The sequence below is a fragment of the Pristiophorus japonicus genome, chromosome 11 (assembly GCF_044704955.1).
Source record: "Pristiophorus japonicus isolate sPriJap1 chromosome 11, sPriJap1.hap1, whole genome shotgun sequence".
In the NCBI taxonomy this organism is placed as follows: domain Eukaryota; kingdom Metazoa; phylum Chordata; class Chondrichthyes; family Pristiophoridae; genus Pristiophorus; species Pristiophorus japonicus.
In genome coordinates this window covers 151,467,350-151,532,734 of record NC_091987.1, presented here as the reverse complement: position 1 = coordinate 151,532,734, position 65,385 = coordinate 151,467,350, and the positions used below count along the sequence as shown (strand labels likewise).

The window sequence follows — 65,385 nt, the reverse complement described above, 5'->3', positions numbered from 1 at the left end:
AGGCCTTCCATAACAGCTCTACCACCTGTGAGCATAATCACAGGTGCATACATTACAACTACTCAGTTCAGTAACGTGCAACTTGCAAATTAAAGCAACTTCTTGGACCCCGTCTCGCCAGAGTGCTCGTCACTGCAGTTCTGCTCTTAGAAGACCAGACACACGTAGGTGGGTGCACAAGCAAGATCGCAGCATCCACTTCATGTACACGGGGCTTTAATCTTTATATCCCGAGGTTATGCTGTGATTAGATATCAGGCAGTAACCAACAAATTGTATTTAGACAGCGCATTTAATGGAATAAAAATGTCCCAAGGTGCTTCATAGGAACGTAATCAAACAAAACGTGACACTGAGCCATAGACGGAGTTATTAGGACAGGTCCAAAGGCTTGGTCAAAGAAGTAGGTTTTATGAGGTCTTAAAGGAGAGAGAGAGAAGCAGAAGTTTAGAAAGGAAATTCCAGAGCTTCATCATCATCATAGGCGGTCCCTCGAAGCGAGGATGACTTGCTTCCACACCGAAAAAGGGATGAGTTCACAGGTGTTTCAATGAAGGACCTAATATTCCGGATCCCGAACTACATCCTGAAGGGTGGAAGATGCCTGTGTGTGGATTTTTTTAACGTGTGGTGGCCGTTGCACACCAGCCACCACACGGGCTTGACAGAGCTAGGTCTTGGTCCAGTGGCAAGGGTTAACCAAGACAACTGGAGACCAGCTCTACTGCACGGACCTAGTGCGCACACATATTGCAGTGTGGGCTGGCCCGTGCTGCCCCTGGGCCCTCGCCTCTTCTGGGCCTCGAACTCACGCCGCTCCTGGGCCCCGATCACATTTCTCTACAATCTCTTGCCCCGACCTCGCCACTCCTGCTGTACCTAGGTAAGGATAAGGGGTAGACCATTTAGGACCGAGGTGAGGAGAAACTTCTTCATTCAGAGAATTGTGAACCTGTGGAATTCTCTACCGCAGAAAGTTGTTGAGGCCAGTTCGTTAGATATATTCAAAAGGGAGTTAGATGTGGCCCTGACAGCTAAAGGGATCAAGGGGTATGGAGAGAACGCAGGAAAGGGGTACTAAGGTGCATGATCAGCCATGATCTTATTGAATGGTGGTGCAGACTCGAAGGGCTGAATGACCTACTCCTGCACCTATTTTCTACGTTTCTATGTTTACCTGCCCACGCTCCAATCACCGACCTGGACCTTGATGATGCCGTCGCCCTCCTGCACCAGCTCGCGGTGTACCTTGCCGTGGTACGCCGCCACGTTGCCCACGGTCGCCGCTCGCTGCTCCTTTTATGACCCTGACCTGCTGCTGATGGTCTTAGGGCCAGAGCTTAGGGCCTAGGCAGTTACCAATGGTGGAGCAATAAAAGGCCAGAATTGGAGGAGAGCAGAGATCTCGGGGGATTGTTGGGAGGTGATTAGAGAGAGTGGACATATGATCCGCTTATGAGATAAACTAGTGTTGGCAAACCTGAGAGAATTCAGAGAGCAGACCTGGAACGTGTAACAGTGAGCAACGAACCCATCAATTCAACAGTTTCTCCCACTGCCCTTTAAAATATTTAATTTAAATAACCAGAAAGCAGTTTATTGGTTCACTTGTACAAACATGTGAAATTTACAGCAAATACCTTCTTACTGTACATGGAAACGGTGTTATTTCAGATTCACATAAACACAATAAATAATCCCTGAAATCGATTTCTTTATGACAACTATCATTCATGTAGACACATTTGATTCTTCAAATACTATGTCAACACCAGAAGTGACTCGTGAAACTAGACTGAGAGACAGAATACGGTTCCTGGGGTCAATCCTGATCAGGATCATGTGTTTTCACCCAGTGTTGAATGAAGAGTATCAAAAGAAAGATTTGCATTTCTATGGCGCCTTTCACGACCACCAGATGTCTCAAACCACTTTACAACCAATGAAAGTACTTTTGGAGTGTAGTCACTGTTGTAATGTGGGAAACGCGGCAGTCAAGTTGCGCACAGCAAGCTCCCACACACAGTAATGTGATAATGACCAGATAATCTGTTTTTTTGTTATGTTGATTGAGGGATAAATATTGGCCCCAAGACACCGGGGAGAACTCCCCTGCTCTTCTTCCAAAAATAGTGCCAAGGGATCTTTTACATCCACTTGAGAGAGCAGACGGGGCCTCGGTTTAACGTCTCATCCAAAAGACGACACCTCCGACAGTGCAGCGCTCCCTCGGCACTGCACTGGAGTGTTAGCCCAGATTTCTGTGCTCAAGTCTCTGGAGTGGGACTTGAACCCACAACCTTCTGTATCAGAGACGAGAGTGCTGCCCACCGAACCACGGCAGACAGTAAGTGGATTGGTCCGTTGACTTTGCACTCCAATTTGCTATGATTTATTTTCCAGTTGCTCTATGGGCGCTGATGTTTTGAATGTGCCATTAGGGTAGCCAGCCCTCCAGGGTTGCTCTGGATACGCCAGGAATTCCAAGACCAATCATGAGGACACAGCTAGCTGCAAAAACCCCAGGAGAACAATCACAGGGGCATTAAAAAAATTGTGGGAATATTTTCTGTTTGCTTTGAATACCATTATTTATTATCTCTAAAAATATTGGAGATGGGGGAAAAAAAAGGCCATTTGACTGACAGCCAAGAATCATCCAATCAGGTCACAGAGAAGGCCACACGCTTTCTCATTGGCTGCGAGGATGGGCATGTTGGACAACCAATGGCGGGGGAGTGTAGGGGTGGGGTGGCTGGAGGTCGTGTGACCAAACCCCCACCCCCCCCGCGCAATCCGCCCCAACAGAGTTGGTGACCCTCAATCCCAGTGTGAGAGCGTTCCCCTCCAGATGTGCCTCCCAGGGATCGCGGGCAGGTGGCCATGGTTTTGTGTCCACCGGCGTTAATAGATGGACCATCACGGGCAGGGCGTCTGTAATTAGCATCATAGAAATTTACTGCACAGAAGGAGGCCATTTCGGCTCATCAGGTCTGCGCCAGCCGACAAGAGCTATCCAGCTTAATCCCACTTTTCAGCTCTTGGTCCGTAGTCCTGTAGGTTACGGCACTTCAGGTGCACGTCCAAGTACTTTTTAAATGTGGTGAGGGTTTCTGCCTCTACCACCCTTTCAGGCAGTGAGTTCCAGACCCCCACCACCCTCTGGGTGAAGAAATTTCCCCTCAAATCCCCTCGAAACCTCCCCCCAATTACTTTAAATCTATGCCCCCTGGTTGTTGACCCCTCTGCCAAGGTAAACAGGTCCATTCTATCCACTCTATCCAGGCCCCTCATAATTTTATACACCTCAATCAGGTCTCCCCTCAGCCTCCTCTGTTCCAAAGAAAACAAACCCAGCCTCTCCAATCTTTCTTTATAGCTAAAATTCTCTCGTCATGAGTGCGGTGGGTGAGACCACAGCAGCAGCCGGGCACATTCAGAAAATCAGCCCCAGTGTTCCTTCTTGTGAGTAAAAGCCGCAGCAGTTAAATAAATATCGCAAACTGCAACATATCTCCTGCATTTGAAACACCTTCGCCAGTGTTAACTCACTGACCAGCATCTGTTTGTTTGGTAACGGTGAACCGCTCACAAATCAGCAATTTATTTTTTAAATGGTGGATAAATACTTGACGTAATGCCATGAATGAAACTGAGTGCGCCATCAATGCAAATCCATGTCACAGAAGTCACAGCACTGAAGGCCGATTGGCCCGGTGTGCCAGTACTAGCTCTTTATCTGGAGGTCTCGAGTCCAACTTTGTCAACGTCATGAAAGTTGCCGCAAAAAATATGCTTGGTCACATGCTGTAAGACAGTGCTCCTTACTAACTCTCAGAGGTAACTCAGCCAACCTATACCCCAGCCGTGGAGCAGGAACTCTCATTCCCAGGGTCAAAACTAAACGAAAGCTTCGCTTCAGACAGTTTTATAATCAATGGACCTCCATGTTGCTAAAAGCAAAGGGCGGGATTTTGGGCTGTGATGATTTCGAGTGGTAATGGCGGCGGGGCGGTAAAGTTAGCGCCCGGGAACAGTTAGCGCCTCAGTCAGTAGCATTGGGCAGCTGGGCCCTGAGTGTGGGGCACAGCACTAAGGGAGGCGCTGTACACATCTCTCGGAGCGTTAGGATGGGAAACTCCCGAGCTAAAGAGCCAGGCCGCGAACGCTCCCAGAGACGTCTAGGCAGGGGGGGAACCCCGATAAAGCCCCACAACAACATTCCCACAATATTGTCCACGCCACCACAACACAAGTCACAAAAAAAATTAAAAGACAAAACAATGACACTGACACTTAGGAGTCCATTACTCACCTCTCTGCTGTCGGGATCGTTGGACCGCCCGATTTCTCAGGCGGTCACTGCGGGGCGCGCTGCGGGACGGACGGGTGTACAGGAGCTCAAACTCGCGCCAGTGTCACAACCAGGGGCGTTACACACCAGCTCACCTCTTCCGGGCCCCACCCCCGCCATTGCCTCCGCTCCGGGGTGAAAAACGGAGCGGAGAGGACCGGAAAATGCAGCCCAAAGAGTGAATTTTCCAAACACAACCATGTTAACAACAGGCAGTGCAAGTATTTCCTTCATTGACACTGAAGAGATGGGTCAGAGCACGTACCTGGAAAGGAACCCGGCCAATTTGCCTCCGTTCTCTCCTCCTGTGCCATCCAGTGTTCCCGGGCACCAGCCGAGGGAGTTCTCCCCTACTCTGCAAGGTGATACAGTAATTGGCCGGCATTGCACTGACAACACACGCAAGATAGGCATCAAATGGTGCATGGTTACATCGTGGTTCTGTTACTGGGCTAGTAATCCCCAGGTCTGCACTAATGATCCGTGAGACCCAAGTTCATAATCCCAACACGACAGCTGGGGAATTTAAATTCAGTCAATTAAATAAATCCGGAATAAAAGGCTAGTAGTATCAGTAATGGTGACCATGAAACTATCGGATTGTCAGGAACATCTGGTTCACTAATGCCCTTTAGGGAAGGAAATCTGCCGCCCTTACCCGGTCTGACCGATATGTGACTCCAGATGTGGTTGACCATTAACTTACCCCTGAAATGGCGGCTCACCACCACCTTCTCAAGGGCAATTAGCGACGGGCAATAAATACTGGCACATCCCAGGAACAAATAATAATTATTTTAAAAATTCCACTTGACGTGGTGCGCAATCCCATTCCGGTTCATCCTGAGGCTAATTCACTGCACCACAGCATATCAATTTTACATTCATTTTGATTGTAGCCCTTTGAATAAAATGTAATCACTGAAAGTATCTGAGATGAGGCATTCGGACTTATTGCTCCCTGCTCACAGAATCATAGAATAATACCGCTCAGAAGGAGGCTATTCGGCCCATCGATTCTGTGACGGCTCTTCCGAAGAGCCGTCTAGTTACTCCCATAAATGCTCAAATTACAACTAGTGATAGAAGATTCAAGTAAAGTTGCAGTGTATTTTTCACAATTTTCACAGAAACCAACTTAATTATTTTTTACATATTATTAGTTTTCCAAAGCACCTTTACAAAAACACCCTGTGGTTTTAATATTAACAATCACTGTCATTTCTAAATATAAATATATAATATATTAAAACTCTTATGTCCATCACCTTTTTCTATTATAAATTTCTATGTCCACATTTAGAACAGAACCTGCCTATTTAAACCTGTCACACTGTAATTACGCCCACCCACCAGTGGTGGCGCTACAGTGTGCCACCACTGGAATGTACGGTGTGACGAGTTTACATAGGTGAATCCCATTATAAATGGGGACCGAGTATTTTTTTAATAGAAATATAAAAATAAGGATGGAATGTATGACTTTAAAATGGGGGCTGAATTCCTTGTGCACGTACTGGTCCAATCAGCCCCCGCCGCACCTGAATACTGCACTTGGTCCCGACTCCCCTTGACCAATTACACAGGAGATTGACGTGTAGTCTTCAACACCGGCTAAAATAAGGGAGTGTGCTAAACGTGTTGGCGTCTGATCCCATCGCGCAGGAGCAAGCTGTTCAGATTGATCACGGTCGTGGCAAAGTCAACCAGTTCCACAAAGTCTGAGGTGATGATATTAACACCATTTACACCAGGCTTCTGGGACTTCACCCAGTTCATTATTATAGGAAGATTTCTATAAGGAAAACAAAGTGAGAGCATATAAATGTTTATCGTTATTTACAAAGTGTTTTTTTAAATACAAAGTAATGCACGTCAACTGCATATCAGAATCATATCGTCTTTCTCTCCTTCTTGGGCAGACGCCCGGAGTTGAGGATGACTAACATGAGTTCTCAGTTGACTGAGGAGTCTGATATGGGAGCTACAGTCTCTGTCACAGGCGGTGTCTGGGGCAGACAGTGGTTGGAGGGATGGGTGGGTGGGGTGCTTGGGTTGTTGTACACTCCTTCCGCTGTTTGTACTTGGCCTCCGCGTGCTCCCGGTGAAGAGACTCGAGGTGTTCGGCGCCTTCCCGGATGCTTCTCCTCCACTTTGGGCAGTCTTGGGCCAGGGACTCCCAAGAGTCGGTGGGGTTGTTATATTTTTTCAAGGAGACTTTTTGGGTGTCCATGAAGTGTTTCCCCTGCCCACTTGTGGCTCGCCTGCCATGACGTAGCTCGGAGTAGAGCGCTTGTTTCGGGAGTCTCGTATCAGGCATGCGGACAATGTGGCCCACCCAGCGGAGCTGATTGAGCGTGGTCAGTGCTTCGATGCTGGGGATGTTGGCCTGATGAAGAACACTAACGTTGATGCGCCTATCCTGCCAATGGATTTGCAGGATGTTGCGAAGGCAGCACTGGTGGTACATTAAAGCACATGGGATTGGGGATAATGTACTGACGTGGATAGAGAACTGGTTGGCAGACAGGAAGCAAAGAGTCGGGATAAACGAGTCCTTTTCAGAATGGCAGGCAATGACTAGTGGAGTGCCGCAGGGCTCAGTGCTGGGACCCCAGCTCTTTACAATATACATTAACGATTTAGATGAAGGAATTGAGTGTAATATCTCCAAGTTTGCAGATGACACTAAACTGGGTGGCGGTGTGAGCCGTGAGGAGGATGCTAAAAGGCTGCAGGGTGACTTGGACAGGTTAGCTGAGTGAGCAAATGCAGTATAATGTGGATAAATGTGAGGTTATCCATTTTGGGGGCAAAAACGCAAAGACAGAATATTATCTGAATGGCAGCAGATTAGGAAAAGGGGAGGTGCAACGAGACCTGGGTGTCATGGTTTATCAGTCATGAAAGTTGGCATACAGGTACAGCAGGCGGTGAAGAAGGCAAATGGCATGTTGGCCTTCATAGCTAGGGGATTTGAGTATGGGAGCAGGGAGGTCTTACTGCAGTTGTACAGGGCCTTGGTGAGGCCTCACCTGGAATATTGTGTTCAGTTTTGGTCTCCTAATCTGAGGAAGGACGTTCTTGCTAATGAGGAAGTGCAGCGAAGGTTCACCAGGCTGATTCCCGGGATGGCTGTATTGACATATGAGGGTAGACTGGATCAATTGGGCCTTTATTCACTGGAGTTTGGAAGGATGATAGGGGATCTCATAGAAACATATAAGGTTCTGACAGGACGGGACAGGTTAGATGCGGTAGAATGTTCCCGATGTTGGGGAAGTCCAGAACCAGGGGACACAGTCTTAAGATAAGGGGTAGGCCAGTTAGGACTGAGATGAGGAAAAACTTCTTCACTCAGAGAGTTGTTAACCTGTGGAATTCCCTGTCGCAGAGAGTTGTTGATGCCAGTTCATTGGATATATTCAAGAGGGAGTTATATATGGCCCTTACGGCGAAGGGGATCAAGGGGTATGGAGAGAAAGCAGGAAAGGGGTACTGAGGGAATGATCAGCCAAGATCTTATTGAATGGCGGTACAGGCTCGAGGGGCCGAATGGCCTACTCCTGCACCTATTTTCTATGTTTCTCTGTTTCTATGTACTTCTCCAGCGCTTTGAGGTGCATGCTGTACATAGTTCACGTCTCTGAGCCATAGCAGGGTATCACTCCTGCTCTGTAGACCATGAGCTTGATGCCAGGTTTGAGATCCTGGTCTTCAAACACTCTTTTCCTCATCCTCTTTACACGAGATTTGGTTGGGGTGATTCACATCTGATATTCCCTCTTTCCTCGTCGGGATTGCCTCCTGGGCCCCTCTTGGTGCAGAGGACTAAAACTTGGAAATAGCCACGTGAGAATCACAGGCAAAAGAGAATTTGTGGTTTTGAGATGGCAATTTTTTTTCCGATATTGCTTTATTAAGGTGTAGTGCTCCACCTAGTGGATGGGCCCAGAACTGACAGACAACAAAAGAGTATCTGGGCTTGGAAGACTGGGTCCGATGAGCAAATCTCTCAAAGCCATACTTAACAGAGGATTCCTGCTAATGACATTTATTTTACTTGTGCACCATTTACACAACAGTTGTGGGGAGCATTATTATTTGGGATTTGATAATACAAGGTGGTGACTCCATTGCAATATGCAACCTTATTCTGACTTTGTGCTCGACCCACCCAATGTTCATTGGAAGGTTTTTTTTGAAACGTGCGGCCCGTGTAACGGCTGTGCGAGCAATTTAAAATTCGGCGCTCCAGGGGTTACCTATGTAAAGGCCTGCTCGCCAGCTGTGCAGGACCTGCAGAACATTGCCCGGACGCACAGCTTAAAGAGATGTTGATCCAAACCGCATCTTTGTTTCTGGCAGACTCGACTATTCCAGCGCTCTCCTGGCTGGCACCCTCCAGAAACTTCAGCTCATCCAAAACTCAGCAGCCTGTGTGCTAACTCACACCAAGTCCCGCTCACCCATCACCCCCTGTGCTCATTGACCTACATTGGCTTCCGGTCCAACAATGCCTCGATTTCAAAATTCTCATCCTTATTTTCAAATCGCTCAATTTCCTCACCCCTCCTTATCTCTCATAGAATCATAGAAAATAGATGCAGGAGTAGGCCATTTGGCCCTTCGAGCCTGCACCACCATTCAATAAGATCATGGCTGATCATTCACCTCAGTACACCTTCCCTGCTTTCTCTCCATACCCCTTGATCCCTTTAGCCGTAAGGGCCATATCTAACTCCCTCTTGAATATATCCAATGAACTGGCATCAACAACTCTCTGCGGTAGGGAATTCCACAGGTTAACAACTCTCTGAGTGAAGAAGTTTCTCCTCATCTCAGTCCTAAATGGCCTACCCCTTATCTTTAGACTGTGTCCCCTGCTTCTGGACTTCCCCAACATCGGGAACATTCTTCCTGCATCTAACCTGTCCAGTCCCGTCAGAATTTTATATGTTTCTATGAGATACCCTCTCATCCTTCTAAACTCCAGTGAATACAGGCCCAGTCGATCCAGTCTCTCCTCATATGTCAGTCCTGCCATCCCAGGAATCAGTCTGGTGAACCTTCACTGCACTCCCTCAATAGCAAGAACGTCCTTCCTCAGATTAGGAGACCAAAACTGAACACAATATTCCAGGTGAGGCCTCACCAAGGCCCTGCACAACTGCAGCAAGACCTCCCTGCTCCTATACTCAAATCATCTCGCTATGAAGGCCAACATACCATTTGCCTTCTTCACCGCCTACTGTACCTGCATGCCAAGTTTCAATGACTGATGTACTGTGACACCAGGTCTCGCTGCACCTCCCCTTTTCCTAATCTGCCGCCATTCAGATAATATTCTGCCTTCATGTTTTTGCCACCAAAGTGGATAACCTCACATTTATCCACATTATACAGCATCTGCCATGCATTTGCCCACTCACCTAACCTGTCCAAGTCATCCTGCAGCCTCTTAGTATCATCCTCACAGCTCACACCGCCACCCAGCTTAGTGTCATCTGCAAACTTGGAGATATTACACTCAATTCCTTCATCTAAATCATTGATGTATATTGTAAAGAGCTGGGGTCCCAGCACTGAGCCCTGCGGCACTCCACGAATCACTGCCTGCCATTTTGAAAAGGAACCATTTATCCCGACTCTCTGCTTCCTGTCTGCCAACCAGTTCTCTATCCATGTCAGTATATTACCTCCAATACCATGTGCTTTAATTTTGCACACCAATCTCTTATGTGGGACCTTGTCAAAAGCCTTTTGAAAGTCCAAATACACCACATCCACTGGCTCGACCTTGTCCACTCTACTATTTACATCTCAAAAAATTCTAGAAGATTTGTCAAGCATGATTTCCCTTTCATAAATCCATGCTGACTTGACTCTCTCATCTCCTCCAGCCCCACAATCCTCGAAGATCTCAGCGCTTCTCCAATTCTGGCCTCTTGGGCATTCCTGATTGTAATGGCAACAGCATTGGCGACGTGCTTCTAGAGCCTCGGCCCTAAGGTTTGGAATTCCTCCCTAACCATTTTCACCTCTCTACCTCTCTTTCTTCCTTTAAGACGCTCTTTGAAACCTAACTCTTTGAACTAGCTTTTGGTCACCCATCCTAATATAGCCTTATGTGGCAACAGTGGCACAGTGGGCAACACTCTCACCTCTGAGTCAGAAGGTTGTGGGTTCAAGTCCCACTCCAGGGACTTGAGCACATAAATCTAGGCTGAGACTCCCAGTGCAGTGCTGCGGGAGTGCTGCACTGTCGGAGGTGCCATCTTTCAGATGAGATGTTAAACCGAGAACCCGTTTGCTCTCTCAGGTGGACCTAAAAGATCGCATGGCACTATTATGAAGAAGAGCAGGGGAGTTATCGCCGGTGTCCTGGGGCCAATATTTATCCCTCAATCAACATAATAAAAACAGATTATCTGGTCATTATCACACTGCTGTTTTTGGGAGCTTGCTGTGCGCAAATTGGCTGCCGCATTTCCCACATTACAACAGTGACTACACTTCAAAAAGTATTTCATTGGTTGTAAAGCACTTTGAGATGTCCGGTGGTTGTGAAAGGTGCTATATAAATGCAATTCTTTCTTGGTGTCAAATTCTGTCTGATTCCGCTCCTGTGAAGCGCCTTGGGATGTTTTACTACGTTAAAAACGCTATATAAATGCAAGTTGTTGTGGTCGTCAAATAACTAACCAGGTACTTGACCAGCAGTCACTCATTCCCATTGTACCATTCCGCACCTATCAGCAGCAAGTGTCCTTATGGGAAAGGTCAGGATTCTCAACTCTCTATTGTCTTTCTCTGGGGAAAAGGAAATGAAAGATGACTTTCTTTAGTAAGACAGCTTTAAAACTAATGATGGCCAGCACTCGTTAGTGAAGCGGATTACAGACCGACCTTGCAACGAGAGAATCCCGCAGTCCGACAATCAGACCCCGGAACACTGTTTTCGCTTGTGGTGTCAGGATGGCCTGCGACACGTGAAAGGTCCCTCGTTTCGCCCGCTCGCCCAGGGTCGTCTCCAGGAACTGCACCAGTTTCTGTGCGTCGGTCGTGTTTGCCCAGGGTGCCGGCATATGATTCCCTGGCCAGAGGAAGGGAAAGTCGTGGGCCATGGGGTGGTGATAGAACACCAGCACCTGCATTTTGGTTCAAGAAAGAAAACAAGAAAGTTACCGGAACAGAATACTCGGGAATCACCAGTGTAATGTGTGCACCGGTGAGTACGCTCACAGGTTTGTGGAGCTGTTGAGTTGGGAGTGGCTGAGCCAGTTACGTGATGTTCACAAAGCTCAATAAAACCCCAGCCAGTTGGGTTCGGGGGATCCACGATGAGGCAGATGGTTGTGAGCCTGGTGGATGAACTGGTAATATGTAGTGTGATTGTTAAACCTTGACTAATAAACCAACTAGTTCTTAATAGCAATGTGTTGCTATGAATTCTTAGGCAAAGAACCCATGAAGCGAATACATTACAACTAGGATTGTCTTTTAGACTGGTTGGTGCATCACTCAGCTCTCGCTAGGTATCTCAGGACAGTGACAATCAGCATGGGTTGCTTCTACCTGCATTCCTCTAATTCTGCCCTTCTGAGCATCCCTGATTATAATCGCTCCACCATTGGTGGCCGTGACTTCAGCTGCCTGGGCCCCAAGCTCTGGAACTCCCTCCCTAAACCTCTCCACCTCTCTTTCCTCCTTTCAGATGCTCTTTAAAACCTACCTTTCTGACCAAGCATTAGGTCACCTGTGCCAATATCCCCTTGGGCTCAATTTTCCCCAGTTATCTGCACCTCTTTTTTTGGCATAAATTAAAATACCCAAGTTTCCCAAAGTTTCTGTGTCAGCATAACTCAGTTAGTTACGATTTTTTTACATTGGTATTTTATTGCATCATCGGGGGCGTAACCTGATGTCTACGCCTGTGTTTCACATTTAAGCAAGTTTGGCCAACTTACATTTCTCCTAGGCTGGCGTATGTGACCACTCCCAAAAACCTTCTGGACACATAAGAAAAACCAGCGCACATTAGAAAAATTGGCGCAGAAAGACACCATTGTTTTTGTGCAATGTTTTGGAGGGTGTCATGAAGACGTAAAGCTTAATATTTTCAAAGTCAAAAGAGAAAAAATGGAAGACTAATGCAATTCTTTAATTTTTGATTTTTGTCAAAGTATCACGCCACCACCGATCGTCTCCTCACCGGGCTCGAGAGTCGGAGCGTCGGCCGGCAGAATCGCTCCCTCGCCCAGACACGGGCTCGGGGCTTGACTTCAAAAGAAACCCGGGTGGGGTTGGGGAGGGTTGGAAGCCGAACTGAAGGGATGAGAACCCTTAGACTATACAGCAGCTTCAAATGAAGCCTGGGGGGGGGGCGGGGGCGGTGGTGATGGTGATGTGTCCGGGCGAGGGAGCGATTCTGCCGGCCGACCCGTGAGCCCGGTGAGGAGACGTTCGGTCAGTGGTGGGTGGTACTTTGAAAAAAAACTAATTTAAAGAATTGCACTAGACTTCATTGCCCCTAATGTCTTCATTGAATGCCTAGCTTCCCGTTCTAAGCAAGCCTATTGCGCATGCACAGACCAGGGTCTGGTCTATACTAGGTGTTAGATCTCTTAATTTCCAATGAAATACGAACTCTGATTGTAGTTTTAACTGCTTTATTTTTGGCAGACAGCAGTAACAAGTTCTTGGCTTTAAGCCAGGTCTTTGTCCTTCTGGGACCACATGGTCAAAATGGCTGTACTTATACCTGGATCAATTTACAGAAAAGAACTCGCCTTCTTTGACCTTATTGGCTCAATTAATAGTCTTTTAACCTTTCAATTGGCTCGCTACCCATGGGTCCTAAAATGTCAAGTTGATTGATGACTTAATGCAACATGCTGAACTGCATGTAGCAGCCTTGACTTGGGGGTCTGTGAATTTTCAGTCTGTCTAAATGCAGCCTGTTTGAATTCTATATCACTAGGGCGTCGACCTTGGGGAGAGAGAGAGAGAGGAAAGAAGCTTTAACTCCTTGTCCTGCTGTTTCTTGCAAAGCTACAATTTAATTAAAGGGGCAATACTGACAGTGCCATACCTCACACAAGCCTTCTGCATGATTGTGCTACGGAGGAGACGATTGAGTCGACATCATCACTTGAGGAACCTCAGAGCACGTAGGATAATGGGCAGGAGGCCTTACCCACGTCGGGTATATCGAGACAGGCGTTCATACCTGCATCTGAGTGATGCAGTCTGTGTGAGAAGGCTGCGTTTCCGCAAAGAAGTTGTAACCGAGGTATGTGAGTTAGTAAAAGCAGACTTGCAACTTAGAAGCGTCAGGAGGACTGCTTTGTCAGTTGAAGTGAAGGTTACTGCTGCACTTTCATTCTATGCATCCAGGCCACAACTGGGGATGTGTGCGCCATTTCTCAAAATGCATCACATGTCTCCATTCGGCAGGTGACAGCTATACTATATGCTCAGAGGAATGACTACATAAAGTTCCCCATGATCGCCCAGGCAATGCGTGACAGGGCTGTGGGATTCTCCAGGATTTCTGACTTCCCAAAGGTACGGGGCTGTATTGATTGTACCCACATCACCTTGCAAGCACCTTTGAAGGATTCAGAGATGTACAGGAACAGAAAAGGCTTCCACTCCATTAATGTGCAGCTCGTGTGTGACGACATGCATCGCATCATGACAGTTGATGCGAGATATCCTGGCAGCATCCATGATGTGCTCATCCTACACGAGAGCGCTATATCTGCCATGTTTCAGCAGCAGCCAGAAGGACAGAGCTTGCTACTGGGAGACAAAGGATACGGCCTCACCACCTGGCTCATGATGCCCCTACGCATAACCCGGACGGAAGCTGACCGGGAATACAACATGTTGCATATTGCGATGCGCAGCATCATTGAGAGGACCATTGGCATCTTGAAACAACGTTTCCGATGCCTGGACCATTCCGGAGACTACTTGCTGTACTCCCCTGAGATTGTCGGTCAGTTCACTGTTGTGTGCTGCATGCTGCATAACTTAGCCATCATGAGGCAGCAGCAGCTGGTAGTAGAAGACCCACCTGAGGTGAGAGTGGCTGATGATGAGGAGGAAGATGCAGATGATGAGGAGGAGGATGAGGATGAGGATGAGGAAGCCATGAAACTACCTGAACCTGGAGCACGAAGGTGGAGGAGGGCGACCCGTCGTGCCCCTTTAACAATTGCTCGAGCCTTGCGCCAGCAGCTCATCCGTTAACGCTTTGCTGCCTGAAGGCTCAGCGACAACTATTCCAAATGGACCATGTTTACTGTTTGTACCTGTTCCGTAATGTTGTGTTGTGTTAATGGAACAAATAATGGAAATGGTTCAGTTATAATTTAAAATATATTTTATTCAAAAGTTTAACACTTGTTTGTACTTAACTTAACTTTAATAAAAATATTCTTGCATCAAACTTTAAAGTTTTCAGTTAAGATCACTTACAAACTTTATCACTTACAAACTTTTAAACTTGTAAATTTACATCACTTACAAAAAACTTTTATTTTGAGAACAGTTATAATAGTAACAACAATAATAACAACAGCAAAGAAAGGCTGCACCCATCTCTCCTCCACCTTATTCTAAGACCGCCCGCTGCGCTTGGTCTTGGTGACACCACCCCTGCCCGCAGGCAGTGGTGCAGCGGTTCTCGGGTTGGTATCAAGTTATTCTTTCGAACATCTCAGATAATGCGCACTTAGACATGGGAGGGGCATGGGCAGGCGATAACGTGGAGGGCCCGGCTTGGGCCTCTTCAGAGGTTGGTCTGGGGATTGGAGTGGGAGTGGCAGTTGATTCTGTCAATGGGGGCGGGGTCTGGGCGTGTTTCCTTATTGCAGCAGCCACCTCCAACATTCCCTCCCTCATGTGCCCTGACAGTGTATCAGCTACCTGCGATATTCCCTTCCTCATGTTCACTGACATTGTATCTGCTACCTGTGACATTCCCTCCCTCATGTTCACCGACCTTGTATCTGCTACTTGCGACATTCCCTCCCTCATGTTCACCGACATTGTATCTGCTACCTGTGACATTCCCTCCCTCATGTTCACCGACATTATATCTGCTACTTGCGACATTCCCTCCCTCATGTTCACCGACATTGTATCTGCTACCTGTGACATTCCCTTCCTCATGTTCACCGTCATTGTATCTGCTACCTATGACATTCACTCCCTCATGTGCACCGACAGTGTTCCCATTTTTTGTGAGAGTGTTGTTACTTCGCCCGACAGTCCCGGTACCTCATCATCCACCCCACTGAGGAGTGATCGGGTAAGGTCAATGCTCTCCCCACTCATTGCCACCATCAGTTAGATCCTGCACCTCAGGAGAGCGCTGTCGAGCTCTCCTTCCCCTCCTCACCCTGGGTGTGGCTCGCTGCACACCACTGGGACCCACAGCCTGGGATGGTGGGGCCCTGGGTGTGCCTCGCTGCACCTCACTGGGACCCGCAGCCTGGGACGGTGGGTAACCATGGAATGTCCCACCAACACACAAACTACTCATGGAAGGGGCTGGTACCTCAATGGGCGGCACCTGCACCTCCTCCAGAGTGAGTACAACAGTGGGGGCTTCATCCATGTCCTCCCCTCACCCTCACCCCCATGCTCTTGGTCTGGAAGGTGGGATTGGAAGATATTCTCCTCTTCAGGCTCGTCCTCATCTGAATCTTCTTCTGCATCGTCAGGATTGGCCTCAAGTTCTGCAAAATATAACAGAACAGACAAATGGTTAGCAGCAGAGGAGGGGGCAGGGTGGGTGGCATGAGTAGGCTCACACAGCGCAGACAGCAGGCTGATCTGAAGGGCCACGATGAATGATAGCACATTGCATCAACCGAAGCGTAGCTGACAGAGACATCTCCATGAACCGAAGCATGGCTAGACCGCGCAGTACTTAACTTTTAGCAAAGCCAGACTGTGGAATTTGCAGGACTTACCCTCTCCCTCGAGTGTGGGCCCAGCTTGAGCAGTGTTAGTTGCTTTTCTCCAGGCAGCGACCCTGTCTTCCAAGGGTGTCACTGGGTGCAGATTTGCCGGGCCTCCTCCTGTTCGAGTTCTTTCCCTTTTGTTGTGTGCCACCTTCCTATGCAAAGATGAAAATATAACTTTTTCGGGAGGGTGTCTTTCTGCTGGGTGGGATATTTACAATTGCAATTTCATTGAATAAATGAAAATATTACTTACACTAACTACTTGACGAAGGTCCTGCCATTTTTGCACTGACCTCCAGATCTCAGGGTGGTCACCACTGTACAGTAATCTTCTGCAAGTTGGTTCCAGTGTTTCTTCATTTCTTTGGGTGGAACTTTTATGTGACTTCTGCTGGTGTCCAGCTCGTGCCATCCTGCCTCAATCACAGTAACTAGTGCCTCCACTTCATCCTGTGAGAAATTCTTGGTCCTTGAGCCGCGTTGCATCTTGTATTGCAGCTCCGATTTTTCCACTGAGAATTAAAGTTCTCACACACAACTGGCTCTTTAAAAATGGCCGAATGCAGACCGGGAGGTGTACTGGGCATGTGCACCCATAGCAGTTAAGTAAAGAACGTCATTTTTTTCTCGCGCATGCGCAGAAGGGGCGGCATCGTTTTTTCGGCGCAGACATTAGGCTCCACCCCCCGAAGTTAAAGGAAAGGCTGCATGGCGCCAACTTAAAAAAAAGAACGGGGAAACTTGCAAGTTATTGTTTTGGAGCAGTTGGGGACAAAATAAATGAGCGTTACTCTGGCAATACGCCAAAAAACGGCATTGGAGAAAATTGAGTCTCTTCTGTGGCTCGGTGTCAAATTCTGTTTGATAACAATCCTGTGAATCACCTTGAGATGTTTTGCTACATTAAAGGCGCGATATTAACATTGCCCGTCTCTGCCCCTGCCTCAGCTCTTCTGCTGCTGAAACCCTCATTCATGTCTTTGTTACCTCTCGACTTGACTATTCCAACTCACTCCTGACTGGCCTCCCACATTCTATCCTACGTAAACTTGAGGTGATCCAAAACTCGGCTGTCCGTGTCCTAACTCGCACCAAGTCCCGCTCACCCATCACCCCTGTGCTCGCTGGCCTACATTGGCTCCCGGTTAAACAATGCCTCGATTTCAAAATTCTCATCCTTATTTTCAAAACACTCCATGGCCTTGCCCCTCCCTATCTCTGTAATCTTTTTCAGCATCACAACCCCACAAGATGTCAGCGCTCCTCAAATTCTGCCCTCCTGAGCATCTCTGATTACAATCGCTCAACCATTGGTGGCCGTGCCTTCTGTTGCCTGGGCCCCAAGCTCTGGAACTCCCTCCCTAAACCTCGCCGCCTCTCTACCTCTCTTTCCTCCTTTAAGACGCTCCTTAAAACCTACCTCTTTGACCAAGCTTTTGGTCATCTGCCTTAATTTCTCCTTTTGTGGTTAGGTGTCACATTTATCGGTTTTGCCTTGTTAACACTACTGTAAGCACCTTGGGACGTTTTACTACGTTAAAGGTGCTATATAAATACAAGTTATTATTATTTTATATAAATGTAAGTTGTTGTTGTCTACTAAAAGAAAGACTTGCACCTATATAGCTTCTTTCACAACCTCAGAATGTCCCAAAGCTCTATACAGCCAATTAAGTACTTTTGAATTACACAGGATGACACAGGATACACGACACAGAAACAGGCCATTTAGCCCAACCAGTCCATGCCGGCGTTTATGCTCCACTCGAGCCTCCTGCCATCTTTCCTCATCTAACCCTCTATTCCCTTCTCCCTCATAAGCTTATCTAGCCTTCCTATTTGTCTCAACCACTCCAATAACAACTTAGAATTATATAGCGCCTTTAATGTAGGAAAACATCCCAAGGCGCTTCACAGGAGCGTTATCAGACAGAATTTGACACCGGGCCACATAAGGAGATATTAGGGCAGGAAGCTGGGTCAAAGAGGTTGGATTTAAGGAGCGTCTTAAAGGATTTAAGAAAGGTGGAGAGGTTTAAGGAGGGGATTCCAGAGCTTGAGGCCCAGGCAGCTGAAGGCACGGCCACCAATGATGAAGCAATTATAATCAGGGATGCTCAAGAGGGCAGAATTAGAGGAGTGCAGATATCTCGGGGGGGGCGGGGGAGGTTTGTGGGGCTGGAGGAGATTACAGAGATAGTGAGGGGGCGAGGCCATGGAAGGATCTGAAAACAAGAATGAAAATTTTGAACTCGAGGCGTTGCTTAACCGGCAGCCAACGTACGTCAGTGAGCACAGGGGGTGATGGGTGAGCGGGACTTGGTGAAAGTTAGGACACAGGCAGCCGAGTTTTGGATGACCTCATGTTTGCGTAGGGTAAAATGTGGGAGGCCAGCCAGGAGTGCGTTGGAATAGTCGAATCTAGCCGGTTTAATTATCCCAAGGATATGTGGCTTGAAGCTCATTTCAGGGTCAAATATGACTCCAAGGTTGTGAACAGTCTGGTTCAGCCTCAGACAGATGTTAGGGAGAGAGATGGAGTCTGTGAGGGAGAGATGGAGTCTGTGGCTGGGGAACGCAGTTTGTGGCGGGGACCGAAAACAATGGTTTTGGTCGTCCCGTATTTAATTCCCTGAGGTAGTGAGTTCCACATTCTCTGGGTAAAGAAGTTTCTTCTGAATTCCCGATTTGATTTCTTGGTGACTATCTTCTATTGATGGCCTCTAGTTTTGTTCTTCTCTACAAGTGGAAACATTCTCACTGGGTCTACTCTATCAAAACCTTTTATAATTCTAAAGATATCTATTAGCTCATCCCTCAGCCATCTCTATTGAAGACAAGAGAGCCCTCACAGCCTGTTCCCTGTGTCATCACTGTTGTAATGTAGGAAACAATGCTCTCTGTTGTCCTGGAGCAAAGAAAGCAATGAATTGGTCGGAAAATAAACCCAGTCCACCTTTGCTGATGCCTATTTCAAATGGACGTGTGTCGGGCGAGCGAGAGATATCACATGCTGGCTCATGCCATTTACATTGTGTAATGTATTTGCTTCATGGGTTCTTTGATTAGGAATTCATAGCAACACATTGCGACTAATAACTAGTACAAAAGCAAAATATCGCGGATGCTGGAATCTGAAATAAAAACAGAGAATGCTGGAAATCTCAACTGGTCAGGCGGCATCTGTGGAGAGAAAGAGTTTACGTTTCAGGTCGGTGACCCTTCGTCAGAACTGGCGAATGTTCGAAATGAACAGATTGTTAAGGAGCACCGAAAGGAGGAGGGGAGGGAAGGTCTGTGATAGGGTGGAAGGCAGGAGAGATGAGAGGGATGATGGGCTGACTTGTGATGGTAATGGCAGAAGTTAGAAAAAGATTAGTCTCGACAGGGTATGATCGGGGGTGGGAGCGGTTTAAAAAAGGGAGCAAAATATGGGCAGAGGTTATGGTCTGAAATTGTTGAACTCGACATGAGTCCAGAAGGCTGTAAAGTGCCTAGAAATGCCTATTAAGAACTAGTTGGTTTATTAGCAAAGGTTTAACAATCACACTACACATTATCAGTTCATCCACCAGGCTCACAACTGCATACCTCAATCGTGGATCCCCCCGGATCCAACTGGCGGGGGTTTTATTGAGTCTTGTGAACATCACGTGACTGGCTCAGCCACTCCCAACTCAACAGCTCTACAACTATTTTTGGTAGAACCACAATGAAATGCCCCCTGACTAAAGGGGGTCAATAAAACAGACAATTTAAACAAATTAACTTTTTACTGTAAACTTAAATCAAATTAAAATGTAGTTGGCGGGGGTGATATGCACTCCAGTCCTTCCGGTCCCCACCTCTCGCGGAAGGCCACGAGCGTACCGGTGCACACCGCGTGCTCCATCTCCAGGGACACCCTGGCAACAACTCGACAACTATTTTGTTATGAACAATTAAATCATTAAATCAAGTGCCCTCTGATTAAACGGGGGGCACACTCCAAAAACTTTCAAACAAGTGCTCCCTTGTTTTTTTTTTGAGGGCACTAAAAACACAAATTATTTGCAAGTGCCCCCCTGGCTAAAAGCGGGGGTGGGGGGGAAACATTAAAACCGGCAATTAAACTTTAAGCAATAATAATCAAATTAAAATTTGGTTGCCGGGAGTGATGATGCACTCCAGTCCCTCAAGCGCCCACCTCTCACGGAAGGCCGTGAGCGTACCGGTGGACACCGCATGCTCCATCTCCAGGGACACCCTCACAACAGCTCCAGAAACCTGTGACCATACTCACAGGTGCATACGTTACACATAGCAAAGAGATTGCATTTATACAGTATTTTCTATGTTTGCATAACGCTGTAAAGTACTTCACAGCCAACAAATTGCTTTTACGGTCTTGTCACTGTTGTTACAGAGTTAGATATGACAGCCCAGGTCCCACAAACAGTAATTCATTAAACATTGAAACATAGAAAATAGGTGCAGGAGTAGGCCATTCGGCCCTTCGAGCCTGCACCACCATTCAATAAGATCATGGCTGATCATTCATCTCTATACCCCTTTCCTGCTTTTTCTCCATACCCCTTGATCCCTTTAGCCGTAAGGGATATAGCTAACTCCCTCTTGAATATATCTAATGAACTGGCATCAACAACTCTCTGTGGTAGAGAATTCCACAGGTTCACAACTCTCTGAGTGAAGAAGTTTCTCCTCATCTCGGTCCTAAATGGCTTACCCCTTGTCCTTAGACTGTGACCCCTGGTTCTGGACTTCCCCAACATCGGGAACATTCTTCCTACATCTAACCTGTCCAGTCCCGTCAGAATTTTATCTTTCTATGAGATCCCCTCTCATCCTTCTAAACTCCTGTGAATACAGGCCCAGTCGATCCAGTCTCTCCTCATATGTCAGTCCTGCCATCCTGGGAATTATTCTGGTGAACATTTGCTGCACTCCCTCAATAGCAAGAACGTCCTTCTTCAGATTAGGAGACCAAAACTGAACACAATATTCCAGGTGAGGCCTCACTAAGGCCCTGTACAACTGCAGTAAGACCTCCCTGCTCCTATACTCAAATCCTCTAGCTATGAATGCCAACATGCCATTAAATAACCAGTTAATTGGTTTTGATGGTGTGAGTTGAGGGTGAAATGCTGTTGATGTACAGAACATCGGAGCATTAAGCACAGGAGGCAGCCACTCGTCCCTCGAGCCTGCTCCGCCATACAATGAGATCATGGCTGATCTCCACACCTCAACACCATTTAGCCCCCTTCACTCCATATTCCTTGATACACTTACTTAACAAAAATTCTATTAATCTCAGTCTGAAAAGCTTCAATTGTCCCAGCATCCACAGCTTTTGGGGGAGACAGTTCTAGATTCCCAATGCCCTTAGTGTGAAGAAGTGCTTCCTGACATTACCCCTGAACGGCCTAGTTCTAATTTTCAGATTATGCCCCCTTATTCTGGATTACCGCCACCAGAGGAAATAGGTTCTCTCTGTCTACCCCATTAAATACCTTTAACATCTTAAACACATCAATTACATCACCCCTCAAACTTCTAAACTCAAGGAATACAAGCCCAGTCTATGTAACCTGTCCTCATCATTTAACTTGGTAAGGCCACACCTGGAGTACTACGTACAGTTTTGGTCTCCGTATTTTAGGAAGGATATACTTGCTTTGGAGGCTGTTCAGAGAAGGTTCACTCAGTTGATTCTGGAGATGAGGGGGCTGACTTATGAAGATAGGTTGAGTCGGTCTATACATATTGGAGTTCAGAAGAATGAGAGGTGATCTTATTGAAACATATAAGATAATGAGGGGGTTCAACAAGGTGGATGCAGAGAGAATATTTCCACTCATAGGGGAAATTAAAACTAGGGGACATAGTCTCAGAATAAGGGGTCGCCGATTTAAAACTGAGATGAGGAGCAATTTCTTCTCTCTGAGGGTTGTAAATCGGGTGGAACTCTGTGCTCCAGAGAGCTGTGGAGTCTGGTTCATTGAATATATTTAAGGTGGAGATAGACATGGGCAGCGGGCAGGGAAGTGGAGCTGAGTCCATGATCAAATCAGCCATGACCTTATTAAATAGCAGAGCAGGCTCGATAGGCCGAATGGCCAATCCTGCTCCTATCTCTTATGTTCTTAATCTGCATTGCACACTCTCCAAGGCCAATATACCCTTCCTGAGGGGCGGCGATCAGAACTGAGCGCAGTGTCCAGAATGGGGTCTGACCAACTCTACAACAGAAGCACCACTTCTTCCCCTTTGTATTCCAGGCCCCTCGAGGTAAAGGCCAACATTCCATTCACCTTTTCGATTACGTTTTGTACCTGTCGACTAATAGTGGCCCAGAGTCTGGTCTGCTCTCCTCTGAAAGCAGTGTGGGTATCGGTGGTGAAGCGCAAAGCAATACTACAACAGAGCACTTTTGTCTAAGTTTAGCTGGATCAATGCTCCCTTAATGTCATCACAATAGCTAATGGGCTTCCAAAGAATTGCTAAATTCAGAATATGTCCTGAGCTTGGCAGCCAAACTTCCTGTAAGATTCCGCTTTTACCATTCTCTAGCCCTGAACTCACTCCTTCTCCCGTTTCCCTCCTATCTCCATCATGCCCTCTCTGAGCTCATCCTGTCCATCAGACCCACCTCCTGCTCTCGAGCCTATTCCCACTAAACTGCCGACCACCCAACCTCCCTTCCTGGCCCCATATTAGCTCTCAGGTACTGTTCCCCTCTCCCTCAAATCTGCCGTCATCACCCCTCTCCTCAAACAATCCACTATTGACCCCTCTGCCTTGCAAATCATTGCCCCATCTTCAAACACCCTTTCCTTGATTGTGTAGTTGCTTCCCAAATCCGCACTCATATTTCCCGCAACTCCGTGTTTGAACCTCTCCAATCAGGGTTCCGTCCCTGCCATAGCACTGAAATGGCCCTTATCAAAGTCACAAATAACATCCTGTGTGCCTGAGACCATGGTAAAGGATCCCTCCTTATCCTCCTTGACCTGTCTGCGGCCTTGGACATGACTGGCTACACCATCCTTTTCCAACACCTATCCAGCTAGGACTGCCCTCAAATGGTCCCATTCCTATCTGTCCAGTTGCAGCCAGAGAATCTCTTGCAATGGCTTCTCTTCCCTCTCCCGCACCGTTACCTCTGGTGTCCCCCAAGGATCTATCCTTGGCCCCCTCCTATTTCTCATCTACATGCTTTCCCTCGGTGACATCATTCGAAAACTCCGTCAGCTTCCACATGTACGCTGATGACAGTCAGCTCCACCTCACCACCACCGCCTCTGATTTGCCACGTTGCTTGTCTGGTATACCTGAGCAGAAATGACTTCCAATGGGAAGACCGAAGACATTGTCATTGGCTCCGCCACAAACTCCGTTCGCTATCCACCTACTCCCTCCCTCCATATAGCCACTGTCCTAGGCTGAACTGGACCTTTCGCAACCTTGGTGACGTTTTTGGACCCCTAGCTGAGCATCCGACAACATATACACCCCACCACCAAGTCTGCCCACTTCCACCTCCTTAACATCGCCGGTCTGTTGCTGAAATCTTCATCCATGCCTTTGTAATCTCCAGACTCGGCTTTTCAATTGCTCTCCTGGCCAACCTCTCACCCTCTGTCATAGAAACATAGAAAATAGGTGCAGGAGTAGGCCATTCGGCCCTTCGAGCCTGCACCACCATTCAAATAAGATCATGGCTGATCATTCCTTCAGTACCCCGTTCCTGCTTTCTCTCCATACCCCTTGATCCCTTTAGCCGTAAGGGCCATATCTAACTCCCTCTTGAATATATCCAATGAACTGGCATCAACAACTCTCTGCGGCAGGGAATTCCACAGGTTAACAACTCTCTGAGTGAAGAAGTTTCTCCTCATCTCAGTCCTAAATGGCTTACCCCTTATCCTTAGACTATGTCCCCTGGTTCTGGACTTCCCCAACATCGGGAACATTCTTCCTGCATCTAACCTGTCCAGTCCCGTCAGAATTTTATATGTTTCTATGAGATCCCCTCTCATCCTTCTAAACTCCAGTGAATACAGGCCCAGTCGATCCAGTCTCTCCTCATATGTCAGTCCTTCCATCCTAGGAATCAGTCTGGTGAACCTTCACTGCACTTCCTCAATAGCAAGAACGTCCTTCCTCAGATTAGGAGACCAAAACTGAACATAATATTCCAGGTGGGGTCTCACCAAGGCCCTGTACAACTGCAGTAAGACCTCCCTGCTCCTATACTCAAATCCCCTAGCTATGAAGGCCAATATACCATTTGCCTTCTTCACCGCCTGCTGTACCTGTATGTCCACTTTCAATGACTGATGTACCATGACACCCAGGTCTCGCTGCACCTCCCCTTCTCCTAATCTGCCACCATTCAGATAATATTCTGCCTTCGTGTTTTTGCCACCAAAGTGGATAACCTAACATTTATCCACATTATATTGCATCTGCCATGCATTTACCCACTCACCTAACCTGTTCAAGTCACCCCGCAGCCTCTTAGCGTCCCACTCACAGCTCACACCGCCACCCAGTTTAGTGGCATCTGCAAACTTGGAGATATTACACTCAATTCCATCATCTAAATCATTAATGTATATTGTAAAGTGCTGGGGTCCCAGCACTGAGCCCTGCGGCACTCCACTAGTCACTGCCTGCCATTCTGAAAAGGACCCATTAATCCCGACTCTCTGCTTCCTGTCTGCCAACCAGTTCTCTATCCACATCAGTACATTACCTCCAATACCATGTACTTTGATTTTGCACACCAATCTCTTGTGTGGGACCTTGTCAAAAGCCTTTTGAAAGTCCAAATACACCACATCCACTGATTCTCCCCTGTCCACTCTACTAGTTACATCCTCAAAAAATTCCAGAAGATTTGTCAAGCATGATTTCCCCTTCATAAATCCATGCTCACTTGGACCAATCCTATCACTGCTTTCCCAATGTGCTGCTATTTCATCCTTAATGATTGATTCCAACATTTTCCCCACCACTGATGTCAGGCTAATTGGTCTATAATTACCCGTTTTCTCTCTCCCTCCTTTTTAAAAAAATGGTGTTACATTAGCAACACTCCAGTCCATAGGAACTGATCCAGAGTCGATAGACTGTTTGAAAATTATCATCAATGTATCCACTATTTCTAGGGCCACTTCCTTAAGTACTCTGGGATGCAGACTATCAGGCCCTGGGGATTTATCGGCCTTCAATCCCGTCAATTTCCCTAACACAATTTCCCGCCCAATAACGATATCCTTCAGTTCCTCCTTCTCACTAGACCTTCGGACCCCTAGTACATCGGGAAGGTTATTTGTGTCTTCCTTTGTGAAGACAGAACCAAAGTACTTCATCATCATCATAGGCAGTCTCTCGAACGAGGATGACTTGCTTCCACGAGTTCACAGGTGTTTCAATGAAGAACCTGCTATTCCAGTCCTGAACTCCAGTTGAGGGGGTGGAAGATGCCTGTGCGTGGATTTTTTTAACGTGTGGTGACCGTTGCACATCAGCCACCACACGGGCTCGACAGAGCTAGGTCTTGGTCCAGTGGTGAGGGTTAACCAGGATGACTGGAGACCAGCTCTGCTGCATGGACCTAGTGCGCACACATATCGCAGTGTGGGCTGGCCCGTGCTACCCCTGGGCCCTCGGCTCTTCCGGGCCCCGTACCCTCATCTGTCGCACCTCCACCACAATCTCTTGCCGCTCCTCCGCCACAAACACTCGCCGCTGCTCCTCCCCGACCTTCCCACTCTTCTGTACCTGGGCCCTGCCGATGTTCCTGCCCACGCTCCAAAACAGCGACCTCTGTAAACTTCAGCTAGCCACCGACTCCATCCCTCGCCCTGCCAACAATCTGAGGCTTAGACCACCTATCTCCACCTCTGGATCATCGTCTGACTCCGCCCCTACCTCAGCTCATGTGCTGCTGAAACCCTCATCCATGACTTTGTTACCACCAGACTTGACTATTCCAACACATCCCTGGATAGTTTCCCACTTTCTACCCTCCATAAACGTGAGCTCAGCCAAAACTCTGCTGCCCCGTGTCCTAATTCACATCAAGTCCTGTTCACACATCACCCCTGTGCTTGCTGACTTACATAGGCTCCCGGTCCAGAAATCCTTCCCCTCCCTCACCCCTTCCTATCTCTGTAACTTCCTCCACCCCACAACCCTCCGAGATCTCTGCGCTCCTCCAATTCTGGTCTTATGCGCAGCCCCATTTTCAGCGCTCCACCATTAGTAGCTGTGCATTACACTGCCTCGACCCTAAACTCTGTATTTCCCTCCCTAAACCTCTCCGTCTCTCTCTCTCTCTCTCCTTCTTTAAGCTCACTTGAGAAAGGAACCAAGCCAAACAAGTCAAACAATAACAGCTCTATGATTTGTTCACTTATGGGAACAATTGTGAGTTATTTTTGAACTGAGTTATTCAAATCCACAAAGCTCTGATGATTGTATCAGAGATATTTGTTTCGCTTGGACTACTCAAATCAGAAAGAAAGCCATCCTGGAACGCTGAGAAAATGTATCAGGTCATCTCAGTTATTAAAAATAGAAGGAAATATTTTTTTTAAAGTAATAGTTTTGCGTAGAGATTTATCAGTTTCCATTTTTCAAGGAGTTAGCAAGGTCTAATATCTACTGTAACTATATGATTGATTACTGTTTTTTTATTTGTTTGTGGGTCCATTTTGTCAATAATTTAATTGCAGTGTAAATGGGGGTGGGTGTTGTGATATTCTGCTGTTTCTCAGTCGGATTCTGTGGAGGCACAGGGCAGATCCAATGGTACAAGAAATCAAAGGAATGGTTGTGTGTTTGGTATCCTGGGTGTTTGGTATCCTGGCCTTGCTATCAAGGCTCGCCTGGACAGCAGGGCCAGGGAAGGTACTTCGGATACTGAGACACAACTTTGAGAGTAAAATAACGGAAGTTGAAAAATCTAAATCTGAGCAGAAATGGAAATCCAAAAAGAGGTAACTTCTTGAGTGGCCAGATCTGGGACTCGGGAAGAGCGGTTCCCATGGGGACGTCCAACCCTGCCAGTAATGGGGCTGGGGCCAAAGGGAACTGCAGCAACTGGAGGCTTATGGGAACCCAAGTGCCAGGAGAAATCAAATCGGGAAATGGGCCAGATAAGGGCTGGATTTTCCGGTCCTGTCCACCTCCGTTTTCAGCACGGGAGGAGCGGCAATAGCGGCGGTGAACTCCTCCGGGCGGGCGGCCAGATTCCAGAGCCCCGCCAGGGTTTTCGGGGCAGGGTTCGGTAGGGTACTAAACCCTTGGTTGGCTCCTGCCCGACCCGTAGAGCGTCCCGTGCTGGGACCGCCTGTGAAAGCAGGCAGTCCGAGCTATAGCGGCTGCAATGAGGTAAGTAATGTCCACCTCAGGGAAGTGAGATTTTTTTTGCGATTTATGTTATGGTGGCATGGGCTATGTATTGGGAATTTCTTTGGTGTTTTTTTTCCAGTTTTATTTCCCGCTGGGCCTCTCTCAGAGCGCTCCCGGGCTGGCTGTTTAGCTCAGGATTCTCCCAGGCTCAGCCGGCCTAGTGCCCTGAGAGAGGTGTACAACGCCTCCGTTAGCGCTCCGCCTCACACTCAGGGCCCGGCTGCCCAATTTTGCTCACTGAGGCGCAACATTTTTCCTGGCGTCACTAACTTCTCGAAATCCTAAAAGCCGTAAATCCAGTCCCATAGTCTTTAACTTGCTGCCCAATCATCTTTCTGACTCTTAGAATGCAATTCTCCTCACTGCTCAGCACCGAGCATCCCTCAACACTCAGTTATGAAGGCCATGTGTTTCTGTTCAGCACAGCCAATGTAAAGGATGCAGCAGGTGTCAGAGTGGCATTTCCTCACTGCTGACATGTAACACTGAAACATAGAAAATAGGTGCAGGAGTAGGCCATTCGGCCCTTCGAGCCTGTACCACCATTCAATATGATCATGGCTGATCATGCAACTTCAGTACCCCATTCCTGCTTTCTCTCCATACCCTTTGAAGCACCATTTCCAGTGGGAACTTCAAGTTTCATTACATTACTGTGTCACATTACTGTCAGGCTACAATGTCTCTGAACTATTATAATACTGTACCATTGTCACTACTTTAGAATGTCACTATGTTACATTCCTGGGTGTCTCCATTGTACACACTTTAAACACGTGACTGCACCAGAAAGGGTGCAGAGGAGATTTACCAGGATGTTGCCTGGTCTGGAGAATTTTGGCTATGAGAACAGATTGGGTGGTTTTCAGTGGAACAGAGGAGGCTGAGGGGAGACCTTATTGAGGTGTATAAAATTTTGAGGGGCCTGGATAGAGTGGATAGGAAGGACCTATTTCCCAAAGCAGAGGGGTCAACAACCAAGGAGCATAGATTTAAAGTAATTGTTAGGAGGCTTAGAGGGGATTGAGGGGAAATTTCTTCACCCAGAGGGTCTGGAACTCACTGCCTGAAAAGGTGGTAGAGGCAGAAACCCTCACCACATTTAAAAAGTACTTGGATGTGCACCTGAAGTGCCGTAACCTACAGGGCTACGGACCAAGAGCTGGAAAGTGGGATTAGGCTGGGTAGCTCTTGGTCGGCCGGCGCAGACACGATGGGCCGAAATGGCCTCCTTCCGTGCTGTAAAGTTCTATGGTTCTATGATCATTACACTATGTTGCTGCATGACTACATAGACAGTTGAATGTTTGAACCCGATGCGGGATTGGAATGGAACCTGGAAGCATTTACCTGATACTTGTGCTCCCATAAATACTGCAGTGTTATTTCTTCAACCACGTTGGCCTTGCAGAGTTTAGATCCAAAAGTCTTTTTAAGCATTCGGATAAGGTATTCATGGTTTGAGTCCTCCATTGCGTAATAGTGATTGAAATCCAGAAAGATCACCTCTTTGCTATGAGCTTTCAAGAAATTGTTAATTTCGATCAGACCATCATAAACTTTACTGCCAAACAATCCGTGTATGAAATAAAGCTCGTCCTCTTCACCGGGTTTTGTGGAAACTCGAAAATCAAAATAACGTATGCCAGCCTCCAGCTGCTCCCCGAAAGTCAAGCTTTGTGTCACAGACCATTTCTTCATCATTTTCTTCCAGAGCGATCGGAAAATTCCAGCCAGATGCCTTACTACGACTGGCTGATCCGGGCCAACGGGAGATTTCTCATCTATCCAGAAACTGAAGGAATCGTGAGATCCTATAAAGAAAACAAGGGGAAGGAGGTGGACGTTTGTTTATCATTCTCAGAAGACTTCACTTGCTCTCAACCTATATCTGTTGGTTTTCTCTGTGTACGTGTGCGGCCACTAGCAACTTGTGGCTGACAAGCAGGAGAACCGCCCACACAGAAATACAAGATGGAGGCGCAGTCAGGACATTGCAGAAATATGCTCCATACAGCCCCCTAGTGGTCAGTCAGAGCATCGTGACAGTTGACATGGTAAAATTGAATGGAAAATGTTGACGTAGCAATTTAGTCATAAAAATCGACAGAAAAGCACTAAGCAAAGATTGTCCACTTTAAGGAGTTCTCAAATAGTGCACTTTGTTCGACGATCAGGCTTGTTATAATGTAGCCATAAAAGTAAAATAGATTTAGAGTGGAAGTAAATCATCAGACAGGCTTGCTTTATTGTATACATATGTATGTTTAATATGAGTAGATTCTGAATAAAAGCACTGTGTTAAGTAACTTGAATCATGGCACTAGAAGTTTAATGAACCTGTTGATATGAACAGATCCTGCAGCTAGTTCAACTACATTGTGGGAGCTTAGAGGCCTGAGCGAGTGTGTCAACAGTACGGCATGCTGCACGGCTTGGCCATCATGAGGGACCAGACATCGCCAGTGGGGATTGCAGGCCCACCTCAGGAGGAGCAAGACGACCAAGAGGAGCCTGGCGATGCCCCCATTGGATAGCTCCCCCATCCACGGGGGAGGCAGCGAGGAGATGCAGCCAGACCAACACTCACACGTCAGCTTGTAATGGACTGGCTCCTAAATGGAGGGAACTGGGGGATGGAGCGAATCCTGGACACGCTATGTACTCCCATAAAAGCACATCTCCGGTGAATGTGGGAATGATGTGCAAGGCACCAATGGCAAAGGATGAGTCATAAATTTTAAAATAACAAAAACTCCCTGCACCAAAATAAAACCAGACAATAGACAATGTTATGTTGCAGGGCACTGAGCAACAGTGACGTTCCTTAACTTAACTCTGTCAGAGTGCAGCAGCTCAGAGTGGGAAACTGAGAGTTAGGTAAGTGGGAGAGTTCTAAGGGTTAATCTCTTTTAAACCATTTGGAGGCTGGTGGTAATTGCTGGTGGCAATTGCTTCTAAGTAAGATTAACTGTTAAATATTTAGGATTCTTTCAGGCTTAAGCAGAGACAAACTAGCTAGCTCTCCAGTAGTTAGCTAGTTAGCCAGTTAGTTAAAACCGGTTCTTTAACCAGCTGACCAGTGGTGACTCATCTGAACCACAAGCAGTTTAAAAACCGAGGGTTGTGTTCTGGTAGCTTGGAGTGCAGCAGCACAGAGTGGGAAACCTGGGAGTTTGGTAAATGGGAGAGTTTGGTGGGAGGTGGGAGGTGGGAGGTGGGAGGTGGGAGGTGGGAGTGTTGCTTTACCTTGTTTTTCTGAACTTTTTCTGCAGAGCGGTGGCGTACCTGAGCGGGAGCAGACCGAGGCCTGAGAGTGGGGATAAATGCCACAGCATACGGCCAGTGTGATCTCCTGGACTAGTTTCCATTGCCTGGTTGGGTTGGAGAGGAATTTTCCCAGATTTTTGCCCCAATTGGCCTGGGTTGTTATCTCTTTTTTTTGCCTCTCCCAGGAGATCGCACGGCTCTGGGTGGGGAGAACCCTGCTGTGTGATATCATAGGTAAGGCCAGTATGTGATTGGTAGTGATTGTGGGCTAAGTTTTTCTTTAAATTAACATATAGCATGCAACTAAATTCTAAAAACTAATCTTTTTATTTATTTAACTTATTTTAATAATCAAGTATTTATCCTAATATAGTTTAACACTAAATTAATTAATGGGAAAACAGGGGATGCGTTGCTGCTGCAATATGTGGGAGCTTTTGGACATTTTGGTCCAGGGCGACTACATTTGTGGTAAGTGTCTGCAGTTCGACAAACTTTGGCTCTGAGTTGAGGAGCTGGAGTCCGAGCTGCAGACATTGTGAGACATCAGGGAGAGTTTTGCCTGGACCTTTTGCTGTAGGAGGCAGCCACACCCTTTAGATTAAATACTTTAGAATTGACATGTGGTCAGGGACAGGAGGGTGTGACTGCAAGTGAGGCAGATACGGGAATCCAGGAGGCAGCATTGCAGGAGCTTCAGTCCCTGCACTTGTCCAATAGATTTGAGGTTTTTGAAACCCTTGAGGACAAGTGTACAGACTACGGGGTGGATGAGCAGACTGACCAAAGCACCGTGGTGCAGAAAGCCATTCAAGTGGGGGGGTAGTAAAGAGGAAGGTGGTTGTAGTAGGGGACAGTATATTTAGAGGGATAGATAGGGTTCTCTGCAGCCAAGAGCATGGGTCCTGAAGGCTGTGTTGCCTACCCAGTGCCAGGGTTAAGGATATCTCCTCCGGGCTGGAGAAGAACTTGGAGTGGGAGTGGCAGTTGTCGTGGTCCACGTGGGTACCAATGACACAGGTAGGCCTAAGAAAGAGGTTCTGCTGAGAGTTTGAACAGCTAGGGACTAAATTGAAAAACAGAACCACAAAGGTAATAACCTCTGCATTATTACCTGAGCCATGAGCAAATTGGCATAGAGTCAATAGAATCAGGGAGATGAATGTGTGGCTCAGAGGTTGGTGTGGGAGAAGTGGGTTTCGATTCGTGGGGCACTGGCACGAATACTCAGGAAAGAGAGAGCTGTTCCGTGGGGATGGACTGCACCTGAACTATGCTGGGACCGGAGTTCTAGTGAACTGACTAATTAGGGAGGTAGACAGGGTTTTAAAGTAAATAAGGGGAGGGAGAGGACAGTTGCAGTGGGGAGCAATCTAGAATGCTAAAGAGAAAAGAAAAGGAAGCAATGCAGCAAAGTGATTGTGGTAAGGATAACCAGATGATGTCAGGAAGGGACAGAGCATACAAACAAGAGTGCACGAACAAATAGGGTCCAGGTAAGGAAAAAATAGCGATAAGATGGCAGGGGGATGGGAACCAATGCAGGGAGACAGAGGGAAACAAAAAGGAGGCAAAAGCAAAGACAGAAAGGAGATGAGGAAAAGTGGAGGGCGGAGAAACCCAAGGCAAAGAACAAAATGGGCCACTGTACAGCAAAATTCTAAAAGGACAAAGGGTGTTAAAAAAACAAGCCTGAAGGCTTTGTGTCTTAATGCAAGGAGTATCCGCAATAAGGTGGATGAATTAATTGTGCAAATAGATGTTAATAAATATAATGTGATTGGGATTACGGAGACGTGGCTCCAGGATGATCAGGGCTGGGAACTCAACATTCAGGGGTATTCAACATTCAGGAAGGATAGAATAAAAGGAAAAGGAGGTGGGGTAGCATTGTTGGTTAAAGAGGAGATTAATGCAATAGTTAGGAAAGACATTAGCTTGGATGATGTGGAATCTATATGGGTAGAGCTGCAGAACACCAAAGGGCAAAAAACGTTAGTAGGAGTTGTGTACAGACCTCCAAACAGTAATAGGGATGTTGGGGAGGGCATCAAACAGGAAATTAGGGGTGCATGCAATAAAGGTGTAGCAGTTATAATGGGTGACTTTAATATGCACATAGATTGGGCTAGCCAAACTGGAAGCAATACGGTGGAGGAGGATTTCCTGGAGTGCATAAGGGATGGTTTTCTAGACCAATATGTTGAGGAACCAACAAGGGGGGGAGGCCATCTTAGACTGGGTGTTGTGTAATGAGAGAGGATTAATTAGCAATCTCATTGTGCGAGGCCCCTTGGGGAAGAGTGACCATAATATGGTGGAATTCTGCATTAGGATGGAGAATGAAACAGTAAATTCAGCGACCATGGTCCAGAACTTAAAGAAGGGTAACTTTGAAGGTATGAGGCGTGAATTGGCTAGGATAGATTGGCGAATGATACTTAGGGGGTTGACTGTGGATGGGCAATGGCAGACATTTAGAGACCGCATGGATGAATTACAACAATTGTACATTCCTGTCTGGTGTAAAAATAAAAAAGGGAAGGTGGCTCAACCGTGGCTATCAAGGGAAATCAGGGATAGTATTAAAGCCAAGGAAGTGGCATACAAATTGGCCAGAAATAGCAGCGAACCTGGGGACTGGGAGAAATTTAGAACTCAGCAGAGGAGGACAAAGGGTTTGATTAGGGCAGGGAAAATGGAGTACGAGAAGAAGCTTGCAGGGAACATTAAGGTGGATTGCAAAAGTTTCTATAGGTATGTAAAGAGAAAAAGGTTAGTAAAGACAAACGTAGGTCCCCTGCAGTCAGAATCAGGGGAAGTCATAACGGGGAACAAAGAAATGGCAGACCAATTGAACAAGTACTTTGGTTCGGTATTCACTAAGGAGGATACAAACAACCTTCCGGATATAAAAGGGGTCAGAAGGTCTAGTAAGGAGGGGGAACTAAGGGAAATCTTTATTAGTCGGGAAATTGTGTTGGGGAAATTGATGGGATTGAAGGCCGATAAATCCCCAGGGCCTGATGGACTGCATCCCAGAGTACTTAAGGAGGTGGCCTTGGAAATAGCGGATGCATTGACAGTCATTTTCCAACATTCCATTGACTCTGGATCAGTTTCTATGGAGTGGAGGGTAGCCAATGTAACCCCACTTTTTAAAAAAGGAGGGAGAAAGAAAACAGGGAATTATAGACCGGTCAGCCTGACCTCAGTAATGGGTAAAATGATGGAATCAATTATTAAGGATGTCATAGCAGTGCATCTGGAAAATGGTGACATGATAGGTCCAAGTCAGCATGGATTTGTGAAAGGGAAATCATGCTTGACAAATCTTCTGGAATTTTTTGAGGATGTTTCCAGTAAAGTGGACAAGGGAGAACCAGTTGATGTGGTATATTTGGACTTTCAGAAGGCTTTCGACAAGGTCCCACACAAGAGATTAATGTGCAAAGTTAAAGCACATGGGATTGGGGGTAGTGTGCTGACGTGGATTGAGAACTGGTTGTCAGACAGGAAGCAAAGAGTAGGAGTAAACGGGTACTTTTCAGAATGGCAGGCAGTGACTAGTGGGGTGCCGCAAGGTTCTGTGCTGGGTCCCAGCTGTTTACACTGTACATTAATGATTTAGACGAGGGGATTAAATGCAGTATCTCCAAATTTGCGGATGACACTAAGTTGGGTGGCAGTGTGAGCTGCGAGGAGGATGCTATTAGGCTGCAGAGTGACTTGGATAGGTTAGGTGAGTGGGCAAATGCATGGCAGATGAAGTATAATGTGGATAAATGTGAGGTTATCCACTTTGGTGGTAAAAACAGAGAGACAGACTATTATCTGAATGGTGACAGATTAGGAAAAGGGAAGGTGCAACGAGACCTGGGTGTCATGGTACATCAGTCATTGAAGGTTAGCATGCAGGTACAGCAGGCGGTTAAGAAAGCAAATGGCATGTTGGCCTTCATAGCGAGGGGATTTGAATACAGGGGCAGGGAGGTGTTGCTACAGTTGTACAGGGCCTTGGTGAGGCCACACCTGGAGTATTGTGTACAGTTTTGGTCTCCTAACTTGAGGAAGGACATTCTTGCTATTGAGCGAAGATTCACCAGACTGATTCCCGGGATGGCGGGACTGACCTATCAAGAAAGACTGGATCAACTGGGCTTGTATTCACTGGAGTTCAGAAGAATGAGAGGGGACCTCATAGAAACGTTTAAAATTCTGACGGGTTTAGACAGGTTAGATGCAGGAAGAATGTTCCCAATGTTGGGGAAGTCCAGAACCAGGGGTCACAGTCTGAGGATAAGGGGTAAGCCATTTAGGACCGAGATGAGGAGAAACTTCTTCACCCAGAGAGTGGTGAACCTGTGGAATTCTCTACCACAGAAAGTAGTTGAGGCCAATTCACTAAATATATTCAAAAGGGAGTTAGATGAAGTCCTTACTACTCGGGGGATCAAGGGGTATGGTAAGAAAGCAGGAAGGGGGTACTGAAGTTTCATGTTCAGCCATGAACTCATTGAATGGCGGTGCAGGCTAGAAGGGCTGAATGGCCTGCTCCTGCACCTATTTTCTATGTTTCTATGTTTCTAAGACAAATAGGACTATAGTACAAAATAATATGTCTAATAATTTTAAAAGCACTATATCTGAATGCATGAAGCATCTGTAATAAGGTAGATGAATTAACAACGCAAATGGATGTAAACGAATATGATATCATTGCAATTAGAGACATGAGCCCCAAGTTTCCACACGCGGCAAAACAGGCGCCCCTCCGAAAAAAAACGCGGTATTCTCGAGCGCCTTGCAGCTCGATGTCTGCTTGGCGCGGCGCACAGGGGGCGGAGCCTACCACTCGCGCCGATTTTGTAAGTAGGAGGGGGCGGGTACAATTTAAATGAGTTTTTTTGGTGCTGGCAACCCTGCGCATGCGCGTTGGAGCGTTCACGCACGCGCAGTCTGAAGTAAATATTGGCACTCGACCATTTTAAAAAGTGCTGCAGAAAAAGTGAAAATTTGTTTATTGAACCCTTGCAAAGACTTGCATTTTATTTTTCCTGATATTTCTGTGTGTGAGGGAGTGCATTCTGTAATTAAAGATAGACTGTGATAAACGGGACACATGCACTTGTTTGAAACTATTCAAATTCTTTGTAGCTGTTCAATTTTTTAAATTTTTTAATAAAACCACATTGCCCTTCCATGATCAGCACGGAGGCTTCTTCCAGCTTTCTCCCCCCGCCGTCGGTCGGTCCTGACGGCAAACTGCTACCTGAAAGGCCTGCCTGAAGCACTTTCACACAGGTAGGAACATGGTTTATTTCATCTTTTCTTTGCTTATAAATTTTTATTCAGGTTGGATTTATTTGTATAAGTATAACTAAGGATTTATTGTAGAATTTAATGACTTCCCTTCCCCCCCTCCCCCCCCCCCCACCTCATTCCCGACGCCTAATTTGTGACCTGCGCCTGATTTTTTAATGTGTAGACAAGGTTTTTTCAAGCCTACAAAAATCTTCACTTGCTCCATTCTAAGTTAGTTTGGAGTACATTTTCACTGTGGAAACTTTCAAATCAGGCGTCAGTGGCCGGACATGCCCCCTTTTGAAAAAAAAATTCTGTTCAAAAGTGAAACTGTTCTACCTGACTAGAACTGCAGAAAACTTAAATGTGGAGAATTCCGATTTCTAAGATACTCCGTTCTCCATCAGTTGCTCCTAAAAATCAGGAGCAAATCATGTGGAAACTTGGGGCCATGGTTACAGGGTGACCAGAGTTGGGAACTGAATATCCAAGGATATTCGATTTATTTAGGAAGGACAGGCAAAAAGGGGATGGTGTGGCGTGTTTGTAAAGGATGAAATCCGAGCAATAGTGAGCGAGGATATTGGCTCAGAAAATCAAGCTGTAGAATCAGTCTGGGTGGAGCTAAGGAGCAGAAAATATTGGTGGGAGTTGTCTATAGGCCTCCAAACAGTAATGGCAGTGTAGGGAACGGCATCAAACAGGAAATGAGAGATGCATTAACAAGGATACTACAGTAATCGTAGGTGACTTTAATCTACATATAGACTGGCCAAAGCAAATTAATAATAATACTGTGGAGGATGAATTCGTGGAGTGTGTACGAGATGTTTTTTTAGACCAGTATGTTGAGGAGCCTACTAGGAACAGGCTATCCTAGATTGGGTATTGTGCAATGAGAAGGGGTTATAACAGTCTTGTTGTGCAGGTCCTTTAGGAAAGAGTGACCATAACATGATTGAATTCTTTCTTAAGATGGAAAGTGAAAGTAGTCCAATCTGAAACTAAGGTCCTGAAACTATGAAGGTATGAGGAATGAATTGGCTATGATAGATTGGGAAGATTCATTAAAAAGCATGACGGTGGATAGGCAATGGCTAATATTTAAGGAATGAATGCATGAATTTCAACAGTTATACATTCCTTTCTGGTGCAAATGCACAAAAGGAAAAGTGGCCCAACCATGGAGAACAAAAGAAATTATGGAAAGAGGAGTTATAAAAGTTGCCAGAAAAAGTATCAAACCTGAGGATTGGGAGCAGTTTAGAATTCAGCAAAAAAGGATTAAGAGATTGATTTAGGAGGGGAAAAATAGAGTATGAGAGTAAACTTGCAAGGTACATAAAAACTGACTGCAAAGGTTTTTACAAGAACGTAAAAAGAAAAAGATTAGTGAAGACAAATGTAGAACTTTTAGAGACAGAAATGGGAGAATTTGTAATGGGGAACAAGGAAATGGCAATTAAATAAATACTTTGGTTCTATCTTCACGGAAGAGGACACAAATAACATCCCAGAAATGTTAGGGAACCAAGGGTTTAGTGAGCAAGAGGAAGTAAAGGAAATGATTATTAGTCTGAAAATAGTGCTGGAGAAACTAATGGGATTGAAGGCAGATAAATCCCCAGGGCCTGATGATCTGCATTCCAGAGTACTAAAAGAGGTAGCCATGGAAATAGTAGATGCATTGGTTGTCATCATCCAAAATTCTGTAGATTATGGAACAGTTCCTGCAGATTGGAAGGTGGTAAATGTAACCCCACTATTTTTTTTAAAAGGGAGAGAGAAAACTGGGAACTACAGACTGGTTAACCTGCTATCAGTAGTGGGGAAAATATTGGAATCTATTATTAAGGATGAAATAGCAGCGCATTTGGAAAGCAGTGACAGGATCGGTCCAAGTCAGCATGGATTTATGAAAGGGAAATCATGCTTGACAAATCTTCTGGAATTTTTTGAGGATGTATCCAGTAGAGTGGACAAGGGAGAACCAGTGGATGTGGTGTATTTGGACTTTCAAAAGGCCTTTGACAAGGTCCCACATAAGAGATTGGTGTACAAAATCAAAGCACATGGTATTGGGGGTAATGTACTAGCGTGGATAGAGAATTGGTTGGCAGGCAGGAAGCAGAGAATCGGGATAAACTGGTCCTTTTTGGAATTGAAGGGAGTGTCACAGTGCTCAGTGCTGGGACCCCAGCTCTTCACAATATACATTAATGATTTGGATGAAGGAATTGAGGGTAATATATCCAAGTTTGCAGATGACACTAAACTGGGTGGCGGTGTGAGGTGTGAGGAGGATGCTAAGAGGCTGCAGCGTGATTTGGACAGGTTAGGTGAGTGGGCAAATGCATGGCAGATGCAGTATAATGTGGATAAATGTGAGGTTATCTACTTTGGGGGCAAAAACACGAAGGCAGAATATTATCTGAATGGCGGCAGATTAGGGAAAGGGGAGGTGCAACGAGACCTGGGTGTCATGGTACATCAGTCATTGAAAGTTGGCATGTAGGTACAGCAGGCAGTGAAGAAGGCAAATGGCATGCTGGCCTTCATAGCTAGGGGATTTGAGTATAGGAGCAGGGAGGTCTTACTGCAGTTGTACAGGGCCTTGGTGAGGCCTCCCCTGGAATATTGTGTTCAGTTTTGATCTCCTAATCTGAGGAAGGACATTCTTGCGATTGAGGGAGTGCAGCGAAGGTTCACCAGACTGATTGCCGGGATGGCCGCACTGTCATATGAGGAGAGACTGAATCAACTGGGCCTTTATACACTGGAGTTTAGAAGGATGAGAGGGGATCTCATAGAAACGTATACAATCCTGACGGGACGGGACAGGTTAGATGCGGGAAGAATGTTCCCGATGTTGGGGAAGTCCAGAACCAGGGGACATAGTCTTAGGATAAGGGGTAGGCCATTTAGGACTGAGATGAGGAGAAACTTCTTCACTCAGTTGTTAACCTGTGGAATTCCCTGCCGCAGAGAGTTGTTGATGCCAGTTCATTGGATATATTCAAGAGGGAGTTAGATATGGCCCTTACAGCTAAAGGGATCAAGGGGTATGGAGAGAAAGCAGGAACGGGGTACTTAAGGAATGATTAGCCATGATCTTATTGAATGGTGGTGCAGGCTCGAAGGGCCGAATGGCTTACTCCTGCACCTATTTTCTATGTTTCTATGTTTCTAACTAATGCAATCGAGGAGTACGTGATAAATGAAGTGTACTGTGGCTCAGTGGGTAGCACACTCGCCTGAGTCAGAAGGTTGTGGGTTCAAGTCCCACTTCAGGGCCTTGAGCACATAAATCTAGGCTGACACTCCCAGTGCAGCGCTGAGGGAGCGCTGCACTGTTGGAGGTGCCACCTTTGGGATGAGATGTTAAACCGAGGCCCCGTCTGCCCCCTCAGGTGGACGTAAAAGATCCCATGGCACTATTTCGAAGAAGAGCAGGAGAGTTATCCTGGTGCCCTGGCCAATATTTATCCCCCAATCAACATAACAAAAAAAAAGATTATCTGGTCATTATCACATTGCTGTGCGCAAATTGGCTGCCGTGTTTCTAACATTACAACAGTATTGAGATGTCCGGTGGCCATGAAAGGTGCTATATAAATGCAATTCTTCCTTTTTACACATAATACAGGAGAGATAACTATAAAGTCCCAGAGTGTCAGGAACATGTCAAATACAAACTAACCATAAAATGGCATGGTTTTCGAACAGGTTTAAGGAAGTGACTCGGGGATAAGGAGCCCAGTGGGCAAGAGGCACCACCTCAATCTCATTCATTTACAACGTAAAAAGATGGCACAGAAAACAGACCTGCAGCTCTTGGCTAAACAATCCATCTTACATCAACGCAACAGCGGGAATTGTGGTCGGAGGCTTCCTGCGGGCAAACCCCTCCGACCGGAAATTGTTTTACGAAAATACCTGGTGGTCCCGGAGATGGTAGAATTACACTCCGAGGCCTAGTTGCGCAGTCCAGCGTATAGGAACATGTCTTCCAGGATCGTTTGTGTATCCTGGGATCACGTGGGCCTGGGCCACCAATCACAGTGTAGTATTCTCATTCATGGTAATAGGCGCTCCGAACTCCGAACTCCATTACTGTCAATGAGAATACCCCCAAAAATACAACACAAATTAAAAAAAACACCTCATATATTTAAAATTAACAGAAATTGCATTAAGTTAAATGTTTTAGAGAACAAATTATTTTTTTGAGATTTAAAAAAAATATATTTTAGATGTTAAAAATAAACTTGCCTTTATAGACAGGGTTTTAAAATTTTTTTAAAAAGTAATTTTTCTATCTATTAAAATTCTTACACTGGTAAAAGTAAGCTATACTCCTGCTTTTATCAGGAGTAAGAGTTTGAAGGACATTTGCTGCACAAGAGTTGTACAAATATCCCAAATCTCTGCCCGTGAAGGCCCTTCTCCTGAGGCAGTTCGCAAAAGCCAGTTCTCGCTGGTTCATCGCGCTCCAAGAACTGCCATTTGCGAGGCATCTTCGGGTACATCGTACATACCCAGAGAGGCCCCAATTTTCAGCCCAATATATTCCTTCCTAAATACTAAAGTGCATTCCAGTTCACACCTTGTCCACTGATTGAATAAAGCCACGTTTACCCGAGTTGTGCCGAGTATTTGAAAGCAGATGGTTGCTGCTGTAATGACACCACTCAAAGTGGGATTTAGCTAATCGCATTTCTAATCGGTTCTGACAACATCAAGTGAGTCATCGGTAAAAATAGTTTCAATTTGACGGTCAGAAATAAGCAATTCAGAAGTGCATCCTCGCAAGGCAGTACGATTTCTACTGCCTCGAACAAAGTGTAAATCCATGGTGTATACAAAAGATTAAAAGCTGTAACATTAACTTTAGTCAATGCATTTCTGATTAAGCGAATTAGTGGATTAACTCTGCAAAAAGTATTTCTATGGACTCCAACCTTGGCAGCAGGCTGCTCACTGGTGAGAAGGGGATCATGTACCAATACAGGAGTCCGCGACACCGAGAGTAACGATATATACAGTATACATATACTATAGATACATACAGCATACACACAGTACATATGCACAAATCACTAAAAGTAGCGAAGTAGTTGAAGAACATAAGAATTAGGAGCAGGCCATTGGGCCCCTCGAGCCTGCTCCGCCATTCAATAAGATCATGGCTGATTATCGATCTCAACTCCACTTTCCTGCACTGTCCCCATATCCCTTGATTCCCTTAATATTCAAAAACCTATCGATCTCTGTCTTGAATATACGCAAAGACTGAGCCTCCACAGCCCTCTGTGTAGAGAATTCCAGAGCATCCCTGATTATAATCGCTCCACTATTGGTGGCCATGCCTTCTGTTGCCTAGGCCCCAAGCTCTGGAACTCCCTCCCTAAACCTCTCCGCCTTTCTACCTTCAAGACGCTCCTTAAAACCTATCTTGGTCACCTGCCCTAATTTCTACTTATGTGGCTCGATGTCAAATTTATATCGGATAATACTCTTGTGAAGCACCTTGGGACATTTCACTACGTTAAAGGTGCTATATAAATACAAGTTGTTGTTGCTGTAAAATATCCCAAGGCTCTTCACAGAATGCTATCAAACAGAATTTGACAGCGAGCCACCGATTGTGAGCTCCACCTCAATGCCACTTCTCTTGACCCCTCCGGGGTCTCTAAATTGTCAAAACTGCTTGTCCCACATCTCCAACAAGCGAGATTCTAACCACCTCCACTTCATATTCAATGACATTACCATCGCCAAATCCCCCACCATCAACATCCTGGGGGTCATCATTGACCAGAAACTTAACTGGACCAGCCACATAAATACTGTAGCAACAAGAGCAGGTCAGAGGCTGGGTATTCTGCAGTGAGTGTCTCACCTCCTGACTCCCCAAAGCCTTTCCACCATCTACAAGGCACAAGTTAGGAGTGTGATGGAACACTCTCCACTTGCCTGGATGAGGGCAACTCCAACAACACTCAAGAAGCTCAACACCATCCAGGACAAAGCAGCCCGCTTGATTGGCTCCCCATCCACCACCTTAAACATTCACCCCCTCCACCACCGGCACACCATGGCTGCAGTGTGTACCATCTACAAGAAGCACTGGAGCCAAGGCTTCTTTGGCAGCACCTCCCAAATCCACGATCTCTACCACCTATAAGGACAAGGGCAGCAGGCACATGGTAACACCACCACCTCCGAGTCACACACCATCCTGGCCTAGAAATATATCGGCTGTTCCTTCATTGTCGCTGGGTCACAATCCTGGAACTCCCTCCCTAACAACACTGTGGGAGCACCTTCACCATACGGACTGCAGCGGTTCAAGAAGGCAGCTCACCACCACCTTTTCAAGGGGCAGTTAGGGATGGGCAATAAATGCTGGCCTTGCCAGCGACGCCCACATACCGACATGAATTTTTTTTTAAGTATTAGGTGAGCAGAAATTTACACCAAGTAAATATTGGGAAGACATTGGGGTCGAAATTCGGTGCTGCCGATTTTGAGGCCGACACCGCCTGGGCAGTGATTTTACAGCCTAGCGGTAATCACCGCCTCAAATTGCAAAATTCAGTTGTTTTCCCAAAGGTTAGCATGCAGCGCTAAGAGAAGCGTTGCACACTTGTCCTCGGGCGCCACAGGAGCGGGAGTGCAAGAGGCCAAGTCCATTCTCTGCCTCGAGGATGCTGACATCCCAGGGCACTGAAATTGGAAAAAAGCGTGTGTGCAATTTTCAGTGACCCACACTCACACTTCCCCGCTGCTGCCATAAATAAGCTAAAAAAATTAAACTTAGCAACTTACCTTGCTTGCTGGACGATATTGCCGCGGGACCACCGATGTGCCGACTGCTTTCCCAGTCGGGAAAAGCGCCTGGCGGTGAAGCGGCCGAACCTACCTAATGTCGCCCGATGGAGTCATCACGTGGGTGGCGATAGAGAGCGCGGCGCTACCTCTCCACGCTGCTCCCCAACTGAAGTTTTCGGCAGGCTGTTCCGGTAAGTTAACCGCCCCTTTCTGGCACTGACTGGGGGGCATTTAAAACCGAAGACCGACCCCATTGTCTTCGGTTCCTGCCACAAACTCTGTACCCTCGCCGTCGACTCCATCCCTCTCCCCAGCAATTGTCTGAGGCTGACCCACACCGTGGCAGCCTCGGTGTCCGATTAGACCCTGAAATGAGCTTCTGACCCACACATCCACACCACCTATTCTCACCTCTGGAGGGTTCCACACTCATACACAGTGTAGTGTACAGGTACTGGGGCCAGAATCCCCAGACCCCAACTCAACCCCTACACATACACAGTGTAGTGTACAAGTACTGGGGCCAGAATCCCCAGACCCCAACTCAACCCCTACACATACACAGTGTAGTGTACAGGTACTGGGGCCAGAATCCCCAGACCCCAACTCAACCCCTACACATACACATACACAGTGTAGTGTACAGGTACTGGGGCCAGAAACCCCAGACCCCAACTCAACCCCTACACATACACAGTGTAGAGTACAGGTACTGGGGCCAGGATCCCCAGACCCCAACTCAACCCCTACACATACACAGTGTACAGGTACTGGGGCCAGAATCCCCAGACCCCAACTCAACCCCTACACATACACAGTGTACAGGTACTGGGGCCAGAAACCCCAGACCCCAACTCAACCCCTACACATACACAGTGTAGAGTACAGGTACTGGGGCCAGGATCCCCAGACCCCAACTCAACCCCTACACATACACAGTGTACAGGTACTGGGGCCAGAATCCCCAGACCCCAACTCAACCCCTACACATACAGTGTACAGGTACTGGGGCCAGAAACCCCAGACCCCAACTCAACCCCTACACATACACAGTGTAGAGTACAGGTACTGGGGCCAGGATCCCCAGACCCCAACTCAACCCCTACACATACACAGTGTACAGGTACTGGGGCCAGAAGCCCTAGACCCCAACTCCACCCCTACACATACACATACACAGTGTAGTGTACAGGTACTGGGGCCAGGACCCCCAGACCCCAACTCCACCCCTACACATACACAGTGTCGTGTACAGGTACTGGGGCCAGGATCCCCAGACTCCTACACATACACATACACAGTGTAGTGTACACATACCCTTGCTGCAAAGCCCCAACCCCCATCCCTAAACATGCAGTGTAATGTACACATACTAGGGCTAGAACCCCCAAACCCCAACCCTACACATACCCAGTGTAGTGTACACATCCTGGGGCCAGACCTCCCCCTCCCCCCCCCCAGCCTTCCTTACCTGGGACGGCCAGATTAGCAAGGGGCAGCGAGCTGAGCGAGTGCGGGAGGCTTCCCATCCAGTCTGCATGCGGGGAGCCCGGGCAGTGGCCCGGCTCCTGCTCCCCCTCCCCGTCCCCCTCCCGGTCCCGGTCCCGGGGCGCCTGCGAGCCGCGGACCGGCAGCACCCCCCACACTGCCCGGCTCCAGCTCCAGCTCCAGCTCCAGCCGGCCATCAGCCCCAGCCCCAGCCCCAAGAGGCAGAGGGCCAGCCCTTGCAGGAAGTGGATTAGTGCGGAACCTAATCCTGCGATCGCAATACTCCCTTCACCCTGTCACAGCGCATTACTGGGCGCTCCTGCCCTGTGCCCACACCTCTCTGTGCAAACACCACCTTCAGTGCCCCTGGCACCAACTTCACCTCCCCAACACCCACTGCTCCATGTCCCCAGGCCTCCCCCACCCACAGATAAACTCAACCTTCAAAAATACACTTGCATTTATTATACATAAGAACAGCAGAAACAGGAGCAGGACTAGGCCATTTGACCCCTCGAGCCTGCTCCGCCATTTATATCAAGGCCGATCCGATCTCGGGCTCAACTCCACTTCACCGCCCGCTCTCCATAACCCTCGACTCCCTTAGCATCCAAAAATGTGTCAATCTCCACCTTAAATGGCCCTGAAATCCCAGCCTCCCCGGGTTGGTACGGAGTGTGTACGGACCCAGGAAGGCATCGCAAAAGCTGCTTTTTGGCACACGATGCACATGCGCTGAAAACCGGCTTTTCCGATCTGTCAAATTGCTGGCTGGACCGATGGCCGCATCTCTGGGAGAAGGACATTCCCACGGCAGGGATTGGTATATTTGCCCATCTCTTGCCCTGAGAATGTCCTTAAAACTCTTGCGCCTGGTAACAGCAGGCGCATAGCCTACTTTTTTTTAAAACTTTTTTTTTAAATCGGCAAATTTTTTTTCAAAAACATTTCTATTAACTTTAATTTCTATAATGTATTTATGTGAGTTTTTTAAAAATATTTTATGTAGTGTTTGGGGGTGTTTCTCATTCATAGTAATAAGAGTTTCAGACTTACAAAACTCCTATTACAATGAATGAGAAAATACTTTACCGTGATTGGGTGTCCAGGTCCACGTGACTCCAGCAGACGTCCCTACGTGAACATGCTCCATTGTGCAAGAAGAGGGGGCCACGAGTCCGGGATCTCTGGCGAGCGTTCAACCAAAAGGTAAGTGTGTATCTTTTCTCCTAATTTTAGTTAAATGCCCGTGGGAAGAAGATACCGGGATTTCTAGGCCACTATATTCAATGACCCAGCCTCCACAGATCTCTGAAGCAGAGAGTGCCACAGATTCACGACCCTCCGAGAGAAGAAATTCCTCCTCATTTCCATTTTAAATGGGCGATCCCTTATACTGAAACTGTGCCCCCTAGTTCTAGATTCCTCCACAAGGGGAAACATCCTCTCTGCATCTACCTTGTCGAGGCCCCTCAGAATCTTAGACTTTTCAATATAGCTCCTTTCACGGTCACCAGACGTCTCAGAGAACTTTACAGACAATGAAGTATTTTTGCAGTGTCATCATCATAGGCAGTTCCTCGAGACGAGGATGACTTGCTTCCCTGTCAAAAAGTTCACAGGTGTTTCAATGAAGGACCTAATATTCCGGATCCCGAACTACATCCTGAAGGGTGGAAGATGCATGTGCGTGAATGTTTTTAACGTGTGGTGGCCGTTGCACACCAGCCACCACAGGGGCTTGGCAGAGCGAGGTCTTGGTCCAGTGGCACGGACCTAGTGTGCACACGTATCGCAGTGTGGGTTGGCCCGTGCTGCCCCCAGGCCCTCGACTCTTCTGGTCCCTGAACTCACGCCTCTCCTGGGCCCCGATCACGTCCCTCTACAGTGTTTCACTGCTCCTTCGCCCCGACCTCGCCGCTCCTTCAGTTCCTGCCCACGCTCCAATCACCGACCTGGATCTTGGTGTAGTCGCAGTCAATTTGTGCACAGCAAACTCCCACAAACAGCAATGTGACAATGACCAGATTATCTGTTTTAGTGATGTTGATTGAGGGATAAATATTGGCCAGGACACCGGGGATAACACCCCTGTTCTTCATCGAAATGGAGCACCTTCCATATTGCAAACTCCTCAGAAATAATTCACCTCTCCAGCTCTCTGTAACAGCTGTGGCTCAGTGGGTAGCACTCTGACCTCTTGAGCCATAAGGTTGTGGGACTTGAGCCACAAACAAATCTAAGCTGACAGTCCCAGTGCAGTGCTGAGGGAGTGCTGCACTGTCGGAAGTGCTGTCTTTCGGATGAGATATTAAAAGTCTTGTCTCTCAAGTGAAAGAAAGACTTGGATTTATATAGCGCCTTTCATGGCTACCAGAGGTCTCAAAGTGCTTTACAGCTACTTTTGGAGGGTAGTCACTGTTGTAGTACGAGAACCACAGAGTGTGGTTGGACTGTACAGCCACCTAAGAACTCATGCTAAGAGTGGAAGCAAGTCTGCCTCGATTCCGAGGGACTGCCTATGATGATGGTGACTTGTAATGTGGGAAGTTCATTTCTCCTAGCCTCGCTCACCCACAAATAAATCAACCCTGCCTCTAACTGTCTCTCCATGTCCTTCCTAGCTTTGTTTTCACACTTCTTCATTGTGGTCTCAATATCTCTTTTTTGTAAACATTCCATCCCTTTGTCTTCTATTTTTATATCCGTTCTTTAGATGTGATTGATTAATATACATTGCCCATCCCTAATTGCCCTTGAGAAGGTGATGGTGAAGGTGCTCCCACAGTGCCATTAGGGAGGGAGTTCCAGGATTTTGACCCAATGATGAAGTATCAGCTGTGTCTCAGTGGGTCGCACTCTCACCTCCTGAGTCAGAAGGTTGTGGGTTCAAGTCCCACTCCAGAGATTTAAGCACAAAACTCTAGGCTGACACTCCAGTGCAGTGCTGAGGGAATGCTACACTGCCGGAGGTGCTGTCTTTCAGATAAGCCGTCAAACCGAGGCCCCGTCTGCTCCCTGAGATGGACATAAAAGATCCTATGGTGCTGTTTCGCAGAAGAGGCCGGGTTATCCCCGGCGTCCTGGCCAATATTTATCCCTCAATCAACATCACTAAAACAGATTGTCTGATCACTATCACATTGCTGTGTGTGGGAGCTACAGAACAACACTTCAAAAGTACTTAAGTGGCTGTAAAATGCTTTGGGATGTCCGTTGGTCATCAAAGGCGCTATATAAATGCAAGTCTCTCTTTCTGAAGAAGCAGCGATAGAGGTCCACGTAAGTGGGGAGCTTGGAATTGGTCGCGGGTTTGGGAGATGCTGCAGTGGATCATGCACACTGCAGCCTTGGTGGGCCAGTGGTGGAGGGGGTGGGTATTGAGTGCAGGGACGCTGACCAACAGAAGCGCTCTGTCCTGGCTGGTGTCGGAGCTGCACAATCCAGGAGAGTGGTGAGTATTCCATCATACTCCTGACTTGACCCTTGTAGATGGTGGACAGGCTTTGCATGGTCAGGAGTTGAGCCACTTGTCACAGGGTGCCCAGACCGCACTGCTCTTGTAGCCACAGTGTTGATATGTTTGCTCCAATCAAGTGGCGAACACAGAGTGTTGATGGTGGGATGGTCGGTGATGGTGGTACTGTTCAAGGTCAGGGAGGGCTGGTTGTTACTCGACACGTATATGCTGCAAGTGCTATCTGCTACTTGTCAGCCCAAGTTTGGATGTTGTTCAGCTCCTGCTGCAAGCTGACATGGGCTGCTGCATTATTAGCAACATGGCTTTCACGCACTTACTGGCAAACTTGGGCTGGGTTTTCGGGTCTTCTGTGCTCCGTTTCTCGGAGGCAATGGCGGGGTGAGGTGTTCTGGGCGGGCGCTCTGCCTCCAGCGTCCCGCAGCGATCCTCGGGTCCGGTTTAGCGGCGGCGCGGGGCAGCACCACCCGGAAGAGGTGAGCCGATATGCAATGACCCCTGATTGCGACACCGGCGCGAGTTTGAGCTCCTGTACACCCCACCCGCCCCGCAGCGACTGCCTAAGAAATCGGGCGGTCCAACGATCCCGACAGCGGAGAGGTGAGTAATGGACTCCAAAAGTAAGGTGATTGTTTTTTCTTTTAATTCTTTTTGCGATTTATATTGTGGTGGTGTGGGCAATGTTTGGGAATGTTTCTGTGGGATTTTTTTTCAGGTTTTGTTCCCCCCACCCTACAGGCATCTCTGGGAGCACTCCTGGCTCGACTCTTTAGCTCAGGAGTTTCCCATCCTAACGCTCCAAGAGACGTGTACAACGCCTCCCTTAGCGCTCCGTCCCACACTCAGGGCCCAGCTGCCCAATGTTACTGACTGAGGTGCAAACTGTTCCCGGGCACTAACCTTACTGCCCCGCCACAATTACCGCCCTGAAATCAGCAAAGCCCAAAATCCAGCCTATTAATAATGTTTGTTTTAAAGCCCAGGAACGGTGAAAATTAGGAAAGAGAATTAGAGAGATGGAGGAATGAAGCTAATGGGATTCAAGGGGCTGTGAGACCTGCTCAGTAATGGAGGGAGGAGAGTGAGAAAAACAAAGGAAGAGAGAGGAAGACAGGTACAGCCATCGTGACTCATCCACACTCAAGGATAGCTCTGACAGCAGGATGTCGGTCGGTAGAGACAGCCTATGTACTTGGGACCTGGGTTACTCCAGACAATCCAGACCAACCTTAGATCGCATGTTACTAAGGTTACTTACTGTTCTTTAACATTAGGAACTCTTGCTATAATTGTACAGGGCCTTGGTGAGACCACACCTGGAGTACTGTGCACAGTTTTGGTCTCCTTATCTGAGGAAGGATATACTTGTCTTGGAGGAGGTGCAACGGAGGCTCACTAGATTGATTCCTGGGATGAGAGGGTTGTCCTATGATGAGAGATTGTGTAGAATGGGCCTATACTCTCTGGAGTTTAGAAGAATGAGAGGTGATCTCATTGAAACATACAAGATTCTGAAGGGGCTTGACAGGGTAGATGCTGAGAGGTTGTTTTCCTTTAATGGAGTGCCTAGAATTAGGGGGCACAGTCTCAGGATAAGGGGTCGGTCAATTAAGACAGAGATGAGGAGGAATTTCTTCACTCAGAGGGTGGTGAATCTTTGGAATTCTCTGCCCCAAAGGGCTGTGGATGCTGAGTCTCTGAATATATTTAAGGCTGAGATCTATAGATTTTTGGAGTCTAGGGGAATCAAGGGATATGGAGATCAGGCAGGAAAGTGGAGTTGAGGTCGATGATCAGCCATGATCTCATTGAATGGCGGAGCAGGCTCGAGGGGCCGTAGGGCCTACTCCTGCTCCTATTTCTTACATTCTCATTGCCACCCTGTCATTCTTAACTATTGGGAACAAACTAATAACCATCAGGCAGGTAAGTCCCTAAGACCCCAGGCACCAAAGTTGGTAACACATGTGGGTAAGAGATGGTGAGGCTGGCGGGGAGGTTGTGGTCTGACCTCTGGGTGACCTTGGGTGGGATAAGCTGGGTAATAGCAAGTCTGGGGCGATCCGAGTGTGGCAGCATTGAGGGGGTGGGATCTGCGGGGACACAGTCTGGGAGCACTGAGGAGAAGGGGAGACTGATAGGCTGAAACAGATCACAATTTGTCCTCTCACAGTCTAAACTCACCTATAGCATAATAGTCTCCCTCATTGGCTGAGCGAGACCAGGCATGGACTGCCCAAAATACTCTGCCCAGAGAGAGAGAGAGAGATGAACAGACCAAGGCTGACCTCTGACCTCTCCCTGCATGTCAAGGATTTACTCATGGAGCCACTAATCAAACTGCGACCTTGAATGACAAACCTCCTCCCTTCCATATAGAAGCTATGGCAACCGCATTGTTTGTTTAGAACTCCACTCTCCATCCATTGGGCAAGTTGGCTAAAGTCCATTTGAACATTGAAAGCGTGAACCTCTCCCACAACCCCTCTCTCTCCCACAACCCCTCTCTCTCCCACAACCCCTCTCTCTCCCACAACCCCTCTCTCTCCCACACCCCCTCCCCCCACTGTTAAGTCCTTACTCTATATAGTATGAAACCACACGAGGCACATCCTGGGGACAAGGTCCACACAGACCTTAACTCTTTATTTACAGCACTAAGACAACCAACCCTGCATGGGACCTCCCTTTTATATACTTGAGTGCCCAGGTATGGGGCAGTCTCCCACAAGTGCACCTGTTGTGGTCAAGGTGTGCATCAAGGTCAACTGTGTACAGTAATACAGTGGTGCTACTTACATGACATCACCTCCCCCCCAAAAGTCTTATTGGGATCATAGGTTAAGTCTATCAGGTGGTCCACGCTCCCTCGTGGAGCGCCGCAGTTGGGACTCTGGTTGTTGGACACTGACGTGAGTATCTGTCACCTGTGGTGATTCTGGCCTGTCCGGGCTGACCACAGGGACTGTGCATTCTGCTGATTGCTCTTGTTGCTCGTTCACTGGCGGTGGTGTGAGTTCCAACTCGTGGTCTTCTTCAGTTTCCTCTGTGTCGGTGCTGAACCTTTTTTTTACTTGGTCCAGAGGCTTGCGGCATATCTGACCATTGTTGAGTTTTACCACGATGACCCTGTTCCCCTCTTTGTCAATTACAGTGCCCTCAAGCCTTTTGGGCCCCATGGCGTGATTGAGGACGAATACGGGATCATTTATTTCTATACACCTCCCCCTTGAATTGCGGTCATGGTACTCGTTTTGGGACTGGCGCTTGCCCTCAACAATGTCGGTCAGGACTGGGTGAATGGGGGACAACCGAGTTTTGAGTATCCGTTTCATTAGTAGCTCTGCGGGTGGGCCCCGTGTGATCGAGTGCGGTCGGGTCCTATAGGGCAGCAGGAGGCACGCTAGGCGGCATTGTAGGGAGGGTCCTTGGATCCTGAGCATACCTTGCTTAATGATTTGGACCGCACGTTCCGCCTGGCCATTGGAGGCCAGCTTGAATGGCGCTGCCCTGACGTGGTTGATGCCATTACCCGACATGAACTCCCAGAATTCGTAGCTTGTGAAACATGGGCCATTATCACTAACGCGGATGTCCGGCAAGCCATGGGTTGCGAAGATTGCATGTAGGCTTTCTACGGTGGTGGATGTCGTGTATGAATTCAAAATGATGCACTCGATCCAATTCGAGTACGTGTCCACCACGATGAGAAACTTCTTTCCCATGAACGGGCCCGCGTAGTCTACATGAATGCGTGACCATGGCCTGGTGGGCCAGGGCCACAGGCTGAGCGGGGCCTCCCTTGGGGCATTGCCCAGCTAGGCACGTCGAGCACCTGCGAACAGTGTTCCAGGTCTGAATCAATTCCAGGCCACCAAACATGTGACCGGGCAATGGCCTTCATCAGCACAATGCCTGGGTGCTCACTGCGGAGTTCCCTGATGAATGCCTCCCTCGCCTTCTGGGGCATAACTATCCAGCTGCCCCATAGTAGGCAGTCGGCCTGGATGGAGAGCTTATCCATCCGTCTGTGGAAGGATCTGATCTCCTCAGGGCATGCTCAGTGTGTGGGCGCCCAATCCCCAGTCAGAACATATTTCTTAATCAGGGATAGGAGGGGATCTCTGTCCAGATTTTGATCTGACGGGCTGTGATGGGGGAGCCTGCGCTGTCAAAGGCATCGACAGCCATGACCATCTCAGTGCTTTGCTCCGCTACCCCCTCAGTGGTGGCCAGTGGAAGTCTGCTGAGCGCATCAGCGCAATTTTCAGTGCCGGGCCGGTGCCGGATGGAGTAGTCATATGCAGCCAGCATGAGGGCCCATTGCTGTATGCGAGCTGATGCATTGGCGTTGACAGCCTTGCTGTCAGATAACAGGGACGTTAATGGCTTGTGGTCTGTCTCTAATTCAAATAACTCCGATGTGTTGCAGGGCCTGGGTGCTCGTCGAATCGCCTCTGTTTTGGATTCAGTGGGCCGAATCCCATCTGCAGCAACCCTCCTGCCCAGAAACTTAAACTCAGGAGCTAAAAACACACATTTAGACTTCTTGAGTTGCAGGCCTACCCAATCCAGTCGGCAGGTTGTGGAGGTGTTCCTCGGTGTCTCGACTCGTGATGAGGATGTTGTCCTGGAATACAATTGTTCCAGTTTTGGATTTGAGCAGGCTTTCCATGTTTCTTTGAAAAATCGTGGCCGCTGACTGAATGCCAAACAGGCACCTGTTATAAATGAACAGTCCCTTGTGCGTGCTGATGGTGGTCAGTAGTTTAGATTCGTCGGCCAGTTCCTGGGTCATGTAGGCTGAAGTGAGGTCCAACTTGGTGAACAGCTTGCCGCCTGCCAGCGTGGTGAAAAGGTCCTCCGCTCTCGGGAGGGGGTATTGATCTTGTAGGGACACCCGATTTAGGGTGGTCTTGTAGTCGCCACAGATCCTCGCCATCCGCTTTTAGGATGGGAACGATGGGCGAGATGATGCCCTCTCTTAACATCCGGTCCAACTCGCTCTCGATTTTTTTCACGCATCACATACGGCACCGCTCTGGCTTTGTGGTGAAGTGGCCTGCTGTTCGGGATGATGTGCATCGCTACTTTAGTGCCTTTGAAAGTCCCAACGCCATGTTGAAATGGTGAATCAAATTGTTGTAGGACTTGTGAGCACAAACTTTGCTCCACAGATGACATTGCATGAACATCCCCCCCATTTCCAGTTCATCTCGGCTTACCAGCTCCTGCCCAACAGTGCGGGACCAATGCCCGGGACAATCCAGAGCGGCATCCGATTCACTAGTCCATTGTGTGTGACAGCTAACATTGCACGGCCTAGCACCGGAATAATCTCTTTAGTGTACGTCCGTAATTGTGTCTCAATGCGTTCTAGTTTGGGTTTATTGGCTTTGACGGACCATAGTTTCTCAAATTGCTGAACACCCATGAGTGACTGGCTGGCCCCCGTGTCCAGCTCCATGCGTACTGGAATGCCGTTTAATAAACCCTTCATCATCATTGGTGGTGTTCTGGTGTATGCACTGTGAATATTCGCCACATGGACCCGCTGAACCTCGGCGTCCATCGATTTGCCTCAAAAGTCATCCTGCCTCAAAGGACCCTCTTCTGGTCCATCCGCCTCATATATTAGTCTGGTTGCAGGCTTCCTGCACATTCGAGCTAAATGGCCACTGAGATTGCAGTTTCTGCAGACAAACTGTTGGAATCTGCAAGATCTAGCTGAGTGTTTACCCCCACACCTCCAGCAGGAGTTAAAGTTTCCATTGTTGGGAATGAAAGGACTATGGCCAGGCATTCCGCTCTGAATGTCCCTTTGACTGCTCTTAAGTACCCTATTAGTGGATATCAATGGCCCCATCCCGGGCCGCATTGTCCACTGTGATAGCGTAAATGTCCGTTCAGCCTGACATTGTCTCTGTGTAAACCTACTCTGGGGTCTATGGCTGCCTGGGGGGTGACAGACTACCCCTGCCTGCCTGCATGGTGCTGAGTCGCATTAATAATATTGACTCCCTGATCCATTGCCGTATTGGGGGCAGAATCGCGCGAGTATACCGTTTTCGTCTCTTCCTCCCCCGCCATGAAAGTTTGAGCCATCAACGCCGCCGCTTCCAAGGTCAAATCCTTGGTCTCAATTAATTTACGGAAAATTCCCGCATGACCGATGCCCTCGATAAAGAAGTCCCTTAGCATCTCCCCCCTACAGGTGCCTGTGAACTTAGAGGCTGGCCAAACGCCGAAGGTCCGCTACAAAGTCCGGTATGCTCTGTCCTTCACGACGTCTGTGGGTGTAGAATCTGCATCAGGCCATGTGTACGCTGCTTGCCGGTTTGAGGTGCTCCCCGATTAACTTGCTGAGCTCCTCAAAGGTTTTGTCCGCCGGCTTTTCAGGTGCTAGTAAGTCCTTCTTGAGTGCATCAGTCTTTGGTCCGCAGCTGGTCAAGAGATGAGCCCTGCGCTTGTCGGCCGCTGCATCCCCCAGCCATTCCTTCATAACAAAACTCTGCTGAAGCCTCTCAACAAAATCGTCCCAATCTTCCCCAACACAGTACCGTTCTTCTGTGCTACCGGTGGCCATTCTCATGGGTCGTGAATTCCCATTTCTTGTCGCCACTGTTAAGCCCTTACTCTATAATATGAAACCACATGAGGTACATCCTGGGGACAAGGTCCACACAAACCTTAACTCTTTATTTACAGTACTAAGACAACCAACCCTGCGTGGGACCTGGGTGCCCAGGTATGGGACAGTCTCCCACAAGTGCACCTCTTGTGGTTAAGGTATGCATCAAGGTCAAGTGTCAACAGTAATACAGTGGTGTTACATACATGACCCCCACCCCATTGGATATTGTTGAAGATCAGGTTACCCATGAAGACGAGTCCAATATGTGAAGTGATGATGTTCACTCTGACAGCTCTGGAGAGTATGGAGGATGTACTCTGGCCATTCCTACTGCACATTATCTTGGCTCAATACACCAAAGGGCTAACAATGGTCTCTCAGTAATAGAAACCCCTTCTGTTGTGGATAACTGTGGGAGATTGAGATCTGTTGGGTTATTTCATCAATCAACTGGCATGTCCACTGCTCGTCATGAATTGTTTCCAGAGTTTTGGACAACAGCAGGATGAGTCTCTCCTCCCATTCTTGCTGGGGCAGGGTTTTCTCTGAAGTCTCCACCAAGTTATTAACTAAAAATGGAATTTCCTCCTCCCACCTCTGCACCATTGCTGCATGAATATTCAGGCTCATGGCCTGTAGCAGCCTCAGTGCAGCAGCACCCCGGCCTTCTCCCTCACAGGGACAACCCGCTATAACCAGAAGCTGGGTCAGCAGTGCCTGAGGATTGGGGAGATTTGCATGTTGTTTATAAATGAGGAAATACTTCTCATCTCCGGCTTGCGGCTTTGCAAGTTGTGTTAAACACGGAGAGACCATTAATACAAAACCAAAATATTGCAGATGCTGGAAGCTCAAAAAAACCAGAAAATGCTGGAAATCTCAGCGGGTCAGGCAGCGTCTGTGGAGAGAAACAGTGTTAATGTTTCGGGTCGGTGACCCTTTGTCGGAACTGGAAAAGTTTGAGATGTAACAGATTATTACGGAAGTGCAGGGACCTTGAAAGGGAGCGGGGAGGAGAGAACAAAAGGGAAGGTCTGTGATAGGGTGGAAGGCAGGAGAGATTAGAGAGACAAAGGGATGATGGGCAAAAATGAGATGGTAATGGCACAAGTTAGGAAACAAAAGATGAGTTCAGATGGGGTGCGAATGGGGGTATCGTCACCATCTGCCCTGGGAAAGAGAAATAAAGGGGGGGGGTTAAATAAATGGGGAGGAAAGGTGAAAAAAAAGGGGCAGAGGTTATGGTTTGAAATTGTTGAACTCGATGCTGAGTCCAGAAGGATGTAAAGTGCCTAAACGAAAGATGAGATGCTGTTCCTCGAGCTTATGTTCAGCTTCATTGGAACAGTGCAGGAGGCCGAGGATGGAGATATCAGAGTGGGAATGGAGTGGGGAATTAAAGTGACAGGCGACCAGGAGCTCGGGGTCATGCTTGTGGACGGAACTGAGGTGTTTCACAAAGCGGTCACCCAATCTATGCTTGGTCTCCCCAATGTAGAGGAGACCACACCGTGAGCAGCGACTACAGTATACTGAATTGCAAGAAGTACAAGTAAATCGCTGTTTCACCTGGAAGGAGTGTTTGGGGCCCTGGACAGTGGGAAGGGAGGGGGTAAAAGGGCAGGTGTTGCATCTCCTGTGCTTGCACGGGAAGGTGCCGCAGGAAGGGAAGGGGGTGCTGGGGGTGACTGTGGAATGGACCAAGGTGTCGTGGAGGGAGTGGTCCCTTCGGAATGCTGAGAGGGGAGGGGAGGGGAAGATGTGATTGGTGGTGGCAGAAATGGCGGAGGATAAGAACATAAGAAATAGGAGCAGGAGTAGGCCATATGGTCCCTTGAGCCTGCTCCATCATTCAATATGATCATAGCTGATCTGATCATGGACTCAGCTCCACTTCCCCGCCCGCTCCCCATAACCCCTTATTCCCTTATCATTTAAGAAACTGTTTATTTCTGTCTTAAATTTATTCAATGTCCCAGCTTCCACAGCTCCCTGAGGCAGCGAATTCCACAGATTTAAAACCCTCTGAGAGAAGAAATTTCTCCTCATCTCAGTTTTAAATGGGTGGCCCCTTATTCTAAGATCATGCCCTCTAGTTCTAGTCTCCCCCATCAGTGTAAACATCCTCTCTGCATCCATCTTGTCAAGCCCCCTCATAATCTGATACGTTTCAATAAGATCACCTCTCATTCTTCTGAATTCCAATGAGTAGAGGCCCAACCTACTCAACCTTTCCTCATAAGTCAACCCCCTCATCTCCTAGTGAACCTTCTCTGAACTGCCTCCAAAGCAAGTATATCCTTTCATAAATATGGAAACCAAAACTGTACGCAGTATTCCAGGTGTGGCCTCACCAATAGCCTGTATAACTGTAGCAAGACTTCCCTGCTTTTATACTCCATCCCCTTTGCAATAAAGGCCAAGATACCATTTGCTGTATCACTTGCTGTACCTGCATACTATCTTTTTCTGTTTCATGCACAAGTACCCCCAGGTCCCGCTGTACTGTAGCGGGACCTAAAGGATAATCCGTTGAACGTGGAAGCTGATAGGGTGAAAGGTGAGGACAAGGGGAACCCTGTCATGGTTCTGGGGAGGGGGAGGGGAAGGGGTGAGAGCAGAGGTTCAGGAAATAGAGTGGACACGGTCGAGGGCCATGTTAACCATGGCGGAGGGGAATCCTCGGTTGAGGAAAAAGGAAGACTTATCAGAGGCACTAGTGTGAAAGGTGGCGTTGTCAGAGCAGATGCGACGGAGACAAAGAAACTGGGAGAATGGAATGGAGTCCTTACAGGATGCGGGGTGGGAGGAAGTATAGTCCAGGTAGCTGTAGGAGTCAGTGAGCTTATAGTGGATACTGGTCGAAAGCCTATTCCCAGAGAAGGAGATGGAGAAGTTGAGGAAGGGAAGGGAAGAGTTGGAGATGGACCATGTGAAGGTGAGGGAAGGGTAGAAATTGGATACAAAGTGAATGACATTTTCAAGTTCAGGACGAGAGCAGGAAATGGCACCGATACAGTCATCAATGTATCGGAAAAAGAGGTGAGGGAGGGGACCTGAGTAGGACTGGAACAAAGAATGTTCCATAAAAAGATGGGCATAGCTAGGACCCAGATGGAACAAAACAGTACGCCTCGTCTTATACTCAATTGTCCGATGGATACACCCAACACCCTATTTTCTCCAGCTATCACTGCACGGCATTACTCGTGTACCTGTAAGGATGTATGCACTAGAATGCCCAAATCTCTTTCTATCTCCACCATCTTTAATACCTTTCCCTGGAGGGTGTATGAATGTTGAGCATTTGCCCTGCCCACATGCATAACACTGCACTTATCTAAGTTATACATCATTTTCCAGTCTTGAGACCAACCTCCCAACACATTAAGATCTGCCTGCATCAGACGAGCCTCTTCTACAGTTCTAACACTCGCACAGATCTTGGGATCATCGGCAAATTTGCAAATTGTGCCGCCAACCCAAAATCCAGATCATTAATAAAAATAGTAAATAGCAACGGTCCCAACACTGATCCCTGAGGGACGCCACTGATGACCAGTCTCCAAACAGAACAAAATCCATCTCTAACTACTCTTGGCTTGCGTCCTGCCAGCCAGTTCTGTATCCAGCTCAATATATTTCCACTAATACCAGAGGCTCCGATCTTAGAGAAGCCTCTTGAGCGGTACCTTGTCAAAAACTTTTTGGAAATCTAAGTAGACAATGTCTACTGGGCTTCCCTCATCCACCAACTTTGTAACTTTTTCAAAAAATACAATTAGGTTTGTAAGACATGACCTCTTTTTAATGAAGCCACGTTGAGTGCCTCTAATATGTCCCTCCCTATCCAAGTATTCACATATTGCATCTCTTATGATTCCGTCCTGCATCTTCCCTATTACTGATGTTAAACTGATGGGCCTATAGTTACCCAGGTCTGCCTTGTCAGCTTTTTTAAAAATGGGGACTACATTCGCCTCCTTCCAATCTGTAGGAACCATTCCAGAGTGCAGTGAGTTATTAAACATACAGGCCAGGGTCTCGTACAGCACATGTCCCATCTCCCGGAGGGGCTCACACAGCACATGTCCCATCTCCTGGAGGACCTTCACACAGCGCATGTCCCATCTCCCGGAGGGGCTCACAGAGCACATGCCCCATCTCCTGGAGGGGCTCACACAGCACATGTCCCATCTCCCGGAGGGGCTCACACAGCACATGTCCCATCTCCTGGAGGACCCTCACACAGCACATGTCCCATCTCCCGCAGGATCCTCACACAACACATATCCCATCTCCCGGAGGACCGTCACACGCACATGTCCCATCTCCCGGAGGACCCTCACACAACACATATCCTATCTCCCGGAGGACCCTCACACAGCACATGTCCCATCTCTGGGAGGGGCTCACACAGCACATGTCCCAACTCCCGGAGGATCCTCACACAGCACATGTCCCATCGCCCGGAGGATCCTCACATAGCACATGTTCCATCTCCCGGAGGGGCTCACACAGCACATGTCCCATATTCCGGAGGGGCTCACACAGCACATGTCCCATCTCCCGGAGGGGCCTCACACAGCACATGTCCCATCTCCCAGAGGACCCTCACATAGCACATGCCCCATCTCCTGGAGAGGCTCACACAGCACATGTCCCATCTCCCGGAGGACCCTCACAGAGCTCATGTCCCATCTCCCGGAGAGGCTCACACAGCACATGTCCCATCTCGCGGAGGACCCACACACAGCACATGTCCCATCTCCTGGAGAGGCTCACACAGCACATGTCCCATCTCCCGGAGGACCCTCACAGAGCTCATGTCCCATCTCCCGGAGAGGCTCACACAGCACATGTCCCATCTCGCGGAGGACCCACACATAGCACATGTCCCATCTCCCGGAGAGGCTCACACAGCACATGTCCCATCTCCCGGAGGACCCACACACAGCACATGTCCCATCTCCCGGAGAGGCTCACACAGCACATGTCCCATCTCCCGGAGGAGCTCACACAGCACATGTCCCATCTCCCGGAGGATCCTCACAGAGCACATGTCCCATCTCCCGGAGAGGGTCACACAGCACATGTCCCATCTCCCGGAGGGGCTCGCACAGTACATGTCCCATCTCCCGGAGAGGCTCACACAGCACATGTCCCATCTCCCGGAGGGGCTCACACAGCACATGTCCCATCTCCTGGAGGACCCTCGGGTTGATAGCATCCAGCCCATCAGCTCTATCTATTTTCAAGTTCTTAATTCTTTCTAAAACAATATGTTTATCTATGTTAATGTTGCTAACAAAACTAATATTATTAAATTCTAATATTCGAGCATCATTATCAAGGGTGAAGACTGATGCAAAGTGCTCATTTAATATTCCCGCCATACTCAGTGAGTTCTGTGTAACCTGTCCTTGAACACCCTTCAGTCGCCCAATAGCCTTTGATCATTTTCTGACTCTTCACATAACTGAAAAAGCTCTTCCCGTTGCTGCCACAGTTGTCTACAATCCCTTGTTTGCATTAGCCATTTTGCTGATCGAATAGCAATACAACAAAAGATCCTTTACTGTCCTCAACCTCAACATCGACCGCGTGCTCCACCAATCTTGGGACTATTCATCCTTTTCTTACTCCCGCCCTTCCCTTTCCCACTGCGCCTGAGCCCGACCTCCCCGTGGTGGTACCAAGCCGGCGTGCAGCACCACACCCCAAGTGCTGTTGCTGTTGTTGGGGGTCAGACATTGCAGGTCTCAGGAGAAGCTCGTGATCCAGAAGGCACGGCTTCAGAGCTGGAAGATGCTGGCAGCTCCCCACCCTCAGGTGCTGTCGACCTGACTACTATGGTACGCGGGGATTCTGCGCCATATCCCGATCCCGTCGGTTGCCGCATGGCATCAACGGAGTCGGCGGTTCACTCCATCGCGGTGATTAGACGCGAAATATCCTCCGACTGTCGCTCTGTTAGAGCCACGATGTTTGTGGCTATCGTAGCCACGGCCGTGAGCAGCTCTCGACTTATGTCAACACTGGCCTGTGACAGACACACCATGTCCTCGTACACATCTATCTGTGGTGCAGCAACCGACCTTTTCTGCACCAACCTCCGTCACTGCGGCAAGGTGTTGCAACACTGTGGGTGTGTTTCTGCACACCATTGGTCCCGCAGAGTCAGAGGAGGCATGGGGGAATCCCCTGAATACAGACTCGGTGGTGGAGGGTGTTCCAGCTGGCCCACATGGAACTGATGTATCCTCCTCTGTCTCCACCACCACCTCTCCACTGGCTCCAGGATCAGCGGCTCATCATCTCTGGCAGTGGTGAAGTCGGGAGAGTGCTGGGTGTACGCCAGATGTGGAGGCAGTGGGTCTGTCATCTGGTCTCTCTGCGGAGGTCTGCTCTGAATCCTCTGAGTCTGGAAGTACAAAACAACATTTAAAAATGCTTGGCACCATGGGAGGGGTCAGGGTTACATGAGTACATAGTACAGTGACTTACTGCATTATATATCACAGACGAACAATGCATTGTGTTACATGCCCCCAACATTGCAGTACATCGCACGAGGCCAGCATTAGTTAGTTACATTACATGACATTACAGGACCGTAACATAGACCAGGCATTATATTGAACTGACCATCCTGTGTGGGTGGGTCAGCTTCAATGCTAGTTCTGGCATGGGTTGCTATCCCCGACCAGGTACAGGGTACAGATCTCTATCTCCGTCAAGGGTTCTTGGGTTGTGGGTCCTCCCCCCCGTACGTCGCTCATCTGCTGCTATTGCAGATGTCTTCTTCTGCAGAAATTGAAGTAAATGAAATTAAAAATCTTCAATCCATTTAACACCGCAGACACACACACACACACACAAACACACATAGGGTCACACACAAACACATAGTGTCACACACACACACACACACACATATCAAAACACTGCGTTGATCTCTTGTCATTGCCTGAAAGCACAAATACATCACCATAACCTTAGGATAAATAACATCATCGGTGTGACACAGAACCTACATTTACATGGTACATGGCACATGGGGGATGCATAAATAAAATCATTACTTACTCTTGCTACCCTCACCAGGTCGTTCCCCCTTTAAGGCACCTTTCCCCGGTCCATACCATGATATTTGTGGAGGACACAGCCTCCCCTCTCCCATATTCTTTCTCCCTCGACTTCAATCCTCTGCGCATGCGTAGGTGACACCTGACCCCCGAAATCGTGGGTAAAAGGCTTCTCTGAAAAAAAGGAAGAAAGAAAAAATATTCGCGCGTGCGCAGTTCAGTGCCGCACCGTCCATCGACAAGACAGTCGCTCTAGATCGATTACAATGCAACCTACAGCCCGCTGCACATCGCTCGGATACCGGCGACATTTTGTTTACCAAAATAGCGCTCTTCGGTCTCGGCGATATGCTGGCGCTTTAAAACGATGCACCGCCAGCACACCGCCGAGAAATGGGCGGAACTTATGTCCTGACCAATTTTGGGTTCTTAGGGTTAATGATATAAAAATTAGGGCCGAAAGTCGAGTGCCTAATCCCTTATTAGCCTGTGTGTTAATCCGGCACTGTTTGTGTACCGAGAAGTGAATGACATTTTAAGTTATAAATGCAGGTGTGGATATAATTTGATTATGTGTTATGGAGCGATGAAATGCACAAAGGACGGTTTGTTTTACAAAAGATAAACGTCAGCCTTGAAGTTACAGTTGCGTTATTTGAAACCTTTTCAGGGCTCTGAACTTGAAGTGCAGGTTTAAACCAAGTTTATAAACCCCAGAAATATCCAGATAGCAATATGATAACGGCCAGATTATCTGATTAAGTGATGTTGATTGAGTGATAAATATTGGCCAGGACAATGGGGAGAACTCGCCTGCTCTTCTTCAAAACATTTTAACTGTGACTGTTCAGCATAGATTTAAACTTTTAGCAGCATTTGTTGCTGAAGAGATAATTTGCATATTTTAAATCGATAACGGTATAAAAAATTGCAATAGTCATATATAGTTTCAATAAATTTTTTAAAATCCATTCATATCGCAATAAAGCACTGTCTTTTCAATTTGGTGATTGCAAGCCCAAGATTGGCGATTCGGTAGGCCCTGAGGTCGGTGAGTCGGTAGGCCCTGAGATTGGCGAGTCAGTAGGCCCCGAGGTTGGCGAGTCGGTAGGCCCCGAGGTTGGCGAGTTGGTAGGCCCTGAGGTCGACGAGTCGGTAGGCCCTGAGATTGGCGAGTCAGTAGGCCCTGAGATTGGCGAGTCGGTAGGCCCCGAGGTTGGCGAGTTGGTAGGCCCTGAGGTCGACGAATCGGTAGGCTCTGAGTTCGGTGAGTAGGTAGGCCCTGAGGTCGACGCGTTGGTAGGCCCTCCGTCGGCAGGCCCTGAGGTCGGTGAGTAGGTAGGTTCTGAGGTCGGTGAGTCGGTAGGCCCTGAGGTCAGTGAGTCGGTAGGCCCTGAGGTCAGTGAGTCGGTAGGCCCTGAGGTCAGTGAGTCGGTAGGCCCTGAGGTCGGTGAGTAGGTAGGTTCTGAGGTCGGTGAGTCGGTAGGCCCTGAGATCGGTAAATCGGTAAGCCCTGAGGTCGGTGAGTCGGTAGGCCTGAAGTCGGCGAGTCGGTAGGCCCTGAGGTCGGTGAATCGGTAGGTCCTGAGGTCGGTGAGTATGTAGGCCCTGAGGTCAGTGAGTCGGTAGGCCCTGAGGTCAGTGAGTCGGTAGGCCCTGAGGTCAGTGAGTCGGTAGGCCCTGAGGTCGGTGAGTCGGTAGGCCCTGAGGTCAGTGAGTCGGTAGGCCCTGAGGCTGGCGATTCGGTAGGCCCTGAGGTCAGTGAGTCGGTAGGCCCTGAGGTCGGCGAGTAGGTAGATCCTGAGATCGGTGATTCGGTAGGCCCTGAGGTCGGCGAGTAGGTAGATCCTGAGGTCGGTGATTCGGTAGGCCCTGAGGTCGGTGAGTCGGTGGAATCTGAGGTCAGAGATTCGGTAAGCCCTGAGGTCGGTGAGTTGGTAGACCCTGAGGTCAGTGATTCGGTAGACCCTGAGGTCGGTGAGTCGGTAGGCCCTGAGGCTGGCGATTCGGTAGGCCCTGAGGTCGGTGATTTGGTAGGCCCTGAGGTCGGTGAGTCGGTAGACCCTGAGGTCAGTGATTCGGTAGACCCTGAGGTCAGTGAGTCGGTAGGCCCTGAGGCTGGCGATTCGGTAGGCCCTGAGGTCGGTGATTTGGTAGGCCCTGAGGTCGGTGAGTCGGTAGGCCCTGAGGCCGGCGATTCGGTAGGCCCTGAGGTCGGTGATTCGGTAGGCCCTGAGGCCGGCGAGGAGGTAGATCCTGAGATCGGTGATTCGGTAGGCCCTGAGATCGGTGATTCGGTAGGCCTTGAGGTCGGTGATTCGGTAGGCCCTGAGATCGGTGATTCGTTAGGCCCTGAGGTCGGCGAGTAGGTAGATCCTGAGGTCGGTGATTCGGTAGGCCCTGAGGTCGGTGAGTCGGTGGAATCTGAGGTCAGAGATTCGGTAGGCCCTGAGGTCGGTGAGTTGGTAGACCCTGAGGTCAGTGATTCGGTAGACCCTGAGGTCGGTGAGTCGGTAGGCCCTGAGGTCTGCGATTTTGTTAGCCCTGAGGTTGGTGAGTCGGTAGACCCTGAGGTCGGTGAGTCGGTAGACCCTGAGGTCGGTGAGTCGGTAGACCCTGAGGTCGGTGAGTCGGTAGACCCTGAGGTCGGTGAGTCGGTAGGCCCTGAGGTGGATGAGTCGGTAGACCCTGAGGTCGGTGAGTCGGTAGGCCCTGAGGTCGGTGAGTCGGTAGACCCTGAGGTCGGTGAGTCGGTAGACCCTGAGGTCGGTGAGTAGGTAGACCCTGAGGTCGGTGAGTCGGTAGACCCTGAGGTCGGTGAGTCGGTAGACCCTGAGGTCGGTGAGTCGGTAGACCCTGAGGTCGGTGAGTCGGTAGGCCTTGAGGTCGGTGAGTCGGTAGGCCCTGAGGTCGTTGAGTCGGTAGGCCCTGAGGTCGGTGAGTCGGTAGACCCTGAGGTCGGTGAGTCGGTAGACCCTGAGGTCTGTGAGTCGGTAGACCCTGAGGTCGGTGAGTCCGTAGACCCTGAGGTCGGTGAGTCGGTAGACCCTGAGGTCGGTGAGTCGGTAGACCCTGAGGTCGGTGATTCGGTAGGCCCTGAGGTCGGTGAGTCGGTAGACCCTGAGGTCGGTGAATCGGTAGACCCTGAGGTTGGTGAGTCGGTAGGCCCTGAGGTCGGTGAGTCGGTAGGCCCTGAGGTCGTGAGTCGGTAGACCCTGAGGTCGGTGAGTCGGTAGGCCCTGAGGTCGGTGAGTCGGTGGAACCTGAGGTCTGCGATTTCGTTAGCCCTGAGGTCGGTGAGTTGGTAGACCCTGAGGTCGGTGAGTTGGTAGGCCCTGAGGTTTGCGATTTCGTTAGCCCTGAGGTCGGTGAGTCGGTAGGCCCTGAGGGCGGTGAGTCGGTAGACCCTGAGGTCTGCGATTTCGTTAGCCCTGAGGTCGGTGAGTTGGTAGGCCCTGAGGTCTGCGATTTCGTTAGCCCTGAGGTCGGTGATTCGGTAGGCCCTGAGGTCGGTGAGTCGGTAG

At 48.2% G+C, this 65,385-nt stretch overlaps 1 protein-coding gene across 1 annotated transcript; it reads right to left on the bottom strand.

Moving 5' to 3' along the window:
• Positions 1 to 5,512: 5,512 nt before the first annotated feature.
• plcxd2 (phosphatidylinositol-specific phospholipase C, X domain containing 2) lies at positions 5,513 to 44,858 on the bottom strand. The gene is made up of 4 exons (XM_070892788.1): positions 44,645 to 44,858; positions 29,116 to 29,579; positions 11,264 to 11,505; positions 5,513 to 6,149 (listed from the first exon to the last, which is right to left on the bottom strand). The coding sequence occupies exons 1-4, from the start codon at positions 44,856 to 44,858 to the stop codon at positions 5,987 to 5,989; spliced, it is 1,083 nt and encodes a 360-aa protein (XP_070748889.1). The 3' UTR covers positions 5,513 to 5,986.
• Between the last annotated feature and the right edge of the window lie 20,527 nt (positions 44,859 to 65,385).

Excerpts from the sequence above, each read along its gene's own strand:
- plcxd2 (XM_070892788.1), bottom strand. The coding sequence starts at position 44,858 with ATGGCCGGCTGGAGCTGGAGCTGGAGCTGGAGCCGGGCAGTGTGGGGG. Across the intron at positions 29,580-44,644 it reads TGCTAATCTGGCCGTCCCAG|GATCTCACGATTCCTTCAGT; the intron begins GTAAGGAAGGCT and ends TTTTCTTTATAG. Across the intron at positions 11,506-29,115 it reads TATGGGAGCACAAGTATCAG|GTGCTGGTGTTCTATCACCA; the intron begins GTAAATGCTTCC and ends ACCAAAATGCAG.